The 72,089-nt window shown below is 45.5% G+C and overlaps 2 protein-coding genes across 3 annotated transcripts in view; one reads left to right on the plus strand and one right to left on the minus strand.

The window, feature by feature from the left end:
* Positions 1 to 3,648: 3,648 nt before the first annotated feature.
* On the minus strand, positions 3,649 to 35,680 carry LOC119393309 (uncharacterized). Of its 2 annotated transcripts, none has more exons than XM_037660253.2 (9): positions 35,609 to 35,680; positions 34,515 to 34,616; positions 31,786 to 31,841; positions 30,712 to 30,769; positions 28,269 to 30,272; positions 26,160 to 26,237; positions 23,840 to 24,175; positions 20,617 to 20,814; positions 3,649 to 15,169 (listed from the first exon to the last, which is right to left on the minus strand). In XM_037660253.2, the coding sequence occupies exons 4-9, from the start codon at positions 30,758 to 30,760 to the stop codon at positions 15,156 to 15,158; spliced, it is 2,679 nt and encodes an 892-aa protein (XP_037516181.1). In that variant the 5' UTR covers positions 30,761 to 30,769; positions 31,786 to 31,841; positions 34,515 to 34,616; positions 35,609 to 35,680; the 3' UTR covers positions 3,649 to 15,155. The 2 variants fall into 2 exon arrangements, with proteins under 2 accessions (XP_037516181.1, XP_037516182.1); XM_037660254.2 differs by lacking the exon at positions 35,609 to 35,680 and adding an exon at positions 35,537 to 35,555.
* Positions 35,681 to 50,888: 15,208 nt separating this feature from the next.
* Positions 50,889 to 72,089, plus strand: part of LOC119393311 (zinc finger E-box-binding homeobox 1) — a 604,428-nt gene continuing 583,227 nt past the window's right edge. Inside the window, exon 1 of the mRNA XM_049416198.1 lies at positions 50,889 to 51,354. Within this exon, the coding sequence (XP_049272155.1) occupies positions 51,291 to 51,354 (64 nt within the window). The 5' untranslated portion in view covers positions 50,889 to 51,290. The remainder of the gene's footprint in view (positions 51,355 to 72,089) is intronic.

Genomic DNA, 72,089 nt, shown 5'->3' on the forward strand with positions numbered 1-72,089 from the left:
CCTGATTGTTTTTTTTTTTTTTTCACGTGATTAAGAAATATTTCGAACTTGTAAGCAGTGGTGTTTCAACATGCAACCAAATATGCTACATGCAGGGATGCAACAGCCAAAATAGGATTTGGAGCAATTTTTGGAGCAGGAAAATCTCTCTTTTGGAGCAGGAAAATCCAAATTTGGAGCAGGTTACGGGAAAAAAAAAACTCCGTTTCGGAGCTCAAAATTCCAAATTCGGAGCAGCTTCACAAACAAAGCTTGCTTTTGGAACAGTAACAAAAAAATATATGCGAACATTTCGATGTCACCACCACAATCATGTTTTCAGTACATAACATGCTGAATAATGCCAGTGAATTCTCCGGAAACCAGCAGCGTTGAACCGGACTCCACCAAACAATAACGACATCCCCACTAAGATTTGCAGCACGTGTCAAACGGCTCGTTTGTCAGTTAACTTTCTTTATGCGGTGCTTCCACATTAAATGGGCGCTCACCTTTGCTCATGCTGAATGACCATGTAAAGCAGCGTTTGAACCAGCAGTAAAAACTTCATTTGGGTCCACCGGAACACATTAACGTCTTGTTTGAGTCAAGCGCCACTGGGTCGAATTGGATTGGATGAAGGTGCCTCTGGTGCTTCTCCCAACATTAGGTCGCCAATACGGGCTTCGTTTTGCGTTAAAACGAGGCTAAAACTAGCGCAACCGAAAAATTTTGCGGTTACAGGGGGCGTTTTGGCGCAGCGTAACGCAATTTCGAGAAATATCGCGGTTTTGGCGCAGCTCGGCGCATAAAAACGAAATTGTATCAAAATGGCGCAATTGGCGCAGCTGTTGCATCCCTGTACATGCAGTAGGGAGGCTGCAATCTTGCATTAAAAGAACACTTGTACTGTGCAGCAGCCTTCAAGGCCCCTATTTTTCCATGATGTACAGGATGACAGAGAGTCCAGCAGGCCATATATAATGAATGCGCAGAGCAAGTGACAGCCATTCTATTAGAGTAATGAAGTGGGTGCCAAGCAGTCATGGGCACGTTACCAGTAAAAAGTAACAGTGTTACAGTTACAGTTACCTAAGCCAAAAAAGTAACTCTGTTACAAATACAGTTACAGAGTTTCCGAAAGTAACTTGTTACAGTTACAGTTACTGTGCAAAAGTAACGTCGTTTCTTTTCCGTTACTGTATAAAATAATAGATCACAAATCTAATTATAGAATTTATTTATTAAGGGTTGCACGTCGTAAAACCCTAGACGAAGGAAACATAAAAGGGGGCCCAACACCAGCAATCACTTTGAACGCCTCTTACTTGAAGTGGAAAACGTGGTTGATGTACTGGAACGACGGCAGTATATCCTAAGACGTTTATTAACTATACCCAGAAGCGCATGCGAAGAGCAGCGGGGAGTGCATCACGAGTGGTTACGACGTCCATTGTGTCTGCTCCATATGTTTAAGATATGTCAGACTCTGTTCGGAGAGCTTCCGGTCCGCTGGGCATACAAACCGTTTTTAAGTCCCGTTATTATGCCTTGGAACATGACAACGTGTGTTCACGAAATCCTAAGACTGCACACCTGCGGATCATGGCGGTATCTAAAAGTGCGATGCGGGGATCCACGAAACGGGCAGGAAATTATCAACGAGGCCTATAGAACTCAAGCGGAATGTCGCTAAAGCAACCCATGCAACGCATTCTAAGACCGAGCTTGTTGAGCACTGCTGGATGACAGGTCATAGCTTTGACCTAAACAATGCGACGACGCCGGTTAGTGAACGAAGGTGGGGGAAAAGCAACTCCTGGAATCGTGGTTCATTCGCCGCGGCTTGCAAAAACAGCCGCGGCCCCCCACTGGACATTTACAAGGACATGTGTGACTAGTGGACTGGTTGACCTCGGCTCATTTTTTTTTCTTTTTTAGGATGCCACCTGCATTGGGGGTGAAACGTCTGTCATTTTGTTAATAATTGTTGCATTAAGTCGGAGTAAACATTTTACAACCAGTTACGAAGAAGTTTTAAAATATCGCTTCGCTAGTTCACGGAATTTCTGGCCTTAGCCGTTTCGCGTTCTGCTGTTTTCTAGCCACCGGAGCCTCAGACGAGGGAGACTAAACATGTCATCCTAATGCTCCTCCACCTGTACACCAAGAACATAGCTAGATGCTCAAGTGACGAAAAGGATATATATGCTGAAAAAAAAACGGACGCGAACTTAGCAGGCTGTTCAGTTGAACCACGATTGATTTACATGTTGTGTTAATGACAGACCTCCAACCTCGGTCTTCTGCAGGGAAGATAATACGCTTAGTCACCTCCTCTCCTAAACTGCAAGGGGAGCCCTATTCTGGAAAGTTGAGGGGTGGAGAGGATATATGGTAAAGAAGAAAGTTCGAAAAAGTGTTGCTGTTGGATAATTTTTCATAAAGACAGAAGTAACTGTAGCGGTGTTTTCCGTTACAGTTACTGCGAAAAAAGTAACAGTGTTACAGTTACAAGTTCCTCTAACTTAAAAGTAACTAGTTACAGTTACAAGTTACTGAAAAAAGTGACTAGTTACCGGTAACGCGTTGCTAGTAACTAGTTACTGCCCAAGACTGGTGCCAAGGAAAGGAAATAGTAACTTAACAAAACATGTTGTCAGGTTAGTTGGTCCATTCTTCATCACAGTGATTGCAATGCAACCAGATGCAGAGTTCAGGACAGGAAAGAGCACCATCTCCTGTTAGCTCTTTCCTGTCATGAAGTCTTAAGTTGCATTAATCAATTTGATCAAGATCGCCACGGATGGTAAAGGACTAGGTGTCATTACTGATGGATCTGAAATTTTATATTGTCGATTATACTGACCGTTTACTTCTTTTTGAGTTAGGCTTTCTCTTTCATTTTGTGTTCTTCAAAGGTGCAGAGCCAGTGTGCTGTGCAAGTGATGCATTTGAACCATAGCAAATGGGATGCTTTTTCGAGAACTTGTTTTTAACACTAGGCAGCCCTCAAAGGCAGTGCTGGTCTGAAGAGTGAGTCATGAATATTAGCAAGTAGGAAGTGCAGATAAATGTGCCTGAACAAAAATGGACTAGGTAGAGAGTGATATATATATATATATATATCGTCCCACTTTTCTTTCTTATAAAATATGTTTCCCAGAATTCAGAGCTGACCTTTTTGTGAACCACACCAAATCAAGTGTGTGCCATGCTATGGTTTAGTGGCCACAGCATTGCAGTGCCAAGTACGAGGTTGTGGGCTTGAATCCCAGCTGAGCTGGCGATATTTTAATTGTGGCAAATTTCAAAAGCACCCGTGTACATTACAAGAACCCCCAGGTGATAGAAATTAATTCAGGGTCCACCATTATGGCATGCCTTATAAACATAAACATATCATATTTCTGGCGTGTGAGCCCAGAATTTCGTATCTAATCAAGAATGCACTTTTTGTTATACCTTAGACAAAATATGATTTGCTCTCTCGCTGTGTTTATGCAAAGGTTAAGCTGAGCTGCAAAGGTCAAGACTTCCAGGATTCTTTATTGTCTGCTTTCAAATGCAGTCTGGTGAAATGCTTCAAAGCAATGTTCCCTACCTGCACTGAAGTATTCAGACGCTCAGAATCCAGAATTGCTCAGATCTGCTCAAGTGGATGCCACAATTTCATAGATACCTTTATTCTGATGAGAGAACCATAAATGCATTTTGCAAGAGTACACGGATGACATATCTGGCATAGTACACAATAACAAAGCTAGACAAGGTATTACGGCCAAGTGAAGGGGAGAAGATATGCACATTATGACAAACCATTAATGAACTGCCTGCAGACTACTGATGAAGTTGTTAAATCATGCAGCAGTGAAATAAGCACAGTGTGATGAAATAAATACACTTCAAGTGTTCCTCGAGGCACAGACACCTTGAAGTAACATCAAAATTCAACGAGTCCAGAATAGAGGGAATAAAATAAAAACCAAAGTGTGCAGCAATGGCCCTTTTTTTTTTTGAGGTTTGCAGAACATAACAGGTGAACTGTTGTTACTCGTGAATTTTAAACAAAGTAATGACCAAACACAAAATTACTGTGCCACGTTGATGCACCTATTTGTTGTCATGGCAACAGCATTGCACTGTTTTTCTTAATTGCATATGTCACAACTTTCTGCCAGCATCTCGCATGTTTGTGCGTACAACCAAAACTAAGCTAAAGAAAATGGTGAGAGAAATCATGTAAAAAAAAAGGGGGAAAAAAGGCAATAATAGATTAATATATACAAAGCATCCGTCACATGAGACTGGGAAAAAAATGGCCTGCAAGTGGCACGTATATGTACATACAACGCTTTCGAAGAGAGTGCAAACTGAAACTACCTACCACGCATGTAAATTCAACTGCCCATTTTCTGACAGAAAAGTTCTTCAAAAGAGTTGAGAAAGTGCACCAGCTCAGTTCACTGCTCATTTACCCCATATCATGAAAACAGACATACAAAAATAATGCCTCATATACACACAGCAAAAGCAACACTTCAAGGCTATACAGTAAACTAGCAGGCTAAAATAAAACAAGCACTCACAAGCAAGAACATAATCAAGTGAGCAATATATGTGAAGAATCAAACACACTGTGGCCTACAGAAACTAATAATTAAAGCATGTTAGGTAGAATACAAGAATTGCTGCAGTACACTTTGTCGAGGCTTACCACGTGAACAAATGCAAACAGACAACAAATTGTGCAATGGCGAACCTCTTCTAAAAAGACTGGCAAACAGCACAACGTTCACTGTACAATATCAAACATTTCCATCTTGACAAGCACAGGTATTCAAGCCATGGCTGTTTTGGTGAGGACTGGCGAAACACAATGCAAGAGGAGCACATCACCGCGGCCATTCAAGTGCAGTTCAATGCATATTAGTAGCTGTGGACTCGTTCGAACCCCTCAGACCTGACAGTGGCATCTCAGTGCAGAGCCTGGGTGGTGGAGGAGATCTTTTTAAATAGCACTGCTTCATCAAATAACTCTTCTGGTTTCGATACGTCTATGGAAACCTTATTAGTGGGTACATCATACCGAGTAGCCACAACATGCTGCGGTATCGTTTTGTAAAGCACTGACTGTTGGCTGCAACCAGCTACCATGCACGCTCATTCCACCGAGCTGCGTGATCCTGCTGCGGTGTTATGAGAGAACAAAAAAAGCAATATACTAGCGATGACCACAATCTTTACAATCCAAAGACTACTAAAATATGCCGAATCCATATGGTTTAGTTGGATTACTATAGTAAATAATAAACACTGCACAGGTGTTTGTGAATGCATCTCGTAAACAGCAGGTCACAGTATTTGGTCATTCTTCATAGCAGTTTTAGATCGAAAAGTATTGTTGCGTTCAATGCTCTTCTCTTAAATGCACTTCTTGTGCGCTTGGTCATTCTTCATAGCAGTTTTAGATCGAAAAGTATTGTTGCGTTCAGTGCTCTTCTCTTAAATGCACTTCTTGTGCTGCTTGCTTTAATGCAATTGTAGGAAAGGTTATAAACAGCCTGCTAGAATGTATGCGTGAAAAATAGCCTCCTCTAGCCTTCAGCCAACGACCCCACACTATGATTCGGCTACTTTGAATAGTAGGCTTTGTTACAAGGAAGAGTTATCAAATGACTGTGGTAATCTAGTTTCAAGACAGCACCCACCACATTTAAGACACGAGCATTCAATGCTTGCTTGTTACGATCAATGTTGAGCTAGTTTTACTTATCTTCTATACACCCCTTTATAGAGACACTAAAGACTAATATGGAGAAAATGAAGGCCTTTCAGAATGCCATTTTAGAAACCTTGCACTACTTGTTTTGTGCCAAGAAAGGACTCACTTTCAAAAAAAAAAAAAATGTGACCGAACGTACCACATTCCTTTTGCACTATACAAATTGCATGACACGAGCAAGATGGCACAGCGCTGCACAGGTCATCACCACCTCCTACCGCCACTGGTGCATAAAACAGTGCCCAAGAGCCAGTACTACGGTTTTCTGCATAACATGCAAAAACACAGCCAGAAACCAAGCTAATGCATCACAGCGATGTGGCATTTCCTTCTGATAGCAATTAGTATTGGCTTTGCAAGCCAGAAAAACAATTGCAGCACTATGTGATATTGAAATTACTATGTCAAAGCGCAGGTGACACAATATGAGGCCAAGCGAGAACAAACTTTTTGAAAACTAATGTCTCTGTCAAGGAAAATGTCAGTGAGTTGTTTTTGCAGAGACCAAGGGAAGTAAATAAGTAGCATTTTGTACAGTCAAAGTGTAGAGGCCTTTTTTTTATTATCAGAAGTTGAATACTAGTGGCGCAATATAAAGAGGCATCATTACGTCATTGGGATAGTAGTAAAATGTTCCCGCAGGTTCTCAAATTGTGTCTAACACCTGCCTCAATTTTTTACTTGCTAAAGCTATTCTCGATATATTGAAGCCTTAGACGTCTTAAACACTTGAAGCCTATGATTTAAGCATGACTTCATATTTGCCTTTAGTGTCCCTTTTAATACGTTATCTTATTTCCAACCTTGGCAATGTCCTAACTGCCAGAAGCTGCGAGTACAAGAGTCAGAAACGCTGCATCTCCAGTTGGTACAGGTCTCGTGCGCTGGTGCCACGGTCTTGCAAAGAATGATTTTGCGAGCTGTGCAAGAGTTCTTGTCAAAGCGTTTTGTAAAGATGTACACGATGCCAAGGTGTAATAAGATGTTTTGACAAGATATACTGCGGTTATTATGCTCCATTTACCGTTGTGTTTCCACTGCCTAACACATCTAAATGCACACTATCACACTGCACCAGGTCACTGTGAGGCTGTGGTGCCATGCCAAAGCCCTCGGCCCTACTCCAACCATGAGCTTCACGTTACGCATAGCAACAGGCACCACTCAAAACCTTGCATTTCAGTTCCACAAAAGGCGGGATTTCCACAGTACAAGATATCAACAACGAAATGTCACTGGAGACAACACACACAGGTGGAGCACACCTGGACTGGCTGAAGCAGAAGCAAATTGTTATTCACACTTCTGACATTGTCCTGTGCTACGTTTTATGTTACACACACACACTACGTCATAAACCCTTGAGCCATGTAGCTGCACTCCTTGAGTATACACTCTCAATTGCCCGCACACTTCACTATGCTCCGGACTAACAAATATATCTTGTGGAAAGCTGCACTGATCTGCAAATGGATGCAGAAAGGGCTGTGTCTTGGAACAAAAATTTTGGGGAATACAAGTTCACCATGCACCAAAATCCACAGAAACAAAGGTAGACACCGGGGGAAAACATTATTCATGACTTAGTTAGAGATAAAAGGCTTTAGCGGCTAATTCCTGCCGGAGTTCTGCCAGAGTTTTTATATTTTTACTCTCAAATGTTCCTCTTGAAAGGGCTCAATGGCCACCTACGATAGGAGTGCGAGAATCCTTCAGTGATGTTGCTATGAAAAAGATCCCTCACAGCTAGTGCAGGCCATCTAACACAAAACAAGATTTGCATGCCACTGTCAAGGCAAAACAAATGCTGCTTATTCTAATTGTTCCAGTATACAGCCATTGAACCATTGCCTTGGGGAGTGCTGACATAGTGTAAAACAAAAGCCACGCATGGTGCCTACAATGACTGTGATGGTTTGAGCCACAGCCATCTGACAGATGGCAAAACCGATCAGAAGCTTTACTGAACAAGAGCGCACAACCGAAACGAAACTTGCGCACCTGTTATGCAATTAGATTGAGCCATTTAACTTGTGCAACTATATTTTTCTTTACTTATGTGAGCAGGCAAACACAGAAGCTATTAAGAAACATAACACATACTTCTAACAGCCTTGTATTACTTCAATACAACAAGTATGATATGTCCTATTACTGATAGTAGTTCACAGTATGTAGTATTATTATCACTATGGCCTGAAGTAAACGTCACAGATACTGCATAGACCTGTGCAATAGATGAATTTTTATATATGCACGAGAACATTTAAGAAAAAATGTATATGCATTAGCAAGAGAACACTGTCCCGAAGAAACTTTACTGTGAATGAGGTGGCAAAACTAGCTAGGATGCATCAAGTCGTTGCCACAGCAGGTCAATGGCATTCTGTGCCGGATGGTGTCAGTGACGTCACAACTTAAATTCCAAATTGGCGGCTTTTGTGGATACGATCAAGTTTCCATTCCCACATCTCCACAATGCAACAGCAACCAACTGGAACTGTCACACATAATTGCGAAAAAATTTATAGAAAAGGGATTCAGTGCAGCCCACCAATGACGTAGCACGTGATAAGAAACCAGTGACAATGATAGGCCAGAGCAGCGAAATCAGTTCTTGCAAGAACAATTATCAAAAAGATCAATGCTGAAACTCCTCTCATGAGATTATCATCATGGTTGAAAGCATTTCATGCAGTGGGGGTTTCCACTGTTGAATGCACTTTAAAGAATCTTGTAATTGCTACTACGATTCATGAAGACAGCAGACACAACTATAGCTGACGTCAACATAATGCAAAGCATTGTGCAAATCGGTTCAGCATGAAATGCAGACGCGTCTAGTTGGAGGGGTCAACATGTTCACAGTGTAATTGAAAAATGTGAAGTGCTTCATGGTAACATACACGTGGAAATTTCTTAAGGGTGTTCTATCTTTCTCCCGAAAATAAATGATACCGTTGATGATTTGAATGTGAATGTAAGACTACATGCAGATGATTGCACTTGTGTATTCTACAGTTCTTGCTCTGATCAATGTAATCTACAAGCACAAGTAGACAAGTTTATGCCATGGGGCAAGAACTTGCAGATGCCTGCAAGGCGTAGAAAATGTGCTGTTACATGTATTACGAACAAGAACCCTCCACATTCAACATATGAGGCTGACAGGCCCGTAGCCGGGGGGGGGGAGGGGGGGGGGGCTAGACACCCCCCCCCCCCCGAAATTTTGGTGAAGTAGGTGTTTTTACCAGAAATAAATACTGAAAATAGGTGTTTTTCTCACGCAGCCAAGGTTTTCAGCATGTGCCCCCCCACCCCCCCACCCCGGGAAAAAATTCTTGGCTACGGGCCTGGAGGCTGACAACAATTTAGTTGCCTACTACATTTGAGTACTTAGGTATCGACACTGTTTAAATGGCCGTTGTTTTTTTTTTTGTGTTGGGCACAAGATCACCACTCAGACAAAACAATGAAATTCCACTTTTGAAACAGTTGTTAGTGGAGTGTAGCTGGTGTAATTAAAAGATAGCGAGTGGCAATGTGGGCTGTTGTACTTGAAGATATGCGAACCTAACCAAGCACACGTTGCGATTCTGATTTCAATTTTATGCAATAAAAATTACTCTGACCTGCTTAAAGGAGTACTGACATGAATTTTAAAAATTTTAGGATTGTTGCTCTAAATAAAAATACTCATGTCGAGAAACCTAAAACGAGTATTGTGGTGCCTGGGAATGCATCGTACTATATATTTTAATTACCGCTACCTTAAAAAGACACTTTCGGTTTCGACATCGAAGAGGCGGCTTCTCAGTGACGTTTCATAGCAGCACGACGTCATGGGGATACAAAAACTCGTGGCGTACTAGTGGCAAATCCGTCATCTGCTCGTGGTGCACATAAACAACGATGAGTGAATTGTCGTCCAGTTACCCTGACAGTGGTATCTACAATTTAGGCTGTGTGCAGGACGCAGAACTCGCGAACTCGAGGGAACTGTCTTGCCTCGTCGGGATAATGTCCATTGCAGTGGGGCTGGCTTCCAGATGCTCAGCGACGAGAACTTTAAAGTGAAATTAAAATATTTTATACGTATTCTCAGACTCCGGTGTGTGGACAGCGTTGACACTGCATACCAAGGAAACAAAAAATGTCCCTTTTGCGATGTCTCAAAATTGTGTCAGTACTTCTTTAACAGGATGCAAGTGGATGTGATCATTGTGATGCATGCTTTTGCCAAGTGCCAATAAAACCAAGCACGAAAATTTTTGAACTTAGAAACATTATCTCATGGTGCCTTTTTCATTTGTAGTCTAAAATTAGTGAAATAAATTGGCAGTACTTTTTTGGCCACACAGAATTTTCTACACTCTGGAAATGAGTCCTCAGAACAGATAGCTACAAGCCTCTTGCCTTCGTTGCCCAACGGACAAGATAGTAAAAGGACGACCGCACTTACAACACTGGAGCATATTGACTAAATGGCTTTCAAAGTTAAGCTAAAAAAAATGTTACAGCTAACAGAATTCTGGGTATTGTGAATACGCATCATTATAAGTGGACTTGTGCCTTAATAACCTGGCCTCTACTAGCAATGAACCCAGAGAAAAAAATTCTTGTTGGAAAGAATGTGCAGTTCTTGAACAAGCCTATACAGAGTGTGCTTGAGCACTTACACAAAGCACTACCCCTCCTGAAGCAAATAAATCTTGTCGATAAGAGTGTTGTAGTGTCAGAAATTTAAAGTTGAGAACACTGTACCAACAGAATTGAGACAAGTGCTTTTCCAAGAACTTGCAGAGAGAGAACATGAATCTGTGCATACAACGAAAGAAATTTGTCGAACAATGTAACATTACACTTGCACATGAATCACAGTGAATTTGTATATTGGGCATTTTTTAAAAACTATGCAGAATTAAAAATTGCCTCTCTCAAATAGCTCATTTCTAATTCTTGGACTAGATTACTTGAAGAGGTTAACATTGCATGCACAATAGATTCAAATGCGTGTTTGACTAGTTAATACTAAAAAGTATTGAAATAATTATTATACAGCACATAATTTAAGTCAGAAATTGTAGCTTGCAAGTTGGCAAAGTGTATCCACTTTAAACACACAGGTATGGAACTGGCTTTAAGTTATGTGCTGTCACACTTGTGGTGAAAACCACAATGTTTTTGACTTGCTTGCTTTTTCAGCAAAATGCTGCCTCATGCATAAAACCACCGAAGTAAACTCTATCACCACTGTATTTCGTTGCAAACTTGATGAATTGATATCTTGGAACTGGTGTTATACTGAGAACTCACTGGGTCCACCTTGCAATTTACTGAATTCACCTTGCAAATTAATAAATTAGCTACACTTTGTACATTTCACAGCTTGCAATTATTTGAATGCTTAATTGTTGAAATGTTGTTCATTAGTTTATTGTGCTTGTCGATATTCATGCAACTAATGTCAACCTCTTGGAGTAATCTAGGTCAAGCTTTACTACTACACTATCTGTTGAAAGTCCTGTTTAGTCTTTTAAAAAGAAACAAACAAACAAAAAAAGACAAGATCAACGTTTAAATGAATTAGCCAATTAAGTTATTTTATATCCCTGAGGCAATAGTTTCAAATGCAGAGGCACAGACTATAAAAGATGTGCGGCTATGTGGACAGAGATTGTCCAGAATTTTTAGGGTGTCACTATATTTGGTACAGCATGCATTTCAAACCTTGCTACAAATCTGAGGGTGTTTGGCAACATACTGATGCATGAATATAACATGAGGTTTCAAGCGTAATCAGCTTCTTTAAAAAAAAGACAGGGGGACTGTGTTATGAATGCAGTTTTTTAAGGCCTCCTTCAAGTGTCACTTGATTTTGCCCACAGAAAATTTCTTTCCATGGGGAGATCGTCTGTGCAAACAAGTTCAAATAGTAAATTTGCGCATTTTAAAAAACCATTTCTGAGGACAATCATTTTATTTTAAAATATTGATGTACTCGCAGCTGGTAGTTTCCCTGGAGGCTGGCACTGGTTGCAGTCTTGACTTGCAAAATTTTTAGTAGTGCTTATGCATAATTTCCTTAAAAAAAAAATGTGGCAGATAACTTGAGATTCACAACACAAAAGTAACAGTGTGTCTTTGAGGTAATGAAGGGTAACTGACGGTGATGGTATGGAGTTTAAATGGTGCAGACAGTCGAGTTTCAGAAACGGAGTGCCGATTCAGTTCGCTTCAAGCCCAGCTCTGAGTTTAGTTTTTAGCCTCCTTGAAGAATGGTAGTATACAATGTTGGAGAAAAAAAAATGCTGAGCTTTATGCTTTTCTTTATTCTGAAGATGCTGGAAATCTAACTGCAATGCCACATCTCACATAAACTAATTATATCAACTTTCATTTTTTAGGTACGCAATCATGTTTGTGTCTTCGTAGTAGCAACTATGGTCAGTAACAGGTGAACATAAGTGGCAAGTGCCCTAGAAAAGTAACATGTCTATACAACTCGATGATGTAAGAATAATTTACGTGCCAAAATCATAATATGATTATGAGGCACACATAATTTTTACCACCTGGGGTTCTTTAATGTGCACCCTCAGTCTAAGTACACAGGTGTCCTTAGATTTTACCTGCAGCAAAATGTGGCCATCGTGGCTGGGAACCAAACTCGCGCCCTCAAGCTTAGCAGCACGACACGTTACCTGCTAAGCTACCACAGTGGGTTAAGCCAATGAAACATAGCACTTGGTTACTATCCTCCACTTTCTTTGCCAAGTATGAATGCGCTCACTGTTACCTTGCTGCTAATGCTTTAGAGAGAACCCAGGCATTCTGTGTGGCAGTCAAGTATTCTACCACAGAGTCACACCAGTGCTTGAAACCGCTTCGGTAAAAGACCCCATGCAGTCATCATGTCAGGTAAGGAGTCATGTTAACAAATGTAATATTGCGTGGCAGAAGAGTAGAATTGCATTACTCGTTGCATAAGCTGAGTTGAGCTGTAACTGATCATCATCAGCCACAGTATCTACGAAGATACTGGCCTTGAAAATGTGGCATGCGGCACAAAAACATGTGACCTCTCAAGCTCCGATGATGACGATGGCTTTCGCCTTCGAGTCGTCTAGACGAATGCATAAGAGCTTCACGAGTGTTCTTGATAGGGTTTTTGTCAAATTGAATTGTTAGAAAAAAAGTGAAGTGTTCCACTACCATGCTGTCATGAGATGGGCTTCGCTGCCAATGCAGATACTCTTTGCCTTTGTCCTGGCAAGTGTTTAAAGCGGCATTCCTTCCCTGCGTTCTCCTATGTGCCGTAGTCACAGGAGCGTGTCATTGTTAGCGTGATGAGCCCCACCTACTTGCGCTTTCTTCTCTTCGCAATTTGCTTTGCAGTGTATTTCCAGTGGCAGCATTGTGTTTTGAATCGTCAGATGATTAACGGGAGACCCTGCTGGGATTTCAGGCTGGGAATTCGCTTGCTGAAGTTCAACATAATTTAAATTTTGTTAAAGTAGGCTTAGAATATCCACTCTTGTTTTACTGCATATAGTTTTCATTCCAGATTATTGTGGTAGCTGATTTGCTTCGTAACTCTCACAGTTTAGAAGAGAATCTTGCTCCGAATAAGGGAAATGAAATGTCTGTTATTTTAAGAACTGCATATTGTACTTGAAAAATAATTGGATAGTTGAAATTGGGACATAAACATGCATGAGCTGTGTAAGTTTAAAAAAAAATCCACCCAGAAATAAAAAAAATTGCTTCTAAAGCACGGTGCTCACCGTTACTGGAGATGATAGTTGGTGATGCTGCAAGCAGTGTATGCTGCAAGGGGGCATCTGTGATCTTGTTGCTCAAAGAGGGGCTCCTTCAAGAGTAAGTGTTTCCGATGTGCTGTTTGGCATTTCAACTATTCTGACATCACGAAACTGCATCATACTTGGCAGGCACGGTCACCACCACATCATCTGCACACAATGCTTGTTTGTTTGCAATGCCCAGAACTGGTGTAGAAGCCCTTGAAAAGTCACCCCATCCAAGTATTGTCACCCCATCCAAATTTTACAAAACAGGACTCCATTATGAAGTGCCATGCCCCGTTACGCCAAAGGAACAGTCATCACAAGGAAGTTCACAGCTGCCCATGCAAGGTGTATTAGTGCCACTTTTAAACACATTTATTGCAATTTTTATTTTTCAATTTTGCAAAAGGGCGGTGCCCATGGTAGATTAATGCAAACACAGTATGTTAGCCAAACAACGTGAATACCACGTCAGCTCTCAACGTTTTCCTCACCAGTGTTTTCTCATGTGAAATCTTTACGACTGATGACGATTCGACCGGGTGGTCATTGCAGTAGTCACTGTTATGTATGTTTTGCTGATGACATGGCGATACCAGTAGCTTTTCACCAGTTGACCCAACTGGTAGCCTCAGGCTGAACGCTACCAATGCAAGGACATAATTTAAGGTTGAAAGAGTAGTGCTCAACTTCTTGCAGGTAAATTCAACCGATTCCTTTCAGACAGACTTGTTCATTTTCCACAAACTGGGACAACTGGCCTACATTTGGCGATTACGAAAACACTATAAGCAAAAAAAAAAGAAAGGATGATCTGCTGAAAGCAGTACGTTGCAATACTGAAGAGCTCAGCTGTACGATCTTTACAGTAAGAATGTACATTACCATGAAAATAGCCGACCGCATATAACACAAGTGAAATTCACCCATGACTCAAGATGCAGTACCAATAACACTCATTTAGCTGAAAATGCTACAGAAGGGATGAGTGGCTTCACATACATAAAAAGCGTAATACAATTAAACAAATGAGACAGTAGTACTATTATACAATCCCCGCTGCGTCAGAGCTCTTAAACTTGCTCTGCACAATGGTTGATGAATCTCCAATCAACAGTTAATTACTACGTACAAAACTTATTGCCAACACAGTGGCTCTTGCTACCGCACTATAATTGAAACGGTATATATGAATACGGTAACAGCGCACTACAAAGATAAAACCCTGCTAGAGCCTACGCATCGAGAATACATTAATTATTTACGTCGTTGTAGAAAACGCGCCTACAGGACCATGAAAATTGTTAACGCTCAAAATATACATAAGACATGAGTGGCTTAACAGCATAAAAGAAACAACAGTAACACGTATCCTACAGTGCCTCTCTCAGGGTGCACACATCCCACAGATTGACAGTCCTTTTGTCATAAATAGCTAACTGGCAGTGTAGTGGAACACAACAGGCAACTCAGACACCTGCTCCACAAGCACCAGGGGAAGGCGTGCCGGCTATAGTCGTGCCGCTGCTGATGCATTGCGCCGGCAGAGAGAGCGCAGGTTCACCTTTTTTCCTTTTCATCGGTCACGTAGACGGACCTGTGATGAAAAAGAAAACAAAGGAGATTGGGCATCATGCTGCGTATGCTAGTATACAGTATAACCTCATTTACAACGGACCTTTATAGTGAAGAGGATTAGGGTCTGTTGCAAAGGGAGTACATAAAATCCAAGTACTGTTACAACACACTTTTATGTAAACGCTGAATGGGTCTGTTATAACCGGAGAGAACTACTAATCACAAACGCGGTCAAAGAACAGATTTATTGTTAATGAGGGACGTGGCTTTCTTACCGCGGAAAATTAAAAAAAAAAACGATTTTCTCAAAGTCACATTTTCAGCTTATGTGGCCCTTTTCCTATTTGATTCCAAAATATCTTCAGTGAAAACTACATAGAAGTGCTGTACAAAATCTGAAGCGCCTGCCGAGGTGGTGAAAATGAATAAAATTTTGCAATAACAGGGTGGACTTCAGCCACGTGCTCTGGGCGTGCCTGGAGGCTCCCATGAGGGCCAAATTCCCAGACAGGCGTGGGTGGAAGGCCGCGCTCCTCAGCTCCGACTCACAATTACAAGCACGTTTAGTGCGGCAGGCCAAAGACACTGCCAGGGCCCATGGGATCATGGCCGACGTCTAGGTTGGGTCCCCCCTCCTGAAAGAGGGAGGGGGATCTTTCTGCTAATTAAATAAAGTTCGTTCATCATCATCCGCAAGGGCGCAACTGGGCGTCGCTATTCTGGGCTCGTCGGAAAGAGCATTTCTCTGTATTCAAACTCCCCAGTTCAGCTAGCTCCTCCATTCAGAAACAAGCGCACAAAAAGCAGTGTGTGTCCTGTCTCTTCCCTGTCTGTGTCTTCAAAGCACACCAACATCGTCGAAAAGCAAACGTTTGCTGTTTGTTTCAAGGCCTCCGATTAGCTGCTTCTGCCATGTTGCTTCAGCACATCTTGCCGTTGGACCGATAGCGTTGTCTGCTGCTTGTATGTCGCGAGGTCACGACTGTAGAAAATCGCGCTACTTAGTGACGCGTTCTGTGTTTACGGGTCGACGATCATTTAGAATATAATTACACTTTACTTTGGCAGCTTCAAGCGGAAGCTCAATCGTCAGATTACGATATCGAGCAGCACTCGTCACGAACATCGAAGACGCACGTCTCGGACCGACTGTAATAGAGAGTTTGAGAATTGGGGCCCCAAGGAGCTTGGGGACCTAAGAAGCTTGCGAGCTGCCAGGGTGCATGCGCAGAACCCAAGCCACTCTTGGGCTCTTGCGCTCGTGTTGGCCCAAGACCCAAAAATCGAAAACTAGCGTGGGTCCCCAAGGCGTCTTGGGTCGCTGCGAGACTATGCAGACGCTGCGCGGGCCACTACACTGTATGGCCCGCATCTCGCATGATTTTAATTTCACCATGTGTGGCACCAAGTGCATTTGACCCAACGCAGCTTGCGTTTGACCCAGTGCTCAAACTCTGCTGCTCTTCTGAACGCAAGAGCAGCCTACCCAACACAGCTTGGGGACCCAGCGTCTTGGGTCCCCATTCTTAGACTCTCTAATAGCATTGACTCATCGGACCTGCGGTTAGAGGTTCTGCTCATCAGCACTTCGGACCTTGTGACGAAGACCATCCGGGGACAACACTTTGTACTGGTGATCAAGCATGATGTACTTTGAAACATCGGGCACCATGGCCACGCACTTCGCAGCTGAGCTTTCTGCTCGAAGTCGTGGCTAGGCCTAATTACGCTCACGACGCCCACGTATGAGACGAATCCGAACTTTGCGGGCAAGAACATCACGCTAGGGGACATGCGAAAGCGAAGAAGCCGCAACGTGCTCTGTTGCAACCAACGACTCGCATCGCTTGCTGGCTCCTCAGAACAGTGGATGGGCAATTAACACTTCGGCAGCGTACCCCCCGCCAAGCTCACCGTGCAGCAACTGCACGGAACAGCGGTGGCAGTAGCTAGCAATTTCGTGCGTCAGCGCCCCAAAATGCAAGACCAAGCATGCTGCGCCCTGATTTTTGTCGCTGCAGCTAGGCATAACTGATCATTGACAGACCGGAGATCGGCGACCTTTGTTCTTAAGTCGGTACGTCGATATCCAGCACGCTGTTCCCGTCCCGAAAGTATGCCAAGCGATGCTTGAAGTCGTAAGTTATTGAATTTGGAATGTCCGTAATAGAAAAGTCTGCTGTAAAGGGGTCCTGACCATCCTGCTGGCCTCACATTTTGGTCAATTATATCCCAATGTCTGTTGTACCAGAATCTGTTGTAAACGAAGCTCAATCAATAGAACAGATAGGGAGGTTGGCATAACACCGCAAATTGGTCTGTAGTATCCGAATGTCTGTTATAAGCAGATCTGTTGTAACGAGGGTATACTGTACATCGAGAGTATAACCCAGTTATATCAGTGCTCAAGTGCCATGAAGATTCCACTGTTACAACAGGGTAATTCTTATAAGTGGCCAGTGCCCCTCCTCCTTTCGACTGTAGATTGTTTTAGCATGTTTCGCTTGAAAAGTGAACCTTGTTTCATATGTCATGCCAGATGCACCCAGCCTTGCCTGGCGTAAAAAGCTTCACTTAAAACTAGAGCTGTGCGAATAGCAAAATTTTGGGTGCGAAGCGAATTCGAATAATAAAGATTGAGTGCGAATCGAATCGAATAATTTCGAATAATTTTCGAATATTTCTTAAACATTTTTCGAATAATTCGAAGTGAAATTACAGAAAAAGTTGCAGAGAATCCCTAAGTATGTTCTTGTGAGATCGCAACATGAAAGTGTTTCTTTTCGCTAGGTTGATGAAACGCTGGTGGGGTCATATTTCATAGTTGCCTTTCTTATCAAGAGTGAGGCAATGTAGAGGCCGAATTGCATTTATGTACATGATTTGGTGCAACCAAAGTGTTGCCGACAACACTTTACACGTGATAGGCAAAGATGCCATTTCCTCAGCCTCTCCTCCTCTTTCAACTTCTGTGGAAGCCCAATTGATGTGGCAGAGAAGGTTGTGCTCCCTTCAAGTCCGGAGTTCCAAATCTGCCTCGTAGGTGTCGATATATAAGAACATCTGAAATTTTGGATGCTAAGAAGCTTCGGTGTCAGATTTTTCGGACTTCCTGCCCAAATTTCAGGTCCAAAACAGCATTAATTGAGCCCCCAACTCTACCACATCTTTCATCTCCATATTGGAACCAGCGTTTTCTTGAGTTAATACATTTGCGACCGTAGCGGAGCTTGAAAGGCAGCTTTGCCGCAATGCGGGGGTGTGATGAGGTGAAGCATATTGAAAATCTAGGGACCACTTCCAATCGGACGTTGACTGTCTCTTGCCTAAGTTCGACCGTAACGGAGCTTGAAAGGCAGCTTTGCCGCAATACGAGAGTGTAATGAGGTGAAGCATATTGAAAATCTGAAGGGGTCACTTTCAACCGGACGTTGACTGCATTTGTATTTGGGAAGTTCGAATAGTTCGAATAGTAAAATTTCAGTGCGAATCGAATCGAATAGCAAACACTATTCGAAAAATATTCGAAATTTCGAATATTCGCACACCCCTACTTAAAACCAATCACTGCAGTTCATTGGACCTGTGTTTCTTTAGCCTTAGCACACCTCACACATTTGCTGTAAAGAGGGCTTGGTCGAATGGCATCAAACCGTAAATGTGGTCAATAGCAGTTGGGTTCGACAAAATAGGTTTTTAAATATATGTCACTGTAGTTAGTTCTTTCGGACTACCCTATTATTAAAGTATTTTTATAGCCCACACTGTCTAGAAAAAGATCTATCAGTGGTCACATGTGAAATAAACGGTCACACAAAGGGTCGCCGAAGTAAAATTGCTGATTTTATGGCCTCATTATATAGTAGAACCCTGCTGTTACATTCCTCACTGCTGCGGTTTCCCGGCTGTTATGTCATTTTCCGCAGGTCCTGGCTAATGTATTGAGACCACCGCTGTTCGTTGCAACTGCGGGACTATTCCCCTATGATACGTCGCGAAGTGCGCTCCAAGTCAGCCGAGCCGCTGAATGACCAAGGAAGAGAGCAGCCATGTTGACTTTTCACGCAGCTTGGCCTGGTCTAACAATTAGATTAGCCGCATGAGTGGCGCAAGCAATGCGCATAACGTACTTTCCGTTGCTGTGAACAAAAGCATAAGCCTTTGAGATTTGTATTGCAAACATGGCGTCTGCGACATAATTGGTTTTAAACACTTGTTTTCTGCACTCGCGAAAGTAAGGCCTTTGAGATTGGCATTTATTTCCGCTGTTGCGTTGGCCTGAACTCATCATGATCGTTTTTTTTGTCAGAGGAGCTCATGCGGTTTGCGATCCGGCTTCTTTCGTGCCTGCACGTGTTGGTGCCAAAAAAATGTATACGTTGATTACATTGAGTACTTCGTTGATCACGAAGTTAGGAGTTGGTGAAGCAGGGGTCATTTTCTTCGACGATTGCTTTCGGAGGTACTTTCACTTTCGCAAGGCCTTCGACCATCTACCAGGCCTGTAGCCAGGAAGGGGCCCAAGACCCCCCCACCCCTGAAATTTTGGCGGAGTCGAGTGTTTTACCGTAAATAATTAATGAAAATAGGTGTTTTTCTCGAACAGAAAGGGTCGTCAGCAAGTCACGGGTGCCCGCATGGGTAGCCACACAGGGTGCCCCCCTCGAAAAAAAATTTCTGGCTACGGGCCTGCAGTCTACTAAGAGCCACGGTGGTCTGACACTATGCCAACAGGGCTACATTATCGCTCGGGGATGCCAACACATCCGGTGACAATCTTGCAAAGGTATTGCCAAAAGTGATCGCTTGCCCGGTGTCGGCCATGGTGGCACTAGACTTATAAAAGGGTATAATTTGCAGGTGCTCAAAAATATATTTTCATGCTGTTTGGGTGTGAGTAAATGCACCAGGCAACTTTGCATGGTTTATCCAAGCGTAAGCATTGAAATAAAGTTCCGTACCACTAAATATTTTTTCGTTTTTCCTGTTTTTCGGCTGTTGCGCTTCCCGGCTCTTACGTTTGTTTCCTACAGTCCCTTCAAAAACATATCAGCGGGGTTCTACTGTAAATGTGTGTGTTAGGGTAAGTTACAGAATTGTGATATCGTTTCCGTTATAGACTTAAAAGGTTGTAAAGATGACATTTGAGGATCTTCTTTTTCGATTTTCAAGTAGGAAAACAAAAATTAGAGCATGCATTGAAAATCCAGTTCCTACAGACCCTAGATTTTGAGTAGCACTGACAATTGGGCGAGTTGGTACAGATGCATGGCTTCAGAACGGCGCAACAAGGAAGACGAAAATACGAAGGATCACACGAACACAAGCGCCGTTCGGCGCTTGTGTTCGTGTGATCCTTCGTTTTTTCGTCTTCCTTGTTGCGCCGTTCTGAAGCCATGCCTAGATTTTGAGTGTTATCTGCCCATGCAAGCCACGCCAGCTATGTGAATGATCTCAAAGCCTTACCTTTAGCAGCAGATTCACTCCTGTTTATGCGGCACTTCATGACCACAGTCTTAAAGGAGACATCTGTTCCCTCGTGCTTGGAAGAGAAGTGGTTCACTAGGGAAGGTTTGTTCAGACAGCTGTACGAACACTGGCTGCAGAACAACTCAGACACCACTGTGCGCTGTGGCGACTCAACCTTGGAAGTCCCTGCAGAATCTGCAAGGCCACACAACACACAATGACACATGTTGCAATTACGTACATCTTGCACACTTTGATGCACTTAATTGTAGAGTGAGAACAAAACGTTATGTCATTCAAGTCTTTCATACAGGGTCCATTATACGAGTAATCTGCATTTTCTAGGATAGATAGACTTATTGATCGGACCTGTACAAATGGTTAAAATTCTTCAAAAAACTCCCCTTCATCAATACACTTGCGGAGACGTGTCTGCCACGCCCGGAAGGCACTGTGAAAGTCCTCGACGGGAATGTCTCTCAGGAACATTGTAACATGCTTTCGGATGTTTTCCACGGTCTCCCAAAGCTTTCCTTTCAGCTCTCTTCAATCAGGGAAACAAAAAAAAGTCGCAAAGAGCCAAGTCGGGACTGTAAGGGGGATGGGGGACCACTGAGATGTTGCTCCGGGCCAGAAAGTTGGCAACGATGAAGGACATAGGCTTGGGGCATTGTCATGGGTGGAACTTGACCATGTCTTTGATTTCAGCCCTCACGCGCGCCATCAAGCGTTTCAATCTCTTGAGCACCTCCAGGTAAAAGGCTGAGTTGACAGTTTCTCCCTGTGGTAAAAACTCAAAATGGACAATTCCTCAAGCGTCAAAGAAGGGCAGGATTTGAACGAAATGTCAGCCAACGTTGCCATTTGAAAAGAAGGCATTTCCTATATCTCGTATATCTGTCATTCCTGAAGGGGATTTCACATCAGGATCCAAGAAACACATCGACGCCAAGATCCCCAATGACTAAAATCTGGACACCGATTCTGAAGTACAGAGTGTTTGTTTCGCGTTTGCGTTTCAACAGAGGTTGACCGCATAGGGTGCCTCCCGAAAAAAACTGCTTAAGATCAGTCATGTATGTGTACCTTACCTGAACAAAGCATTATTAATTCTGATAGGCAAGAAAATAACGCGAGCACCATTTAGCAATGTCACAAACAGTCATAAAGTAAAAAAAAAATATGGGACGAAGACTGTTATGTGTGGGCCGCGAGCCGCGTGTTTGAGACCCCTGGCCTACATATTGGTACAGTTTCTTCACTATGTTCAGGAACCATTTCAGTACCTGTTGAAAACTGACTACACAAAGGAGCAAGTTACAAAACTAGTGAACACATCAATGGCTTCATGCAAAGCTTGGCCCCATCAGATACCTATGTGGTCTTCCAAGATGTACTTGTATGTACAGTAAGACACACAAGTTTGTGGACAACGTCTCCTGTGAAAATGTTGAAATATTGTCAACTGCAGAATCATCACAGACTGCAGAATGCGGAATTGAGTGATGCATGACAATTCGCAAGCAAAGAAATGTACTGCACCAATAAATAAAGCTTACTCTAATTGGACATCCTATGCATCTATATTTGAACAAGGTAGCATTGAAACACATTGAACATTTCATCAGTAGTAGCTTGCAGCACTACCTTGCCTTGTATGAAAGCTCTAGCAAAACTACTCCAAAGGGTATATGAACTTGGCTGTAGGCGATATACACCTCTAACACTCTTAAATCTAAAAATTCATTACAACAAAACCTTTTTCCCCCTCTGAGCATTTCAGCAATGCACAGCACATTCTGGTGGAACAACGATGAGTGCCAACATAGCAGTGGGCCCGAAATACAGTCTTCTAAGTACAGTGGAACCCCAATTACACGGCTTTGAGGGGACCACGCAAAACCATCGTATAATCCAGGCATCACATAATTTAAAAAACTAAAGATATTGGCAAAAACCACAAACGTGCAACGCAAAGTAGCGAAAACAGCGTTCGTTTGCAGCCGGAATGAAGCAGCACAGTCTGCATAGTCATTGTCATCAGTACGTCAGGAAAGCCGCTTTATGTCATTTGGATTTCCACCTGCATTGGTTGCGGGCTTTCAGAAAAGCGTCATTGCTATCCACTATTGCATTGCTGGCGACCAAGGCTTCAGAGGCTGCGGCAAACTAGTTTCACACATGAACTGCACGGCCGCTATTGATGGTCGCGTTGATAGCGACCGTGGTTTTGTCCGCAGCAGCTGCGACAAACAATAGTTTTTTTTCTCCGCATGCCTTTAGAACTGTGTCAGTCCCCATCCATGATTGTGCATTAGTGAGATAGGTCTCCTTTTCCTCTTGATTCGGAGCGTGTAGGCTGTCTGAACGCGAAGGCTCTAATTGCGTCGCTAGCGGTCACAGTTTCGTCTGCAATAGATGCGGTGCAGTGGTCAGTAGTTCCGTTTTGATTCTGCGTGCTTTCAGTACAGCGTGGACACTGCCTGTGATTGCGTAGCTAGTGACTAGTTTCTTCTGTAGTGGGTGCAGCCCTATGTACAAGTTTCGTTTTGACTCAGTGCAATTTCACAAAACTCAGACATGGCGGAAGCTGTTGAAGACAAGAAGTGTTTCTGCTGCGGTCCGCATGCTGGCGTAAAACTCACCTGCTACATCACGATGGACGACCAATCTGTTGCCGGCTATATTGCCGGCGAAAAAAGTGTCATCACATGGTGGTAGTACGTGACAAGGGCGGGATGCAGAGCAGGTTTCGTATGAATTAAGACAAGGGGGTCTTGCACCGCGATTGCATTGCGAAGGATGCCAAGGGATGACAAGAATTGTGACTTTTACACTGTTCATATGCAAAGTAAGAATAAGATTTGCATATTCATTCAGAAAGTAAAAGTGATTCGAAGTAGTAAACATTTTCTTGATACTACCCATTAATTGGCATTCCGTTAATTCGGACATTTTTTTCCAGTCCCTGAAATCCAAATAAATGAGGTTTTACTACAGGCTTTGTAGTCTGTTTGAATTTTTTTCTCTCTTGACTGTCCCATTACTCTTCTTCTGCCTGTGCACAAATGACATACCGACTCCAGAGGACGGGTTAGGTGACTTGTGTCACCTTCTGCCTCGGCACCGCAACAATCATGTGCTTATACATCGTTATATTCCAATGACCATGTAACTGATGACTGACCATTCCATGCTGCTGCCAGCAACCACAACTCACCAGCAGCACTGTCTTCAATCCTGGTCAGGACCACCATTGGAATAGGACGTGACATCTTGTTCTCGAGCGAGTTCTCAGAGACCCAGATGTCCCATCGACTAGAGTCGTCTGCGGAACACTTGGGAGTCCAGTTGCCTGCCTCCAGCTTGTACAGCGGTGTGCAGTAAACGGTTAGACTGCCTGGGGTAGCTTCCACAGACGGGGTGCTGCTATTGCTGCTGGCGTCGCTGTTAGCTGCCGCAGTCCTCCAGGAGCCTTTTGGCCGGCCCCACAGGCTGCGCCGAAGTTTCTGGCCATTGGCTTGACTTTTTCTCGGGACGTAATCCTCGTCCCTTTCTGGCAGGAGGAACCAGCAATGACTGATTACTCTAGTGCAACTTCAATGTTTGACGGCACCAGCAGTTCTTTTTGCCCACACCTCCTCCAATCCTCATTAGTGCATGCACAGGGGCACTCACAAAGTTTGCTATGGAGACTAGCTGGCTAATTGGCTGACCAAAGCAATGGCCTACACCATCGGGAGAAGTCACAAACATAGCAAGGAAGTTAGCACCATGGATGCATGCTGTGTTAACCATGCCGACACACAAATCACATCTGCATGGCAATGGGGCAGGCTGACAAGATCTTTTGGTGAACCCCTTTTTCACTTATTGGACACCACTGCGCCAAACCTCTGTGAGCGACATGTACACTATCACCAAGGAAAAAATGTTGGGAGACTCCGTTGTGAAATGACAGAAAGGTTTTATACGCAACTTCTCTTGCTGGATGAAGTGCTCGCAACTCACTTTAGCCCAGCGACAATGCGTATTTGATTAACCTAGAAGGATGTTTTTGACACTAAGCTGCTGCTGCTCATGCCGTTCAAAAAACTGGCCTGCTTGACCTGCTGACTGCGACACTTTCTTTCTCTTGTGTTGGCCAACAGCACCCCTCAAGCAGTGCAAAGTTTGACGGACCTTGAGTTTCAAATTACGGCTATTAAATATACACAAGGCCAAGAAGAGGCATGAACAAATACTTTGCAACTTGAATGCATTAACACCAAAATTCTAGCAACTGCTTTGCAGCAAACTGAGAAAACATGTTTCTTTGCTCGCCTAGTGCTCCTACTTCATTTATGCCCACTTATTTATACATTTACTTGCACATAACATGGCTCAAGTGGTCTGCAACAGCTGCAGAATAACAGTACATGAAAAAAAAAGTAAGCATAGTCAACGACATAGGGATCTGTGCAGTGCAATGTTTTTATGCATGAGTTAAAAGCCCAGAGTCACTTGCGAATCATATCAACACACTATACATACTAATTGCCAAAAGCGACAAGTGCAACTTAGAGTACTCACAGCACTGCCAGCCACAGCTGCTACCAAGAAAATTTGGTTAATTAATTTTGCAACCTATCCAGTTAAAAACTGATGTGCGACCTCATATAACTCGGATGGCTGTTGTCTGATTTAGACAGTTCTGAAAACTGAAGTGTAGCTTGTATCGCCTTTTTTTTCTTTTTGACGCAGAAGTATAACCCTAGCCCAATATTAAAGACACGAGAGACGCAAGGGTAATCCACAGAATAAAAAGAGGCAACAGAAACACCTTTAAAGGGGCCCTGCAGCATGGTCAGTAAACACTGCCGATCGGTAGTCGAGGCTCCTGAGAGCACGCGAGCCAAACATTATAGCGCAGCACGTGGCCTGGGATTTACAATAAATTCTCAGTCAGCTAAAAATCGTTTCCTCTTCTCTCAACAAATGATGCTATTTACTCAAGATCACTGCTTCGTTGACTAGTTGCACGCCATTGGCTGATTTGAACATGGCATGCTCGGTAGTTACTGCGGCCACCGCGGCCACCGCGGGAGGCTGCCACTTGCCCGGGCGCGTGCACGATTGCACTGAAAGTACACCGCACGTTCGAAGAAAAAAAAAGAGAAAAAGTGCTCAAGGTCATGAGCCCACATGACATATCTTCTTCTCCCTTGCCATCCCTCCCTCCTTAGCTTCCAGAACATTAGTCGGGACGAGAGAAGAGCAAAAGCAATTATAGCGTGCGACAAATCTTTGCAACTCCGCTCGTACCGGACGGATCCTAAAAATTTTTGCGGTGGTCGATTCGGGAGGCAATAAGCTCCTTTAGAGAAACCATTTGATGGCTACTTGGAAAAGTGTTGCACGGCCTTTTTAATATTGAGCTATGCACCAACTAGCCCAACATTATGCCCTTGGCTTTTTGCATGCACTTACAAAAATATTTCTGCAGCTGTTAATATGAGGTGCCGTTGTCAAAAGTTAGGAGGTAGCATATGTGCACCTACCATATTTGGGGGTAACTTTCTTCTTCAAGTGCCAAAGAAGGCCTGGAGATGCTGGTTGATTCTTTTTGGGAGTGAAGTCTGCAAGGGTGAGAAAGTTTTTGCAGACACACATAACTCTGCAGAACATGCACAAAATCCTTCACTCAAAGCAAGATCGAAACAAGTAATGGCCAGAAGTGACAGGGATGTTCACACAAGTTACATACACATGCCCTGAAAGTTGAATATGACATTGTGAATGCTTGAGATATTGTGAATGCTAAAAATAAGCATTGAATCAGTAGCTGGGAAGGAAGCAGACACATGTGCCCATCAACGATCCTCTATTCACTGCTTTGCCTCTATCTGCACATACAGTAATTCCCGCATAGAAGCAGATGCTCAACCAATAGGCCACCGCTGTGGTTAAAACGTCCTGTTTTAAGTTTAAGAAGCTGACCTTCACAAAATACGCAATTATCTATGGCAGACAACAGATTATTGCTGTCAATCATGGAATGCATCACCCATAAAACAGTGCCCGCACAAAATGCTAACCGACTTCCTCTTTGGTGCTGCAGGGTATGTAGACAGCATTGTAAGGGGATGTACAGTACTCACAGATTGAAACGGAACATCAATTTTTTTTAGTATAACAACTGCTATAAGCAAGTGCTCGAGATAACTGCATCATGTGGCTATGAATCTGGTTGCTAAAAGTTTATGTTGGCTCTGGTGTAAATGTTCAAGTCAAAAGTACGCTGATACGACACAAACTGAACACACTGGAAACGGAAGTATGTACATCAGTCGGCCATAAATCTGCCCCACTGCAATCTGTGAGGGCTGTACAGTGCCACACTTTGCTCATATGGGCAATATGTTAACCAATAGAGTTAAGAGTTGGCAAAACAAGTTCACTGTGGCGACTCAGCTATTTGGGTGCATTCAGAACAGCAGCGATAGCTCTGTACAGGGTTGCCGTTGAGTGGATTTGAAAAGTAGCCAGAACTGAAGCTAAAGGTAGCCAAAGTAGCCATGTCATTTAAATTTATCGAAAAATTGTAGCCTAATTGAACAGAAACGGCATTATGAGCAGAGCTTTTATATTCGAACAGTAAATAATACAGTTATGAATAAGGAAAATTATAAAAATAACAGCACAGTACTTCCCTCTTGCATGGTCTTCAAGCCACAAATAAGTTACAAATGAAATAAGTTCAGTGAGCTATCATTTATGTTGAATAGCTTTTGCCAGATACTGTGTAATTTTGGAACATTGCAGCCAACAAGTCAGTACGAACATTAAACGTTGAAGCAGTTTTTATTTGAAGCCGCAAACCGAACTTGATTAGTAAAGCTTGCATAAAAGCAGTCCAGCGTCATCTTGTCGCTCATCTCTGTTTTTGTCAAGTTCACACGAGAACACGCGGTGCACATTAAAATTTGAAAATTGCGCATAGCATGAGCATAGATGGCGGGCAGCGTGCTAGTTACACGTTTACATAAAATCGCCACTATCGCATTTGCAGGTGCGCCGTGCGTTGCGTTGCGCACCAGCCTGCTGGTGGGGGGAGGACGCTTGACGCATCGGACGATACAACAGAAGAGCTTGGAAATGGTGTGTTTTGTCTCCAAATAATACAAAAAATGGCTGCTTAATGCGCAAAGATGGAAGTTCAAAGTAGCCAAAAACTAGCCATGGCGCCAGCCTGAAATTTTTGTCGCCAGACAGGGTCGAAAAGTAGCCAATTTGGCGCGAAGTAGCCACCAATGGCAACCCTGGCTCTGTACGATGTAGGATCAAGTAGCAATATTTATGCACTGCAAACACTTAAGCTCTCCAAATGCTGCATACCGACTTTAAGTATGCACAAAGTAAACCTTAATCAGAAACATGACACACCAACACCAACCAGAGTACTCTGTCCAAGGCAAAATGTACTACATAGGAACCTGGCCTATGTGGTGCCCAAAGGCTGCAGCTACACTCAGCGAAAGCGTGCTTGGTTTCAACAATATTCCCAAACTCTCGTAATGTTATTATTAATAAAAATGAAACTCCAAAAGTGCTTGAACAGATGACCAGAATGTCTGGCCGTCAAAGCAACCGTGGCTCAGGCGACTCACCTTCCTCGTCGTACCGCGAGATGACCATAGATGCCCTTGGCCGGTTCTCTCGACTTCGTAGGTTCCGGTAAACTTCACAGGCATATGTCAACTTGCCCTCCCGTAGGTGCCCCTTCTTGAACAAATACCGGTACATTCCCTGCACACGATGCAGTGGCACAAAATGGTTCTTAAGGTACTCCGACATCACTTTGTCTTTGAGCACAGCTAGAGCACGGGCCGACTTTCCCTTGCGCATCTTCTTCAGCTGCTCTCCTGAACTTGGTAACAGGTTCAACGCAGTGCAGAAAAGTGTCTTGGACTCCTCTTTTTCGTCTTTTGCGGGGCTACTCTTGCATGGAGACAGCTGCCATGCTGGACTTGAGGCACTGCTGTTGGCTCCCTTCTTGATGATCAAGATGAGGGGGCTCTTAGTGGTGCCTTCTTTGGTGCCCCTTGGACTATGGCTAGTGCCGGCTGGAGATGCCTTTCCGTCAGCTGTTTTCACTGTTGTTGCAGGTGTAGTGGCATCAGCTGGGAGATTAGAGGTCTCGAGCTCTTCATATTCAGGTACTATGATGGGATATGCGATGTCTGAACTTTCTGGTGTCATTCGATTAGACCAGCAAAGCTGCTGACCGCTGCTCCCATTAAGAGCCTTCAGCTCCACAAATGCTTTCTCCACTTCGGCCTCATCTGAGATATCTATCCACTCCGACAGTCCCTTGTTGGCAATATCGTCCATAGACAGGGGCTCCAGTATGCTCAGGCCAAAGTACTTGGCTAGATAGCTTAGGTCGCCTATTAACAAGTCGTCTAAGTTGATAAAGTCCACTTTGAGGCCTGATGGCACTTGGAGGCAGCCCGCCTCAAGTGGAAGCGGCTCATCTGTCACAGAGGGACGTGTTGACAATGTGGTCTCGGCTGGGATGCCTACAGTTGCTGAACCTTGCTTGGTAGTTGGAGAAGTCTCTATGGGTTCTGTGAGATCCACAATAATCATTTTGGACTTCCTGCCTTCATCTTCATCTACCCGTTGTACATCAGGTCGGGGAACACTTCGCTGGATTGACACCGGGACAACTCGATTTGGCTCTAAAAGGGCCCTCTGCTCGGCAGCAGCAGCAGCAACTGCTGTGGTGCTTGGCTGTGCAATTTTTTGTGCCACATTGGCAGCCATATTTTGAATGGCCGTCTTAGACAGCTGCACGCCTTTCGCTGGTTCATCACTGGCAATGGGTTTAATAGACATGGCAGGCCGCACCTGGGGATGAACTACAGCCATGTTCTTGAGACCGGTGATCACGTCATTAGGAGTGGCATGAACAGGAGGGTCGACGTGCCTCACTCTCGAGGTTGCATTCTGAACAACGGAGGCCACAGATGGATGCTGATGTATACGGCCGCCATTGGCCACGAAGGACAGGCTATGCACGGGCTTGGGTAATATTCTGCGTGGTACATTATTCAGTGCATTCATGACAGGTGATGATGATGGTGCCCTCCTCTGCTCCGGGATACTGGGGATAGCATGTTCTATGCTACGGGGAGGTGCCCTAGGTGGTTCCGTCTGAACTGTGCTACGAGGCGGCCTAACTTGTTCTGTATGTACCCTGATGGGCGTAGACACTGGGCTCAGCGAGCGTACTGTAACTGTCCCACCCGATGTTCTCAATACTCGCACTTTTTCATTGGGGGCTAAATGAACGACATTTGGCTCGTTATTTCTCTGCGTTAGGTGCTGGGCAAGTAGGCTCTTCTCGGTGACAGGTTGGCCCTTGCTAGATGCAGCTGCTGTTCCTATTGCTGCAGCTGGACCCACGGCAGTTTTGTTCAGCTGACGTCGAAGAAGCGAGTCATCGTATGGCCGAGCGTGTTGTTGCAACAAGTTTCGCACACTCGTTGTGCCATCCAGCGTGACAGTCACGTGATTATTTCTAGTCATCTGAACTGGAACGGGTGTGCTTGTAAAGGAAGTGCCAGAAGGTGGCAGGCGAATCTCGGTGCGAGTTGGAACTTGTCTCGCTGCACAACAAGAAAACAACAATCCGGCAAGGTTAGTTGCACAAACAAACTTTCATGAAGGGGTATAATCACAGATCAAGTAGGAAGCACACTGCTGCAATCAAAACTGGCCTTCAAAGACGGGATGACCGGAAGGTGTACTGGAGCGACCCAGATTAACTTTTACCAGATCTTTAACAAGAATTTAAGTCTAGTACATAAGCATTCTTGCATTTTCCTCGATCTAGACCTGAACGTTTTTTAACAGTTTTCTAACACTCTTTCCCCACTACATTTTGACTCCCACAGCCATGATACTGCTCCTATGCAACAGACCACACAGGTTCCACTGCGGCCGTTTCAACAGGCCTGGGTTAGTGCGTGTCTCACACTGTGCTCTACAACACTGAGGCTGTTGGCACTGTGCTCTTGAACTTGTGAGGAAATAAACACAACTCACACGACACATTGTTGAGGGTCGCTTTTGCAAGCACTTCTCGGTTAATCATTTTCTTTGCCTGCGTGACAAAAGGCAAAAAGCATGAGCAATGAATGCACAATATAGGACTAGGTTCCAAAGCACACCAGAAATTGAACACACCACACGATGTACCTACATTTAACATTAGTAGCATTTCGTGCCAGTACCCCAGACGAGGTCACGGATTGTCAGTAGTCCTTCAAACTTCATACACAGGGAGGAAATTATGTAAACTGTTGCTCATTACCAACGCCATTAATGAAATAACAGAAGAAAACTCAGAAACAAACCCACTGTTCAACATGGGCACAAGAGAGTTCAACTTCGATATTTAGAGAACAATAAGCAATAAATCAATGTGTTGAGGTACAGCCACCATTAGACTTAAGCCAAAAAATGAGTACATGGTTTCTATAGCCAACAGCATGATACAGCACTGGCCACGGCAGGGCCGTTACTAAAGAGGGGGTTGAGGGGGTTCTGACACCTCCCAAAATTTTTTTCATGCTTTAACTTTTCGGGTGACACTAAAATACTTGCACGCCTTCACAGCGACCACCAGTTGCCAAAGTTAGCCGTTCTACACACAAACATCCCCCGAAAAAAATTCCTGGGTACGGCCCTGGGCCATGGAGTTCAAGTCATTGCCACGATGCCGCATGTCAACCAACGATGCTTATTTAAGACTCAGTACTGAGGCTGAGGCTCTGAGCGACTGCTTTGAATGCCATAAAAGCTCACACTAAGACCAACCACAGCATTAGTACAGCGTTCTCCCAGTAAAAGAAGGTAGCTCTGAACAGAGAAATCAAACAATGCTGAACACTTAATATTGTCAGCTGTCAGGTTAGTCTGTACATGACTGAACTCTTTAACACTAATATCGGCCCATACTTTAACCAAGCAACAGGGACTTGCATGTGCCCAACAGAGTTCCCTCATAGCGCAACTTCTGCAGTGTCATGCCTTGACTACATGGTTTACGAGAGGAAGAGAGCAACCAATACAGAATGTGCGTATGCTGTGCAAGTACATATTCGCGGTCTGTCTCACCTAGGGATTGCCTCCTCTTGATGAGCGAGACAGCAGCTCACAGCCAGGAATAAACCCTGAAATTGGAAAAGCCATCACATGCCAGAAAGCTTGTCTCCAGATTTTTTAAGGAACTGTACAGAAATGGTGGCAGAACCCATCTCACGATAGCTGCCGAAGCCAATGCAAATATCATGCAAGCTTTGCCATGCCTGAACGTTAAAGACATGACCTGCTATGCCACTACTGGCTAAGTGCAGTGTTCACCCAAAACCTCAGCTAAAGAGTGTTATTATTAGCGTAGTGGAAGGTTAGCGAGCAGACAATGTTCACCGTGTTGTCTGTGAGAAGAAAGCTGAAGTGGCACGAAAGCAGACATGATAACTTGGACAGACATCATGAAAACATGAAGAAAATGTCAGAAAAATTTGAATCGCAAAAAGAAAAAGAAAGTAAGAACGCAAGAGTATGATGCCACACATGTCTGTTGTGTATGACAACACATGCTTATGCCCTTTTCCAAACACCCGTATTGCTGCCCATTTTCCTGTCGTTTTCACTGCCGCACGCGGACAAAGAACAGCACCATCCGGTGGTGTTGAAAGGAATGAGCAGCTGGTCACATGCGACTGCAGAGCCAGAGCGTGTCTAGTCAGAGCAGGCTCAATAACCGATACATATGTCATGAAAACTGTGAAAAAGCCCGAGAATGCAAGTGACATTAAAATGAATTGCTACAAAGAAAGGTGCAGGTTGTGTTCTTCAAGTCGAGAGTTTCAGTATACAAAGAAGGCAAATTGATGATTCCCTGGACTGCACTTAGTGAGAGTCAAGGATGAAGCACGAGACTGCCCACAAAGGGCACATGTACAAACACACACCTAGGAATTACCTTGTTTATAGTCTCAGAAGTGACATGATCTACTGTGGGTAAAAGAATGAACAGCGAGCCAAAAAAACTGCTGCCTTTAAGTCCACCATGCTCTTGCTCAGTCTTTGCGATGCGGAACGCAGCGTTTTTCTTTCACAGTTTTACACTTGTATGTTCAAAATTTAACTGTTGGTGTTCATCAAAAAATGTTGCATGCATGCTCGTACATGTTCTGTTGCCTTTTGCTTGATCGTCAACAGAGTTAGAACAGTTATCTGTTAACTACAGAGCACAATACGATTGAGCATGTACATATCATGAGCACTTTTGCTGCTTTCTGCTGTTTTTACGACCAAACTCCACAGAAGTCACCGTATATACCAGCAGTTTGGAGTCTCTTGAACTTACGCATACAGTACATATTAGACAAACACTACTCCTGCGCTCCGTCTGTTTTGGCACTCATTTTGAGATTTATGCACTTAACTTGAGCTGTGCAATTTTTTAAGTTCCTTCGAACCATTGTGAACTGGTTCATAGAGGCGAAAGCATATAAAAGCCCACCAGTGGGATCCAGACAGTACAATAAGCACAGCCCTACATAACTGAACCCTGGGATTGCACGGTAAGTGTAATAGTAAATTCTGGTATTGGAAATGTGCAACTTGTTGCATTAAGCTAGGCAACCCAAGTAGAACCGATATTGTAGGCGGCACTGTCACTGCCTTGAAGAAGATGAAGATGACAGTGTGTGCAGATAGCACATAAAAGAGACAAGGCAGAAAAAGAGAGAGATAGAGTTGACATGGCCTTGGAACAGGCAAGACTTGTACTCCGGCACTTGACTGGAAGAGGGGAGCTGATGGCTTTGGCACTGAAAATCTGAAATGGAGGGGGGCACCAGCGGCACTGCGGTCGCCTGGATTACTCCTCTGCATCCCACTGCTGTGCACCATGGCCCTTGGTCAAGGATAAAACTGAAGACAATGCCTCCATCCTGTGCTACGGGGACAACCTTGCCCACGACGTTTCAGCACTCTACAAGTCCCGTCCTCCGCTATGGTGGCATCACGGATACAAAGATTAGTAAGCAACACTTACTGCCACAACAATTGCAACATTTACTTGTAGCAATGAACTTTAGTCAGTATATAATGAAACGTGGTGTCCCTTGCAAATGCCTTGAATGTGCATAAGGTTGGGTTAATAGGAGTGTTACTTGTAATTAATGCAGTTTATAAATTTTTTTTTGTCCTCGTCTATGTTCAAGTATTTGCCTCATGCACTGAGAAATAACCTGACACAGTAGTCTAGCAGTTATGGTGCTCGACTGGTGATCCTAAGGTCACGGGATCGAATCCTGGCCGCGGCGGCCTCATTTCGATGGAGGCGAAATGCTTGCGGCCTGTGTGCCTAGATTTAGGTGCACTTTAAAGCATACCAGATGGTAGAAATTTATGGAGTCCTCCATATGGCATCTCTCATAATGATATCACGGTTGTGGGATGTAAAACCTCAATTGATATTGTTATGCACCGAGAAACAACTATCCTTTGATTTACCTACACGCTCAGCTTTTTGCAGAGTGGTGGCAACAATGGAGCTATGCCTAATAAAAATTTTGCTCCAAGACAATTTCTTCTAAAGGTTAGCACATGCATCTAAAGCATTAAAAAATGCAACGAAATTTCAGTCCCTGAAAAATACAGTACAAGCACAGAAATACCAGGCCATGTCAACAAGAACACAATTTACCATGCAGCTTATTATGTAATTTACCACACAAGAGATACCAATATATCAAGCAGTTCATTATGCAACTTATCGAGCAAGGACAACGCGATTTAGCATACAGCTTTGAAGACATGGGATAGCTTACCTCTTACTATTTTCCAAGGGTAGCAAATGTAGTCATTTTGTCACCTCCCTGGGCCTTCCATTTTTGCGGCGACACGTAGCGGCGGCACGAGGGCACATTCATCTGAAACCATTGGGTAACACGTGAAGACAGCTGCATACTAGTGACAAGAGCAGTATGTGAGCATGTTATCCTTCAACGAACCATTGGGTTGCCAGCAGCCGAACAAGCAATGCCACAGCACGTAGAATGAGTCTACAGCATTTCCCCGACGTTGCACATTTAATCTAACGCTGCGCAAACGTCAAGGGTGTGCGCTCGCTTACTACACATGAGCGGACAACTCTACACGAACCCTGCTGACGAGGACGTATCGCAAAACACCATCAGCACGAAATCGCCACCGCGTTCGAGTTTTGGCATGTTCAAAGCGCGGCAAACTGCCAAGGTCCTGTTGTTGCGCACCACACGAGCGCCTACGTATCCTTCCTAACGAGTTTTACTGAAGCAGCGCACAACAGAGCACCGCCGAATGGCGAATACCTGTCGCACTTTTCTTCCCGCCGCGGACAGGCAGTCATCAAAGGCCTTGCCCGGAAAAACCTTGCGATGCGGTTCAAGGCTTCCACAGACAGAGTTTCACGCACGTCATCGCTTGGCCAGCATCAACCGTTGCTCCCGTCTTATTAAAAGTCTCATCACTTTCTGAATATCGACGAACGACTCCCCGACCAGTTGAACAGAAATGACAAAAATTCTGGGAAGCACATACATGTTCGTCGATTTAACTTAGTTTCTGAGAGAGGTAATTCGCTCTTTATTATCATCCATTAGCATTGCGACACAAACCGTTGAACGAAACCGCTTCACCTTGGTGCCTATCCACAGCTCATTAAGGCACCTGAGGGCTACTTCAGACGGCTATCCCCATTAGTGACGGCACTACATCAATATAGGGCAACGACCACCGACACACAAGGAAAGGCCTAATCCGCAGGAGGAAAGCGGTAAATTGATAACTAAGGCAGGAGATACATGCTCACAGTTTTTGCGATCTCGCTGGTCACTGGTAATTTCAACTACGACGTAAACAAGTGAATAAGCAGTGAACTTACATGCCAAACAAGGTCACTACCAATCGTAGGCTACCCTGGTCGGTGCCGCTGGTACTCGCCGAATTGTAAGTTCACTTCGCCTGCGTGATAAGGGAGGGCGCCACGTGTACCGTAGATGCCGCTGACTCTGTGTGCCTCGTGGGGAAAGCAACTTTCAGTGAGATTTTCACTCGAAATTTTGATCGTCCCTGGTTCCGTTTATTTTCGTGTATCGTGCATGCAAGCTCCATGTGGTTATGGTTTTGCACTGGTGAATGAGGAGCACTTCACAGCCTTGTTCGCAAACGACATTATCAGCAATTTTTCTTTTCCAGTTGAATATTAATTGGCAACATCAAGCACTTCATTGTCCCTCCCATCACATATTTCTTTCCTTCTTCCTTTCTGGCTTTCTTTATGCGCTAATGTTTTCAATTGTGTATTTCCACAAAAAGAAGGTTCGTCGCAGTCGTACCGGATCCAAAAACAGGGGATGTCTGAGATGTGCACTCTTTAGAAGTATCGCAATTAAGATATCACATATGTGTCGAACGGGAAACTGTAGTTAATCATATACGATGGCATTAAGTGCATGAATATTAACAAAATATCCAGCGAGAGGCAAAAATAATATTAAATAAGAAATAAAGCAATGAAAGCAACAACCAAACCAAGACTATCATCCCGATCGAGGCAGGGGCGTAGCCAAATTTTTTTTGTCTTAGGGGAGGAGGGAGGAGGGGTGGAGGGGGTTCAAGCATACTCTATGCATGTTTGCGCGTGGGTTTGTATACGCGTGTGTATACACACTTGCAAAATTGGAAACTTTAGGGGAGGGGTTTGAGCTACCCCCCACCATTGGCTGCGCCAGTGGCTGGGGGTCTTCGTTTGCATTACAATTTCTTGTAATATTCACCGAACGCTTACGGTGAAATGAACACATTTGACGAGTCTCACTGACGGGCACGTAGTATAGCGAGAAAGATATTTCAGTCAGGGCACTCGTGGTCACATATGGCATAGCCAGGGGGGGGGGGTTTAGACTGTATATATATACACGCACACATACAACCGCACGCATGATCATACATAAAGTTTGGTTGAACCCCCACCCCCACGAAAAAAATTTCTGGCAACGCTACTGGTGGTGGTAGACACGCGTGTTCAACGTCAACCTCAGAGGCGATACGCCAAATCCTATTCTAAAATTCATGTGCAAAGCCGCAAGTAATGATCTCATTATTTACATGCTAAGTAAATTTAGAGTATATCTGTCATTCATTACCGCGCGATTGTAAAAAGCACATCAATTCTAACAAAGACACTTATTGCGCATAGCTTTCAGTGACACCAATATTTTGGGAATGATTGTTTTTTCAAGTTATTGTAAACTTCGAAGTGTGTTGTGCGCAAGAAAGCATGCCTGAATGTCGTTATACGCCGCATAAATGCGTTACCTATTTTTTCTGGAAATCAGGTTGTAGTTTTAAAATATTTGCAGTGTTTGTTTATGAATTCGCCTTCATTCGATAGAAATGCACGCATTATTGTTATTGATGTTCCTGGTTACTGATATCCGATATCATTTCATTCGACTCGCAGTTTTCATCTCGCATATATTCCTGTAAGCTAGAGAGGCTAGCTGAACTAAACTTACTGGATAGGCGAGTACTTATTGTTTTTTTGTTTTTTTTTTTAAGCAGAGGAGCTGCTTAGGCTCGCAGAATCCCCGTTAGGAACGAACAGAAAACTATCATCATCATGAACCGGCACGCGCTCTCTTCGTCCACTTCTTCATCTTCTGCTTCACACCCAGAAGACGTGCGCCGATTTGTGCGGCGCCTGATTTAATAGCTCCGATGGACGAGAGAACTAGTACACAGAGAGAGAAAGAAATAGATAGAAAGAAAAGAGAAATTCTTGGCGAGGCGAGATTCGTGCCCGCATACCCACGATCATAGGCGTGCGCAGGGTTCCCCATTAGGGGGGGGGGGGGGGGGCTGGCAAAGTTTCTTATGAGCGCTCCCCCCCCCCCCCCCCCCGCGTTGGACGAGCCCAAAGGACAGCATGCTTCACAGCGGATGAAAAAAAAAAAAAGGGAGCGGTGACGTGCTTCTCACAATGGCCCGCCTTTGGTCCCTAATTAACGCGTGCAGTAAAGAGAAGTAAACACTTCTTTGAATGCAACATTAGGGGCCTTCGCCCGCCATTATCGTTCAAAACCTGCATGGCCATAACTGAGTAAACTTGTCGGACAGACTTTGGGCCCCCTCCTTGGTGAAAGGGGGGGGGGAGCCCCCTGCCCCCCTCGTGCGCGCGCCTGTGCCCACGATTCGAAGGGGAGCGTCGTAACCACTTGGCTATCCAGGCACGCTAGCAGAACAAGCATTTATGGGAACCATATGACTGCGTTGCTATGGGCGAGAGAACGAGAAAAAGATAGAGAGAAAGAGGAAGAAAGAGAAAAAGAAAGAAATAGAACCAGAGAGAACGAAACAAACAGATAGAGAAAGATAGAAAGAGGGAGAAAGAAATAGACAAAGAGAGAAAGAAGGCGATAGAAAGAAAGAGGAAGAGAGAGAAAGAAAGCATAGCGTAGTCGTGTATAGTATAGTATAGCAAATAGGTGGGAAATGGAAGTGAGGTTGAGGAGGAGGGAAGAGGGTAAAGCATAGCATGGCCATGTAAAGTATATCTTAGCAAGGGGGCGGGAAAGGGAAGTGAGGAGGAGGGTGAGGGTAAAGCATAGCATACTTTTGCGTAGTATAGCATAGCGACGGGTGGGAAGCGGATGTGAGGGTGAGGAAGAGGGAAAGGAGGAGAGGAAGGCCACCAGCTCCACTGTTTCCTCAGTCTTCGCACCACTAGTGCGCAGTTGGCCCAATTTTTTTAAAACTTGCATTCGACTAGATTTATGTTGGCAGACCGAATGAACTATGACCAAAAGGTCGCCGAAAGATACAGAAGACCAGATGAAGAAGTTGGAAGCCCATGCTTCCCGCTGTTTCATTTTCGTGGCATAGGTCGGCGAACTCACTCATGAGTCGACTCACTCAGACTCATATCAAGACGTGAGTCTGGGTGAGTAAAGTTTTTGTGAGTCTGAGTCCGAGTGAGTTCGGTTGGGAAAAATTTTGGTGAGTCTGAGTCCGGGTGAGTCCGGTTGAGGAAAATTTTGGTGAGTGTGAGTCCGAGTGAGCCCCAAGAGTAAAATATATTGCATGAGTGAATCTGAGTGAGCTCCACATTTTTTGCCGACCTATGGTCTTATCTACTCAAGTTCAGCATCACTATCAGCCTTATGTCGGCACACGTTTATACTCACGTATACTCCCACATAATCCAACGCACTACCGTTCATACGTCAGCTCAGTATTTATTGATCAGGGGCATGAGTTGAGGAGGGAGAAGGGGAGGAGGTGCCTTGGCCTCCCCCCGCAAACTTTTTCACTAGAAGTTACTAATCAAAATATCACGTGTGAGTCATCTCTTTCAATAAAAAGGTCCTTATTGAACTGAAAACTCAGATAACTCGTCTTCGAAGGTATGAGATCAAAATGCGCTAAGTAGCGCACCGATTATGCGAGATATTGGCGTTAAAGAGCATTGACATTATGGTCGAAAAAAGCTAATTATAGGCTAGCGGACTCATGAGTCGACTCACTCAGACTCACTCAGACTCAGATCGAGCCGTGAGTCTGAGTCTGAGTGAGTCCGGGTGAAATATATTTTGGTGAGTCTGAGTCCGAGTGAGTCCGGTTGAGAAAAATTATAGTGAGTCCGAGTCCGAGTTAGTCCGGATGAGGAAAAGTATGGTGAGTTTGAGTCTGAGTGAGCCCTAAGGGTAAGATGTGTTTCGTGAGTGAGTCTGAGTGAGCTCCACATTTTTTGCCGACCTATGGCTGGACTAAGGACTTCTGTCTTGCGTTCTCTTCTAAAATAAAGACGTTTGTTATCTCTTACTCAAAGAAGAAGAGACAGAGACGCTGAAAAAGACGGTAAAAAAAGGCGGGTATAATGTATTGTGATACTTATCTCCGCGGCCAATAAAGTTCTTCCATCACAATAAAGTTCTTCCATCCACCCATTATCTCCGTGGTTTAAGAATAAAATACGCATAAGAATTAAATGCGAGAGCATGCACGCTGTGTAAGCATGAATATAAGTAAAAGAAATTCAGCCTTTTGCATGCCAAAAAACGTCGGACAGCGAAGGAAACGTGCGAGTGTATGTGATTGGCTAGCGAGATCACGTGGTGCCGTAAATCCGCCGCTAGGTTTGAAATGCGAGCGCTTACACCTCATTGGTCAAAGCGAGACCAAGTGACCTGCCGACTCAGGCAATGGCGTTTCAGCAAATGCTTCGAGTCACGTGATTATTTTTATTCTCAGTTTCTGCTTCCCTGATATCTCCTACAAATGTTATTACTACCGTTAATATAGCTTACATTAACTAGATTATATTGTGCATTGTTCAGCTGTTCTGACAAAAATTGCATTCGTGTTATGACATATACTTTAGGTTATTTCTTACCCCCCCCCCCCCCTCTTATGCAATGCCTTGTGAACGGCATTACATATGTTATCTACGTGACCCTGCGCGCCCAGGTGCTTTGCCTAAGTTGCCTTGGTTTATTACAATCAATGCAAGTCCCTGGGGAAAGCGCAAGTTTCTTTCCAGGTATTTCGTACCAAAAGTACCACTAGGTTTATGCCTTTATCTTAACTTTTAGAAAATATTTAAATGAACAGCCCTTAGCAAGTGTTCTGTCTTTCAATTTTATTACAATCGTCGGTACAACACGTTAAAATGTTTCTCACAAATTCATGTTATACAAGCGTGGGTGTACAGCCCGGTGGTTATGACACTTGCCGTTTGACTGTGTGGGTCGGAGTTTCAACCCCGCCTCGCCGAGAAAACTCCTTTTGTTTCCCCGCAGGTCGCGGATCAAATCCCGGCCGCGGCGCCACATTTTCGATGAAGGCGAGAATGCTTATCATATCGTGGTTTTGGGACGTTAAACCCCAACAATTAAATTATTAAATCCTCTTGTTTCATTCACCTATTCTGGTCACGTGACATGCGTGACGCCTACTACTACGCCGACGATGGCGCAAGGTAGGCTAACACCTGTATTCTAGAACGTCCCTTCACTCAACTCTTCTCCTTGAAGTTGATGATGATGATGATGTGTTGGCGGCCTGCCCCTTTGCGACGGGGGAACACCCTCAGTGTCTTGGCCTCGAGAAAAAATAAAAAATAAAAAGAAAACTGAATAAGAAACACACCACAAAGGCAGGAGACGCGCACATAGCAGCTTAGGTCCTAAGTCCGTCGTACAGTTTCCCAGCACTCAGAAATTGTCGTGACTGCCACCGCGTATGCCACCGCGTTCTTAATAAGTATGTCCACGAGCTACATAGAGATGACTGGTCTGAAGCGTTCTTTTCGTGAGGCAACCCACGTGGTCACCATGTGTTTATGAAACCATGGGGTGGTGATAAATAACCTTGGACGAGAACTCTAGATTTCAGAATCGGCATCTACGATTTCAGTCATTCTGCAGAGCGATATCGATCTTTCTCGAATCCTGACTCCAAATCCCAAATCCCGTTCAGAAATGAGCCATATATGAAATATGGTAAAGGCTTCCTTTCAAATGGCAACGTTGGCTGTCATCTTGTTTAAGCCCTCCTCCCTTCTCCGCTTCAACCTTCTTCACTGCCCCGGACCTTGCGGGACTCCATGTAGTAGTGACCGCGGCCCGCTGGCTGAGGTGAGTTTGAGACCCCTGATGTCTACTAAGGTTAAAACACTTTTAAGTTATCAGTAAAATTACCACTATGAAGCCATTCGCTACAAATTAGTGTGAAAAATGTTGCACGCCATTCCGCGTACCGCTTTAAAACTGATTTAGGTATTTCCAGCTACTTATACTTCAAAGGTTTTAATAGGAGGCAGATTTTTAAGTATGTTGTGAAGCGGTAATCTATAATTATGCGCCATGAAAATTTGACTGAAGTATTCCCAAAGTGCTTTGACAATTACGCTAACATCACTGTCGGACTGCCATGGGTTTTATGCAAAGGAATCAGTACTGTATGCAGCTCAGGTTTTATAAATCTCCAGAAATTTTCTAGAGACACGAACCGTTCTACCCCATAAGGCTCATATAATAAAGTGCAAATATCTAGATATTTATTTATTTATTTGTTTACAGATACTGCACGCCCTCCTCGGGCCCATGCAGGAGTGAGATACAAAAATACAATCAGACAATAAATAGTAATACACTGAATGGCTTGGCTTGGCGCATATATGATAAATACTGCAATCTTAATTTTAAGTATGGCGGCACTAAATAACAGCCAATGCTGCAGTTTTTAAGGCCTCAGATGCTTTATCAAACGCGAAAATTGACCGTTGGTGTCCCGCGGCGTCGGCGTCAACACGAGTGATGCAAGAATCATCGCGTGATGACGTCATCATGACGTCACGGATCGCCAATATTTGTGACTTCATCATGCTGTCACATACTGAAATGTCAAACGATGACGTCATACATGACACCATCGCTTTGCTGAAGGTGGGCCGATCACTGTGGCAGTACAAAACCAGGTGATATGCACAACGCTTCCAATGCCTCCGATCCTGGAGACAGTGCAAAACCACGTTACGTACGGAAAGCTTTCGGGGGGAGGAGGGGGGGAGGATCAATTCATCGACTGAGGAGGAAAGAAGATGGCTTTCGCCTTCGAGTCGTCTTAGGCGAATGCACGAAGGACCCTGTGAGTTTTCTTAATGTACCCGTCGCACAGGACCAAAGCTTCGCGAAACGGAGCGAAACATGCCATTTTGTGCGACTTTCTGTCACAGTTTAAAATTGTAGTGGCTACTTAAATCACGAAGAACATGATCGATTCTTTCTTTATAATTCATGATTTTTTTTTTCACTTCGACCAACACACGTTGGCATCACACGTTCTATGTAGCTGTCAAACTAGTGTAGTGGTAGCGTCGGCGAGTTGATGATTCAATGTCGACATGATAGCGCAACGCAAACGGAACAAGTACAGAAGAAAGAACATAACAAGGGCATCGACTAAGCTTTATCTGCGAAACCGCCAGAAATATATATGCAAGACGCGAAGAGGACGTCAGTAAAAATCTATGCATGACGTCACTCAGGGGTATAGCCAGCAACTTTTTTTCGGAAGGTTGGGGGGCGGGGAGGGGGGAGGATTCAACCATACTTTATGAATGTTCGTGCGAGCGTTTGTATGTGTGCGTGTACATATACACATGCAAAATTGAAATTTTTCTGGAGCTGGGTGGGGTTCAACCTGGCTACGTCAGTGACGTCACACATTCTATCATCTATGTTTCCTCGTCACATTATAGCCAGAAGCTCAATTTCTTTATTGGTGAGGACAATGACCGGCATACTGATACAAAGGTCGTCCAACTTCTGTATCTTATCAGCCTCTATAATTTCACTGGTGAGTTGCTCGCGGTGTTTGGAAACAAAGTGACAGTTTTCAGAATCCGGCTCACGACGGCCGTTTCTGAATGCCATTAAACGGCTGTGTTAAAACGGTAAAAATGCCCGTGCAATCGCTTGTTACAGTCCTCAATCGCAATATACGGCCATCAACCCACTGTAGCAGCAAATGCAAGACTTCCAGCCTGATATGTACTGGATTCCCTGAGCTCGTGCTGCTTTCGGTATAACAGAAAAAAAGAATCGCCAGGCCTGCGCGGAACACGCAGCACAGTCACAGGCTCACATCGTAAGCTGAAAGAGCGGCCTTTCTGGAGTCCGTTGTAAACTCTCTTGGTAAACTATATACTACAAGTACACTTGTAAGGTATACGCACTACGCCAAAAATCATTATATTTTTTGCGAAGTAAGGAACACCCACTATGCCATTATTCGTCATTCTGCGGAGAAGCAGGCATTCGCTACACATCTGTAAGGCATTATGTGCACTTCCTTGATGCTGTGGCTGATGACGATGAAGAATTATGGCTGAGTCCTTTGTGATGTGATGGTTGGGAAGCTTTAAACAACCCACTCGTCGCCCCCCCCCCCCCTTCCCGTGTGCCTGATTGACATGCAGCGCTGCATGCCTACGCATGCGCAGATAAGTTTTTGCGTTCACTTTCTTTTCCACCGCTGTGCGCTCGTTCAGTTGTCAGTCAACGTTTGTGTTGTTCTGATCTCTTCTCTTCGTGTCCCTGCCTGGACGCCATAGCTTCTTTTATCGTGAATCCGTAACAACTAGCTCAACTTTCTGTATAGTTCTGAGCTTCATTTCACGTACTTTGAGCCTTTTTTCGTGTTCTCCTAATTCTCTGAACAATCCTGCTTCTTTGGCTTCTTTAATTGCTATTCGCTTGCTCCGTGCTAGGAATATGTTGTGGTTTTGTAGGAATTGAATGTGCCCTGTTTGTGCGGATTTCTTCTACCATCCACTGGACATGCCAGGAGGATTTGTTCTATTCTTTTGCGCTGAATCCCGGCAGTAAGTTAAGTTCTACCAGGAGTGCCTCAAGGTCTGTTGCTTAACTTATAGTGACGATCGCCGCCAGAAACCCTTGTGCGCCGACTCGTTGAGAACAGCTAGCCAACACGCGGAATTCATGTGGAGGGCTAAACTTCGTGATCAACCAAGTAAGTGAAAAACTTTTATGGCGATAGCAATTATATATACACTCTGAACGGGTTTTTGCAGTCGCCGTCATGTTTCGTATTAACTCAAAACGGCTTTCATCGCCCCGCGCATCGTATGTTCTACGCGCGAGTAAAAGAGCGCCAGCGCTGGAGACGAACGCGGCTTCATGAAGCAGATGTGAAATGAGCCGGCCATCTCCGTCACACGAAGGGCGCATGCGATAACATCGCCCGGCGTGCGAGGCCATGCCGTTGATGGCTCATAAGGGCGCGGTCGCGAGCGCTTGCGCGCACGCAGTCTCGGTAGAAATCAGTAGACGGCTCGTATACACTTGTACGTCCTGTGCTTTCACCGCTTACTTAGCGTTGAGACAACAGCATGAAAATCGGTTCACTCCCTGGAGTGGCCGTATTCCCTTACACCATCGTTTTGTTGAGTTACACGACGCCGGACCCAAAAGAGTTAGTGCTATCATTACTTCGTATAACATTCCAATCTGATGCTATCACATTCATTGCTTCGCCCTTGCGGCTAAACTGATTTTTACTATTAGTTCACCGCCAAATAACCTGCTCGTTAGTAGCCTAGATAGAAAAACTTTTTCGGGAAGTGGGGGGGGGGGGGGTCAGCTATGCGTTATGTATGTTCGTGCGTTCGTTTGTTTGTTTGCCGACATATATATATATACCCATGTAGGCTTAAAAAATTTCGGAGGGGGCGAGGATTTGAATCCCCCCCCTCCCCCCAGTTCTGCTGGTCCTCTGAGAAGTTAATTGAGGATAGTCATTTTAAAACCCTAGCCTTAGTCCCAAAATACTGTTTTAAACCTAGCCTAAAACCTATTGACGTTTTTAAGCCGGCCGCATGCACTGTATAACTACATTAGTTCCACAAGAAATCGGTCGCATTGTATTTCTGACTATATTGCTGGTCTCAACAGATCCAGTACGAAAATTAGGGCTTCTGATCCTCTCTAACCGTTAGTAAATTATTGCTTATAGGAGAAACTTTGACCCGTAATATGAGATAAGGAGGAGGGGGATTTCGTAATTATGCGAGACAGCACGTGCTCAGAAAAGTTCTAACAGCCTTACGGAAGAAGAATTTCAGACTTTAAAACTGAATCCTTCGGTAGTTAGGCAGAGCGCTGTCGACCTTTTGTTAAGGCAAAATCTTGATAGGATCGCAAGTAATGTCAAGAAGGCTAAATCGCTCAACTTAGAATTGTTTTTTTTTTCAGCGAAAACACATAAGCATGATAAGCATAAGCTCCTTTAAGAGAAATTGTTGACTCGCTCAATTAGGTGGTGTGCTGGGCCAGTTGGTGCAACTGGCCCAGCACACCACCTTAATCTACAATATGTTGACTCGCTGTCGTCCTCGCTTGCTCGCACTTGCACCCGTAGCCAATAATGTGACGTCCTAGACTCCGCGCAGTCACGGCGCGCGGTTCACGCATGCGCTGTCGCACCTGAGACAGCACGGCGACGGCGGGGATACTCTTTGAGTGTCCCACACTCTATAACTGTAATATCCTGTATAATATGTATACCATGCATTGGAATACTATTATGACATTTCTACATTTTTTTCTGACAACGAAATTTTCTTAGCTCATCGGTATGTCAAGGGAGCGAAGGCTCAAACATGTAAACATATAGAGTGCACCCTTCGGCCTGAAATAAACGATGAAACCTCAGTGATTCACGTGACATTGAGAGTAGGTCAATATGCTTACGCCATACTATACTTACTGGAGCTGAGGTTTTGGCGCGAAATTCAAATAATAGAAAAGTGGATTTTATTCTTTTAAGCACTTACCTCAGGGACTGTGTCTACGGCGTCCTGCTGCTGAGCACAAACAAGGTTCCGGCGTCAATTTGCGGCCGCAGCGACGCCGTTCAGACGGGAACGGAACGCAGCAACACATACATTTCGGGCGCGTTGAGAAATCCGACGTATGTCGAAGTGACACATCGGGCTCTGCATTGCGGCACCTGTCCTCGCTATGTGTGTTGCTTTGGGACGTGAAATCGCATAAGCTTTATTTTGGCATTCCACAACAATGACAGACTACATGAATAAAATACTAAGGATAAAAATAAGTTTAAGAAATGTTCGAATTTCTCATACAAATGAACACGTATTTTCTTTGTTGCGCTGTGCCTTCCGGGGAGTAAAGCTTACCATAGGGACCCAACAAGTGCAGTCTTGTCTCATAGTGATCTTTATATGCATGCCCTGACATGGACAACGTTCTTCTATCGGTTTGCTAAAGGCGTCTGTTCATGTCTGTGTGTGTGCTTAGCTTGTTTAAAAAGCTTTCGTTAAAGTGGGCTTTTCCTCAATAAGATTCTCTGTGCGGAGAAGCACGCTTTACAGCTCTGTCCTTTTTTGTACAATGTTTGATTGATTGATTGATTGATTGATTGATTGATTGATTGATTGATTGATTGATTGATTGATTGATTGTGTAATATTTCATAAAGCAATATGGCTTGAAAGCTAAAAAATAGGGCGCCAAGGATAGGCTCTATTGTTAGATTTCCGGCATAAAATATTTAATAAAACATTTTATTTACAAACATAAATTTACCGTGTATTTCTTGAAAAAAAGTGCGGATAGACTGATGCATTCATTATGTTTGAGAGATAGAGGAGAAAGAACAAAAGGGCAGATAGGCTTGTTACCTTAAACTGGGGAGGAAAAAGGTGGGAAAATGTAGGCAAGCACAATAGAAAGTCATAAGAAGTGACGAGCAAGCACCCGTGACCTTGAAGTGAAGTGCTAAACAGGTACATAATATGAATGAACGCACACATAATGGGTAACAGCTCAGTAGGAACACAAAACTGTGGGACATACATAAACGTATGGGCATACATCAAAAGTCACACTACGAAGAGCGGAACATAAACACCGGTTGATGACTTGTACAACAACGATACATAAATCATTACGTCTCAATACTTCCTTTACGTAAAAAGTATTTCCTGCAAAAAAGAAAAAAGACGAGCTGGGAAAATTCGGGCGGACTTATGTGAAGGAAAGTGTGAAGGGACAGAAACGACTAAAGCACTCGTCCTGTGTTCCTCGGTCAGTTTCTGCTCATTTGCGTTTTGCTAACTACGAAACATTTCTTAATCGGCTGGATTATGGACACCTTTTGGTAATTCGTGCAAACTTTGGGGTTCACATATAAGAAAAAGTTCGTGAATACGAACCCGGTACTTTGTAGAAAGAGACCCTCACCTGGCACTCTTTGAAATCTTAATTGACAGATGTATCTTTAAATACCTCACATTCTCAAAGAATGCGAAATGAAAAAAAAAAAATCATCGGAGATTTCTAAAAAAAAAAGGTAGTACCACATAGGAATAGAATAAAAAATATGAAAGAAGTGCAATTAAATTAACTAGTAAATTAAATATTAGAGAAGGCTTATGGAAATGTAGGAACTTCAGGACTTCCGTTATTAAATTCTATGACTTTACACGAAGTGTAATAAAATGAATAACAATGTACGAAACACGTGAACATTTCATTTTCAATAGCACAAACACAACGTTCACTGAATGATAGAATGTAGTGGTTATCCCAAGAACATCCAATTAGTAATGGTGCGTGAAAAAAAAAAAAAACAGTATTTCAGTATAGCTATGGCCAAGCAGTGGTAAACAAGTAAACGTCTAACTGAGAAGGCAATACGTTCGTTGTTTATAATACGTAATTTAATTGTGCAAAGGAATTTAGTCTGTCTTTCCTCGATTTCAGGGAATGTGTGTCGCGATATGTTCGCAGTTGAGGGATTGTGATCGAGAAATGACTTTATTCAAATATTGATGTCGCTACATGTCAGCGCTTCTCTTTTATAACGTGGACTTAAGAACAGCTATATGAGGTAAGACAGGAGTGAGCTAAGACGAGGACCATACAAGAAGACTTACAAGAGTCTAATGCGGACATTCCATACAAGAGTCTAATGCGGACATTCAATTCAATTAATTTCATCTAAAGGACGAGACTTTATCGGATAAGGAGGGCATCATCGGATACAAAGGCCCGTACCATGAAGCCGACTGAGTGAGCATGACGTCGATTGCCGACTTTTAACTGGGGAGTGAGAAACGCGCTCTAAAAAAAACAACAAAAAAACTGTCACTCTATTTGGCGAGTCGTCACTTGCCACATATATAACTCTCTTTAAAGATGCACGTTAACTCTCTTTTGGCCAGTAGCACCTCCCACGACTCTCCTAAACGAGTATAACGATCTTCAAAAAAGAATTAACATGTATCATTGGAGAAAGTTACCGTATTTACTCGATTGTTACGCGAGGATTGACTTTTCATTGCGTCCATGAAGAAAAAACAGTAGTTTTGGCATTCGCTTGTAACGCGAGGGTCGACTTATAAGTACCAGAAATCTGAAAAAAAAAAAAAAGATCGCGTTACATTCGAGTAAATACGGTATATACGTGGCAAGTCAAGACTCTCCGAATTGAGTAACACTATTTTTTTTTTTTTTACATGGTAGTGAAAGATGAGTGGCGACGATAGGCTGTCAGCCCGTATGCCAGCAAGGAGATCATCGTGACTTCAGCGCTATTTGTACCCATTACTTTGCATTAACGAAGTGCCTAAAAAGTAGAGAAGTCCATTCAGACTTCGGTGCATGTAAGCCAACGAGCCGTGATGTTGGCGTTAGTAAGTCATAGCTTCCTATGAAGTAGCAAGCGTTGGTCCTCCACTCGTTTCAAGAGGGAGCGTCAGTTCGGAGCCAACGGTGGAGCTGTTATAGAGGCGGACGTAACGTGTAATCCGTGGACTGGAAAAATAAGTTGGTGGGTATGCGCCACAGTAATTGGGCAAGCTCCACTACAGGGTACAAGCACTTATGGGAACCATATGAATGCGTTGCTGATGGGTAAGGGAATTGAGGGTGCGGAGGAGGAGAAGAGGTTGATGCATAGTATAGTATAGTATAGTATAGTATAGTATAGTATAGTATAGTATAGTATAGTATAGTATAGTATAGTATAGTATAGTATAGTATAGTATAGTATAGTATAGTATAGTATAGTATAGTATAGTATAGTATAGTATAGCAAGGGGTCGGAAAGGCAAGTGACGGTGAAGAGGAGGGAAAGGAGGAGAGCAGAGCATAGCATAGCATATCTGATGGGCGAGAGAACGAGTACAGAGAGAGAGAAAGAATTAGAAAGAAAGAAGGAAGAAAAGAAAGAAAACAAAAAGAAAGAGAAGAGAGAAAGAAAAGGGATAGAAATAAACACACAAAAAGAGATAGAAAGAAATAGACAGCAAGCATAGCCTTGTATAGTGTAGTTTAGTATGGTGTGGGAAAGGGATGCAAGGGTGAGGAGAGGGAAAGGTGAGAGGGTAAAGCATTGCCTTGTATAGTATAGCATGGGGTGGGAAATGGAAGTGAGGATGAGGAGGAAGGCAACGCAATTAGCTCCGTTGCTTCCTCAGTCTTCGCACCATTAATGCGTAGCTGGCCCAATATTTTTTTTCTGTTCAAATACACAGAAAAGGCAGAAATGCTTTGATGAAAGGCCTTGGCTCGAGTGATATGAATCAAATTTGTTGTTAGAGAGAGAAAAAGGAAAGTTCTGGAAAACGCTATAGGAACAAATAGAAAAATCTTTAGTCTAATAAATCCTGTAAACTGTAGAAGGCAGAACCTCGTCAGATAGCAGTAACGAAAAAAAAAAAATAAGAAAGAAACGCACCCAAATTTATAAACTGAACACAAATGTGATGATTAACGCAGAAAAGGCGCTGGATGAGGGCTGAGACGATCCTCGGTGTCTGAGCTTTTTCGTCGAGAGGTTGCGGACTGCTGTGTACAGATACTTTTTGAGCGAATTTTACTTGAACCAAAGATTTTCTAAAACGAAAAGGACTTCAAGCGAAGTGGAAATGCGTGGACTTACAATCGGTACAACGATATTGGAGTTTCTTGATGTGGTTTTCAACGCGGCGGGGTTTCGAAGTGAACCGTCATCAGTGGTCTAACCGTTAACACATACGTTCGTCACTCAACACGCGGTTTGCTTCACTGCATTTTATATCGGTATCAGGTGCAGCCATCCAACAAAGTGAGGGGGCACAGAGCCCGCTGTTCTCCTTCACCCCACCCTTTCCGGCTGCAGAGTTTAACGACACTGCCAGTGTTGGGCCACGCAGGTTGTGTCGAGATGACTATATGGAAAGGAGACAGAAACGTTTCATCAGGCAGCTTGCTCCTTTCGCGCACTCTCTCGGGTAGCGCGCATTAACCAACTCGGGAGCGGAGTCGATGCCGAGAGGGGGTTCGACCGAGTAGTTCCTTAGCGACGAAGTCGTACTCTGCGGTGGCGACGGAATGGGGGGTTGCAGTTGCGGGGGAGGCAGTGGTGGCGACGGCGGCGCGATCAAGTTTTAGGGCGCCCAGCGAGAGACGGAAAGGCGGGGCGACCTGATAGGTGCGGCCGCCTTATCCAATGGAGGCCGCTCGGCGCCGACCAATGGCGCTGCCGCCGCGAGAGCCCGCTCCATTGATTAGATCACTCCTCGGCTGTCAACTCGGCAAGCTAGCGCGCCCCGCCGGGGTCCCCCCTTTCAAGTTTTTTGCGCTCATCGGCCGGCGAAAAAGTGCTTCTCCTGCCCCGCCGAACAAAACACAAAAACACTCGCCAAAACAGTGGGTGACGACGACCGGCTTTCCCAGGTTCCCAGAATCGACGCGCTCTGTACGCGCCCGCAGCCGTTCGAACGCCAAACTTTATTGTTTTTAGTTGCTTTTCTTTTTGGTTCTCGAGAAACAAACAGACTGTCTTCTTACTTGGCGTTAGGCAGAGAGAGACCGGCGGCAAGTGCACGGCGGCAGCCAAGGAGCGTGTGGCATGCATGATGATGTGTCCGCGTGGGCGGCGGCTGCACGGCACCACGAGGAACCCTCCTGTCGCATCGGGTGAGCAGTGTGTGAGACGCGGACAGTGGACTGTCACGGCACTATGAAAGCATGGCCGATCAAGGAGGACACAGGTGCACGCGCAGAAAGCAAGCCAATCCCCGGAGGAAAAACGGTACGTGCAATGTTTTCAAACCAAAGCGGGCAGAAAGGACAAACAGTAAAGAAAAAAAAGCCTTCCGCATTCGTTCTCACTTTCATTCGTACCTTTCTCCGCGACACGATGGGTGAACGAAGACTCGCGCGCCAGTTGTAAGAAGTGTATCAAAGAGACTCGCGCCTGACATGACTGTCAAACCGCGGGAGCCAACTACTTTACACATACTCGATGCGTGGCATGTCCTGTCATACCTCGTCACCGACGTGCCTGCCTCTTTCACAAAAGCGCACACATGCTTGTCCAACATCGGGTCGCATGGTTGATGAAAGCACAGCAGTGGTCGCAAGTTCCATGGGCGAGGCGCACGCGACTCACACAACACACGCGCATGCGTGACATTCCGGCCCTTCTGTAAGCGCGTTTTGGAATCGGAGCGAATGACGGCGACGACCCACACGGCTCGGCCGAGCGTTGTTGCCGCGCGCGCGTTCTTCGTGCCGGGACGGTTCCAACATTTCCTCCGGACGGCACTAAACTTCGTCAGGCTTAGCGCCAACTCGGGCTCGGCCGCCCGATTCATGGGGGGAGCGACGTCTCTCTCTCACTTTTCCTCTCTCCTCTTCACCTAACTCACTCTCCTTTTCGAGCCGCGGTTCAGAGGGAACCCGCGGCGTGGAGCCACCGTCGTCATTCTTCCGTGGGTCGATTCTCTTTTCGGACGCTCTTTCGCGGCATTCGTCCCTTGCTTCGTAGCTTTCGCTTGGCGGGTGCAACTTTCGCGAATTGCTGCTGCAGCTGCCAACCGGGCTGTGTTTAACGCGCTGGTAAGGTTCCAGCTTCGTTTGCTAAAGCGAAGCTGAGGATGGATATGCGTCAAGGTGTATCAAGCGTGCCTTTTCCTCCTCCCCTTACGGCTGAGTGTTTCGAAAGTTTCAACATGGCGCCTGGAGGAGGAGAAGGAGCGAGAACGGGAGGGTGGCGATACGCACCCCAGAGCACACCCTCTCACCGATCGTCCCGTTGTGGGAACAGCGCTCGGGGCAATGGGCTTTCGGTCGGGCGCCGACAACAACGGTGTATACATGCTGCGCTGCGCGACTCATCCGATGACTCTGGAAAGCCCGGGTCTCTGTGTCGCTCGTATCGGGGCGAGCACTGTTTGGGTGCGCCGAATACATGTGTATGTGAAAGGGTCGAACATGAGCTGAAGGCGGGTGTCAATAACACTGCATAACACGGCTTGAGGGCGATAAAGTAAGGGGGTAGGAGAGAGAGAGAAAGAAGAGGGGGTGGGATCTATTAAGAAAATACTTAATATCGCCGCTCGCAAAGATGAAACGTTTCTAGAGAGCGCAGATAAACCAGGCAAGGACGGTCCTGTACTGCTATAGCTACATCAGGATAAAATGGCAGGTTTCAGATATCTTACTTGTGATCAGAAATCGTACAGCAGGGAATGTTACCGAAGCTAATGTTTCGACACGTTCCATTGTGGAAACGTAGGCTACAGCGACGTTTCCTGTTCGACGATTTTTCATCACTTGAAGCGTCTGCCTTCCCTTGTACTTCTGGTATTTCTCTTGTGCATGTACATATGCAGAACAATAGCGCCAGCGCGTGTAGCAGCCCTATTATGGTGTGGAAAGGTAGGCTATAGTTGCAAGGATGGTTGCAAGGGGCTACGGTAGCAAGGACAGCGCGACAAAAGGACACACATACAGAAAGTGAGCCACAGGATGGCGCACGTGCTGTGGTTTACCTTTTCCATGTGCCGTTTTTCGTCGCACTGTCCACTAATTAACAGCCAAAGGCTAGGCCGCAGCGTTGTCACGGCGCAGAGGCACATCACTGTTTTGTCGAAGGGTGTCAATCCTATAGGCCAAATCGAATAGTATGTACGAAAAGTGAATTGCATTGTTGTCCTTAATGAATAGCCATTTTCCTCATCAAAATTCACGTCGTTTAGCTTATAGGCGACGGTACGAAGTTTCTTTCTTTATATAAACGCTGTACGTTATGAAGTGTTGTTTATAGAAGTTCGAATGACGCATTAGAAGAAGACAAGCAGAGGGGCACGTTAAAGAATTGAATTCAGTTTAATTTTATTTCTCCTGCTTACAAAGGAAGCAGAAGCTAAAGGCCATGTGGCCTGACAAAGGCTTCTGGTCCTGTAGCACACAAAGCCCAGGTAGTCGAAATTTGCGGAGCCCTCCACTATGGCACCTCCCATAATCATATCGTGGTTTTGGGACGTTAAACCCTAACAATTATTATTATTATTATTATTATTATAGAAGACAAGCAGCTTATGCACCACTGGCGTAGCCGGGTGGGGGGGGCGGAGGGAGGAGTTCAGTTTCTCACCCCCGAAATTTCTGTTTTGCATGTGTATGTAGTATACACGCTCACATACAAGCGCACGCGCAAACATACATGAACGGTGGTTGAACCCCCCTCTCCCCCCAGCCCCCCAAATCGAAAAAAATTACTGACAACGCCCTTGTTATCCCGTATACAAGGAGCTGATTGGCGAGTGTGAATGATAGCGGTTTCGCCAGCAAATATCCGGCTATACTTTAGAGACATATGTGATTCATTAAATATACGTAATGTCTACTATTTCCGTTGAGATGGACTTCATTGCAGAGCTAATGACTTCAATTAGACTAAAAATAATCGAATTTGCGAGTAGTGACTGCATAATTCGAAGGTGTAGTCTAATAGGGTAATACTTAATTTGTTGTTGAAGAGTTTAGAATATCTGAAGGTCCCCGTTTTGTTTCGCAAACTTACGTATACGTTGATAGGTTCAAACGGACTGTCACTGGAAAGTTGTCACTGTCTTAGGGTATGAATGAGAAAGGAAGTATTCGTGTGACGTCAGACCACTCGTTTCCCGTCTGTCTCCGTGACCATCGTGCAGGAGTGTTTGGAGCGTCCTCAGGCATCAGCTGTGACTCGGTCAGGCTTTCGCGTGTATACATACAAAATACCGCACGGTGCGCTCTCCGTGGTTGCGCGACGATATAGCGTCAGCGGTAGCGGAACCGTGCCGGATGTGCGCACCTGTGTTTGGGTCCTGTTATCACGGCGGACGCCGCAGGTGTACCTCTACGCTGCCGCTGAAATCTAAAAAAAAAAAAAAAATGATAAGGAGTTGGGGGGGGGGGGCAGGCAGGGTGCGGGTAACCGGAAGCTTACTGGCGCGCGCTTACGTGTCGGATGAATCGCCCACCAGCTCATATAAAACAAAGTATGACGCATACTCCTTGCCCTCAGTATAGGTACGTGCATGTGTAAACACTATGACACGAAAAACCGAAGGTATACTTCGGAGGTATGTGCTGTCTGGCTTTGTCGTGTCGTGCTGTTATAATATTCTTGCCCTGGCGGAGCCACCGACTTGATCTGGGGGGATGGGGGGCTCCTCCGGCTTTCCTGGGTCTCAGTTCCTCAGGACTCAAATAAAGTTCTTCTTATGTCATGTCTAGAAAGCTCGGTATCAAATGTTCGGTCGTTATGTTAAAACTGTTATACGGGCAGTCTTCACATGAGGACGTGTTTTATGAATACTAATCTATTTCTTTGCCACACTTGGCATTTTAAATTGACGCGTATCCTACTCTTTACACCGCGAAACTGGATTTAGTACATTAAGAGTGAGATCCTTACGTCATTTATAATTTATTGAAAAGGGGAATATCAATTTCTTGCTCTCATTTTCTGTCGATATGTTTAAGGTAAAGAAGAGCTGAAAAGCTTTGGTAGTGATATTTTTTTTCTTGCGGGTTATCAGTTAGAGTGCGCGAAGCCAAATCAACAGTGAATGGTACAGTCGGATCTGTGATTCTGGTTGTGACACGCATACGACATACTTTCAGAAGCAATGGTGTCCACATAATGTAAACGATTCAGACACAGCTAAACATTGGTGTTGTATATTGTGGATAGACGGCATCTACTTAGCCTATTTTCCGTGTTTTCACACCTAAATTTATATAAATTGCTGACGTCGACTCCTTTTGAGCATGTATGGCTTCCTGCTTTCTGGTCTGCAACGACAGTATTTATTAAAAATAACACTATTTGGTACTTTTTCAATGAATCGTGAAGGTGTCCAAGAGAATATCTCATATCAGAATGTTTACTCTTGTATGAGATGTTCGCTAGTTATGCATTGGAGGCACTGATTGACGTAAACAATTTTCTAGACCTAAAAAAAAATTACGCTTGTTCTTTTTATTATTATTTCTACGTTTTATTTAGAGTACATATAGTTAACGTCCGCTGCGTTTCCCTTAGATTCATTGTCTCTAGCCTAACTTGGTCGTTGCTGGCTCATCCCTGGTCCCCCCGGGTGTGAGCACTTCAGGACCTCAATAAAGTTTTTGTCATGTCATGTCGTGCTGGCTCAGAAGTGAGTTTCATTGCGCTGTAGCATGAACAGGACGGAAGGTGTAGATCATGCCCACAGCGTGTCTGAATTGAGGCAAAATGTTTTTGTGCCATACGTTTCGTCGCTCCAAAATGTCCTTCAGGATAACCATTCTGATCTCTCGTCTCTGCATATACAACTTCAGATAACATGTCCTGTATAGTTAGATACGATATTAGCCAGCGTTTATTTTGATATCCAACCGTGTTTTGTCCGTTATCCAAGTCGTTCCTTTCGCTTACTGTTTATGGACAAAATGTTCTTGCGGCGCAGATAACGTCCTGGGGAACTTTTGAAACGTCACACTTTCACCTGCATGACCTGCACACTTTCACCTGTGCGTGTCATCGATCTTTCTTTCTTTTTCTGACAGTTGAGGGGACCTTATTTGCTCATTGCCTAAAATCTAGGCCAGTTACGCGCGAGAAAATGCGGCAACTGCGCCGGCAGTGTGGCGGGGGGGGGGGGGGGGGCGCAGGCCTTCTTGGGGGACCATCTATCATGTTGCTGCTAATGGGCTCTTGGCGCCATGGTCACAAGGTTCGATTGGCCCGTCTGCGCGCGATGCCGGGGCTTCCTTAAGCCGCAGCCAGCGAACCCAGCGAGACGAAGACCCACGTTCGGGCTTCCCGACGACTTGACTGCCGCAAAATGCCCGGGCACTTTTTGTTCTCTCAAAGGGCGCCGTTTGGTGAACGTTGGCCCCGGCCCCCACGCACTTTGCACCGTCTACGGTTCAAGTCGTTCACGCCTCTTGCTCGGTTCAAGGCGATGGAAAAGAGTGCCCACCGTTTGCTGGAGTGTATCGTCTTTGCGGGAGCGGCTGTTGTATTGTATGACTTCAGGAGTGTTGAAGGCAGATCCTCGCTTTTATTTAAAACAAATTCATATCTGTTAGCAACGCTTTCTTGTCGGCACTATAGCAGTTCGACTACAGGCATCACGTTACTCTAGGTATATGGTTTCGATATCGATATAAGACTGTTTCTGCACAGACCGACTACTCTATTTTGAAAACCTGAGCGCTTTTCGTGTGTCTTTTGGGATTTGCATGTGTGTATTACATGCTGGCATCGCTAGCAGCGCTCTGGACGACTGCGCATCACCCTGTGTTGTTTTACTCGTTTATTTTTTCTCGTTCGTGTCCACTGGCAGCGCACTACAAGCATGAAGACGTACCAACTAGCCCCTGTTGCCGCCATATTAGCTCTGGACGATCTTTCATATCTTGCGTATACATACTGTCCTCGCTCGGTTGGTTGGGATTCCGAGCGCAGTGCTGCGGGCACTTGTCGCTCCTGCCGCGGCTCCTTTGCCATAGATTCGAGGGTGGAAGCTCACGAAGCATGTCGCCTGAAAGAGTCATTCGAGAATATTTCGTAAGCAACGATATATTCCTTTTATTATTACTTGTACGCTACATTTGTGCAAGGTTCACTGCTGCCCAGGTTTTTCAATCGGTCTTTGTCCAGATTTTAAGGAGAAAGCGTGAAGTGCCTGATCAGACGCCGGCCATCAAAAACGTGGAGTATTGGCCTCGAGGAGTTACGGAGTCGCCCTCTATCGGACGCGCCTCGATTGCGTGCTAGGCAGGATACCGCCGGCGCGCTCCCCATAGGTTTTGCTGTCGGCGCTCTACAAAAACACCTCGCGGAAGCCCTTCAGGGCATTTCTGTCAGTACTTTCGAAATGAAATGTGTTCTTTACTGTCAAAATAATCATTTTCGACGAACTGAAAGCACAAGATAGTCTACAGTCGCTGTCTCTTTGCAGAAAACCGAGCACCCGCTTCACGCTATCACTGCGTTGCAGACCCCTGAACCGGCTTCTTGCGTGAAAGGTAGTCACTCGCTGAGTGCAAACTATGTGAAATATCTCGTTAGAGTAGACTGCCTGTATAACCAAACGGAGCATAACAGAAAGAAGCCTCAAGCTAGCGATCACACGGGTTCGCGACGACTGACGGTGCCTCTGCATGTATGAGCGTCTGTATGTATGTTCGTACTGATGGTTTCGCTTTTGCTACGAGCGCGTTTTGGCACCGCGCTGTGAACTTTAGGCCGCAAAATATGAGAATTTGTGAGTAAACAAACAACTACTGTTGCGCGGACGCTATCAGAGCAGTTCAAAAACAATTTCCTTACAACTGCGGCTTCCGTGCGCATGGCGACTTTGTGGTCTGCCGTCCCGACGATTCAGTGTTTTTTTTTCTTTTTCGGTCTAAATTCGGGTACGTTTCAATGTCATTTGACAAGTTGTCTCGCACTGTGTATTGATCGGTCTTCTCAGCGGGCAAATGCCGCTGCTTCTGTTTCTTTATTCAGCGCATTCGTTTCGTTTGGTGCTCACACAAAACGTGAGCAAATGCGACGCCTTTTTTTAATGCTCCTTAATTATCGTTCCGTTTGCATTCCAGTGAACTTGCCGCTCTCTGTCATCAACAAATTCATGCACCAACGCTTCACCACTTCGAGATTGCTGGTGGAAGGAGAACCAGTCTACGAGACAGAGAGCATGCGACGCCTAGGAAAATAATGAAAATACAGTAACGTTTGCCGGACTTGTTCTGCAAACGTCGGCTGTGAACTAGGACCCACATGAACTTGAAATAGCGGTGAATAAAACAGAAGGTATTGCAGCAACCAGCAGCCGCAAAACAGGATAATAATTATTTGGTGTGTACCCCAGCAATTTTGGCAGCAGTGTCGAGTCTAACGCCAACAGGGTGGCATCTTTCCCACGTAAATAAATGAGGCTCCAAGAAAATACATGGGGTTGGCCGGTGGGCCGATCATCAGTGGGCCGATCACGGAGGCAATGCAAAATTTATGTAGCATATGAAGCAATGCATGCCTCATCAAATGGGAAGGTTGCCCGTCGGCGTCCCGCGTCGGTGATGCAAAAAATAATCATCACGGGATGGTGTCACCATATGACGTCATCATGACGTCACAGATCGCCAAAATATGTAGCGTTATTATGACATCACGTAATATGACGTCACATGATGACGTATTCACACGTCATAGTCGATTTGCATTGCCTCCGTGATCGGTCACGGAGGCCGTGCAAAAGCGCGTTAGGTGCAGAACGCTTTTGGAGGGGGGCGCGGGAGAATCAGTACATCGACTGACAAGAAGAAGATGGCTTTCGCCTTCTAGTCATCTTTAACGAATGCATAAGGGACCCTGCGCGCTTTTTATTCAACGTATCTAAACAATGACTTGCGCATCTGCAGCATTTTGTGGACGCTGAGCACGGGGCCGAGTATCAAGAGGTCGCATTGGAGGGTTCTGAGATGGCATCGCACGTGGTAAAAGGTAGCGCTTTTACCATCCTGTGGCAGATAAGCATCATTTGCCGGCGGGAAGCGCGCGCGAGCCATCGTCTCAGTGCGCGCTGTCTGCTACTCACCGAACATCGCAGGCCCGACGCAGTAACGAAAGTCTTCGTCGCGGAAGTGCTTGTTGCACACAAGACTCGTACCGGATGGCTACTTGCCGGTTCTTAGCTTTACAACCCATGCTTCACGCTGTTTCTTGTCCCGCAGTTACCAGTGCAGGCTGACACTGGGCTCCTTTGCGTAAGCGCGGAACTGCGGCACCGAGCGGTAGAGCCCCATGTTCGCCGCCTTCGGAGGCAGCTACTCCATTACAATGGTTTCAATTGAGTAGAATATGAGAGGAAACTTCCGAATTTGAACAGACCACAGCTATGTGGGACTTGAAACTCGTTTTCAAAGCACGCGGCAGTGCGCCACAAGCAGCCGACGCGGCCGCTGAGACCACGTGATCCTGCCAAGCACGTCACGCCGACGGTGGCGCCGGCGTTTCCAGTGGTGGGCCTCGAGGCCAATACGATACAAAAAGTCACGGGACCTTGGGCACAACGGGAATATATATACCCAGTCCTTGTAGCTATAGAGCAGGCAGATCGAAGCCACTTCATGTAAAAGCTCTGTGTTATTGTGTGGCCCATGTTCGAAAATCAGCGTATTTTTTATCTCCCGTTTTACTTAGTTGTTGTACCTTTAACGTGCTTCATGAACCAATATTCACAAACCAACCTCACTTATATTTTGCATATAATTCACCATTCTTGTTCGCTTCAGGCGCGTTAAGAATGCAAGATATATATATATATATATATATATATATATATATATATATATATATATATATATATATATATATATATATATATATATATATATATATATATATATATATATATATATATATATATATATATATCAGGCAGTTAAGAGATATATGATAAGATTGGGCTGTGACGCGCGTTTACGGGTGCGTATACGTGCGTGTGTGTGCGCGCTTCGGGAATCCACCTCTCCTTGTCCGTGCTCAACATTGCATAAGCGCAGTTATTCCCGGGCAACTAATGAAATATGGGTAAGACTTTCCACCTATCACGCCAGTGGGGGGAGAGATAAAAAGTGGGAGAGAAGACAGACTGATTAAGTGAGTGCTATAATGTCGATTGCATGGTTAAAAATAAACCTCTCCCTTTTGCCAGCCTAGCCCATCAAGAAGTGGTGATCTAGACAGGCAGAAGCTAGCGCGAGTCCTGGCGAGATCTGACAGGAGATGACGATATCTTGTGCGGTGGATTCCCAAGAATTCTTTGCATCAAAGAAAATATCCTACTCTTGAGCCTTGATTTTGAAAAGGGGAAAAGAAAGGTCTCCTTTACTTGTCGCTTTATCAGGGCGTGAATATGTCTAGAACACTCAGCGATACCCCACCGACGTACCGTTATACTATACCACTTACTTTTCACACACACACACACACACACACACACACACACACACACACACACACACACACACACACACACACACACACACACACACACACACACACACACACACACACACACACACACACACACATATATATATATATATATATAATATCTGTGCGTAAGGTGGGCCATATATAATACGTGTGCTGGTGTGCTGACATCGTCCTCGGTTCGGGAGAGGTTACTGCCCATAAATGACGCAGCCAGCCGCACCGTGGCGCCGTTTTCTAGCGGACTGCCGAGCCGTACAGCTATCGCGTTCTGTGCGTCGGCTGCGTCCGATTGCTTCCGCTGCCGTAATCTGGGGGACGAGACCTGAAAGGGGGCCGTAGGTGCCTCTCGTGTTCTATCTGCCCGTCTTTCAAGTGACACCTTGGGGCAATGAAACCACAGATGGCAGAAGATCTCGGGGCCATCGTGACAGAGGGCGTAACCGTTTGGTCCAGCACGAGCTGAAGAAATGACCGAGAACGTAAAAAACTGGCAGGGTCCCTTATGCATTCTCCTTAGACGACTCGAAGGCGAAAACTTGCTGTACCTAACGTGGTTTTGCACTGCATTCAGGATCGGAGGCATTGCAAGCTTTCTCACCCGGTTTTAACGCGATAGCGTTAAAGAGCCCGTATCGCGGAAATTCCGGTGTCCATGTCGGCGTCGTTGGTCGTGACCGAAAAATCACCATGGATGCAAATAATAAAGAGCGATGTACCTGAGGTGGAATCGAACCCAGGCCTTTGGCGTGGCAAGCGAGTGTTCTACCACAGACCCACACCAATGCTTGGAACTGCACTGAAAGTAACTTTCATGCTCCACAAACACACGCGTACTGTGTACAGGCGTCACAGAGATGTAATATCGCAGTAAAACGTGGTACAAGCGTACATTGTCATCGGGCGTCACACCATGTGAATTGCATAAAGAGTTGGTGGTTTAAAGCCGGCCACCCATCACAAAAGGCACACACATTGTTGCGCGTATTCCCTTACGAACACGTAGTGGGTGCATCGCAACTTCGAAATAGTATCACGCGCGTAATTGCTGCTTGTTTAAAGCATACCACCCATTAAGAAGGGCACGCACATTAGTGCGCGCACTCTTTTACACATACGTAGTGGGTACACGGTTGTCATATAAGTGCTGTTGAAGAGGGCGAAAACCTTACTTTTACGTGTGTGTGAGTGTGTGCGTGTGTGTAGGGGGGGCGGGGGGCGGATATTGCTATTAAAGGCGAAACTTAAGCGTCCTCCAATTTTGCAGTGCCTCCGTGATATGTCCACCTTTGACCAAGCGACGATGTCATATAATGACGTCATCATGTGACGTCACATTATGCGACGTCATAGTGACATCATGATGACGTAACAAATTTTGGCGATCTGTGACGTCATGTGATGAACTGAAGTAAGGTGGCAAATTGGGCTAGTTGGTACATACTCAACATGTTGTGTTTCCTTGTGTTTTCGTGTTCCGTTTTTGCGCTGAACATGTTGGGTCATGTGATGACGTCATTCCGTGACGACTTTTGGCATCACACGTGTTGACGCCGACGGTCAATTTTCGCGTTCTCTAAGAAGCAGGGTCACTGCTTCGTCAAAAATGATATACGTAGAATCTGCCGCTGTGGCGCAGTGGTTTCGCTGCTTGGCTGCTGACCTGAAAGGCGCGGGTTCGATCCCGGCCGCGGCGGTCGCACTTTCGATGGTGGCGAAAATGCCATAGACGCCGGGTTCTGTGCGCCGTCACGTTGAAGAACCACAGGTGGTCGAAATCACCCGCAGCTTCCCAGTGCGGCATGCCTCATAACAGGCACGTAGCCAGGATTTTTTTTTTTTTTTTGGGGGGGGGGGGGGGGGGGCAAAGCGTAATTGTTCGAAAGAAAGTCTTTCCATAAAGGCAAAAAGGAAAAAAAAAGTTGCCCAGGCATATAAAGGCTGGACGAATTTCGGGGGTGGCCCGGGCCCCCCCCCCCCCCCCCCCCCCCTTGCCTACGTGCCTGCCTCATATTCATATCGTGGCCTTGGCAAGTAAAATTACGTTTTGATAACGAGCGACGGCACAATGAGGGCGCAGTCGTAAATAAACAAAAAAATTCAAACAGTTTTAAGGTTGAAGAGAGGATCATTGATGCTTGATGTGTCTATGTTGGGAAAAGGCGGGAGGTTTGAATCTTAGTTCATCACACGATTAAATAAGTTTGAGTCTCGACAGTTCTGACATTGCGCGCGCGATCACGCTCTGTTCAAGCTGTGCTTGTGTACACGCATCTCCTTATATGTTGCCCGCACGTGACATATATAACTCGGCAGCATCAGGTGCATTCTGAAGAACCCTAGCCGTTACATACATAGATTTGTCCCAGTTTAAGCTCAGCCATATCAGTGCCTGTTTATTGCCCGCCTCGTCAGTACTAAAGTTATAGTTAAAAAATCAGCACTATCCACTGCATTCGTCTGCATTTTGTTGTTGTTGTCATACATGTTGAAACGCGTTGCTGCTTACGCTACGTTATAGTAATGTAAATAACACAATCACTTCAGTGATCGTGACCAATCTTATTCAAAACATCTAATGCGTCTTCGAGATTTTTTTTTTGTTAGAGTAATGGTATTTCGAAGGCAAGTTGCTCTCTTGCTCTAGCATAGTCTTGTTGTCCTTCTTTTTCTCCTCCTCCTCATCATCATCATCATTATTATTATTATTATTATTATTATTATTATTATTATTATTATTATTATTATTATTATTATTATTATTATTATTATTATTATTATTATTGTTGTTGTTGTTGTTATTATTAGATATGAAAACATATACACAAATAAAAAGGGCCAAGATGAAATGGGGAGGGCGCAGGCCTTGCAAAACCGACACAGGAGGGGGTGGGGGAAGGGGGAGTGTACAACGCTAAGTTCATTAGCGCAAGCACACTATGAATAAGCGCTCTTTGAGAGGTGTACTCTGACATGCTATGCACGCACACGATTTTTTTCGAACGACACGCGAAAAACAGATTATGCTTCTGTCCTGCGCTCTTTCTCTGTCTCTCCCGCAACGCATCCCATCATGTGTAGTCAGTCGCGGCGGCCACACACTCGTATAAGCGCTTCACGAGACGCTGTCAACGTCGATGACGAGAGACAAATGTGCATCCTTCGCACTGAAGACGTCGTGCTCAGTGCATGCTGGCTGCCTTCAGATGTGTCGGTTCGTGCATGCATCCCTCTGGTTTGCCCTCGCTGGCACAGAAGGGGGGCACATTCACAGGTGCCACGTGCTGTGGATGGGGACCCGCCACAACCCAGGGGGCCCTGTTGTCCCGGACTTGCCAGAGCAGGCTTCAATTTTCCATCACGCAGAACGGCTGCACGCGCGGCGCCTGCAGATGGCACTGATTATTCGTGCGAGATGAATACGTTGCCTTTCACTTAGCTGCTTGCCACTTATGCTGGCAGCTCGTGTCCATCTCCGTGTGGGAGCCGGAAGGCCCAAAAGTCGTCGTGTACTTGACTCCGAGGATCTCGCCAAACGTGGTCTCCGGAGGGGGCCACCCAACTGGAATCTGTCTCGGAGGCATATGGTCGGTTTCGGGCAGGTTGTCGAGACCGAGAGACACCGTCAAACCAAAGTACGCTGCTCCTTGGAGAAAGCTTGCGGTGCTTGTTTCCTATATTCCGAACATCCTTCCCCGGTCGCCATACCCTGTGTCGGAGCATGACGCGTCAACCTCGCTGGCTGTACCATCTGCAGTCTCTCATCAATGCCAGCGTATTATGACCCTTGGTATTGCCGCTAATGGATAACGTGGGTGAACTGAACATGCCTAAGTGACCAGTTCTACGTGTGTAGCCCTAAAGACTAGATAGCCACTAGAGAGCACTAGAGAGGATGCCCCACGTTCCTCTTCGCTACGATATGAATACTGGGTAGGCGAGCCGTAAGGGTTCTTTTTGCTTTATTCTATTCCTTGGCAGGCGCATCTCGCTGATACTAACGTTGTTGGCGCGCCACTTCAGATTAAGATCGTTATATTACATGGGCTTCGTCATATTGACTAGAGCCGTTGATTATATAACGCAGCTTTCATATCTCTTTCCTCTCCCTCTTTCCTTCTTGTTTTTTTCCCTTCTTTCCTTAGTGTAGGCTAGCAAACCGTCGCCAGATGAACCACTGTTTGTTTCCTTTCTTCCTTTTCTCTCTGTTTTCTTCTTTTGAAACTGTTCATTTTTGTAACTAGCTAATACTTTACCACTGATTAATATGCATAAAGAAATAACACTTAAGCGCTAATAAGGAGGTTACAGCTCGTTCTCGCTTGTTCATTTGGCGGAATATTCAGCACTAGTTGTTTCACAAGGAACAAATTCGAATGGTCATTATGGTGAGGCTTTTATTACTCAACGAACAAAGAAACAGCTTGAGGGACAAACTTGTTTAGGTAATCTTAACTTAATTTCCGTAGCAGCATATCAAGCCAACTAAAACATAACATCAAAATATCAGCTTCATTCATTCGCTCTTAATGGATGACGTCAGCGGCCAGTCCTGATTTTTCTGTGGGGTGTCATCGCTTGTTCTACCCGTCAGCCCGCGTTACCAAGCTATGCTATCTTTCTCCCGAGTCGCACGCAGTCCGGTTTGCAACCGCGCCGGGCCACGTGTACTCAAGCCATCCCTCGCTGTGCGCTTACTCGATCAACCCTAACGTGGGACTGGCAATGCCACCTCGCTAGTTGCTGATTGCTCCGCAGCTCTTCGCCTCTCGTTTCTTCATTATTTTGCTAATGTCCTACGCTTTCTAACATACATCGCTCGCCGGAAGAAATCTTGGTAACGGGTGTCGGGTAGGGCTTAAATGAGCGTGGAGGGGTTGCAGGAAGGAAGCCCCATGAGTGTCGCCGTCACAAAGCCGCAGCTGCCATGATTGGCTCCGGACACGAAGCCCTTCGGCCCTGCACACCGTTTCCTCACCGAGTGCGCGCGCGTTCACCCCCAAAGGTGGGCAGCACCAACGCACGTCAGTGCTCGCGCAGGAAACGAAATTGCCGGGGACGAGAAGCTCAGCGAACGCAGTTCGGCGATTGAGGTGTGTTCGCTTTGCGCAACCTCTCAGTTCTGTGCAATACGCGTGAGCTCTTACGTAGCACTTGCGAAACTCCGGAAAGCGAAGCTTCGCGTACTGGTACCTTTTTAGTGGCTTCGGCGGTGCTAGCGTCCCTGTTTGTCGAGCGTTTTACTTTCGGTAACAAATCATGCGTGATGTAGGCACTGGTTCGTTAAGCGAGTTGTCGGAAGCCCCCCTTGTGTGCATATATGCCTCCTAGTTGCAATCACGCGAAATATTACTTGCAGAAGGAAATTATATGCAATAATTGCGCTGGTTTGTTCCATCTTGTCCACGTCATGTTTAATCGCGAAAGAAAGAAAAAAAAACATTCTTTGAGCAATATAAGCGAATAGACTACAAAAAGAGTCAAAAGACGCAAATACCTGTACCAAGAACTCAGAGGCGACAGCTGTCATTCGCCGAGTGCCGCACACTTGGCGCCGAGATATTGAGCGCAGCAAACAAAGATGATTCGCAGAGACGCCGTAATTTTGCGTCTTGACAGAGCAAGTTTTAAAGAGCACCTAAAGCGGCGATTGATGACCAAGAGCAGACACGTCAGTGCTGTCCTGTTTACAGATGCGTAACACGTACATAGAATGGGCTTGCTTCTTCGCATACGGTGTATACAGACCGCAGGGCGGCGGCTGGCATCATGGCGTCGTGCACCGAACTTACTTCCCATATGGCGGTAAAGGGTGCGTACAAACGCAGAAACCCCTTTTCCACTCCCTCCCGCCTTCAAAGAGAGCCGTCATACACGAGAGTGTGCCAGCGAGTCGGCATCCCGCAGGCCCTGGCGTTTGGCTCCAAGCAGCTCGTACATACATATACAAGCGGCTCGAACGGCGGGAGGGATCGCGCGGCCGCTTTAATTTGGAAGCCAGGAGCGCGCGCTTTGTGTTGCTTCCGCAATTAAAGGCGGACACGAAAGCGCCATTAGTGAAGCCAGTTGTCGGCGGCACCGTCGCCGCGCCGCAGCGGGAGACGGGCCGGGTTTTGCATGCGACTTGCGAATGCTCGCGCGCGCTGCTATTTTTTGCGCGGGAAGGGTTATACGACATGCGCGCGTGTCCCATTGGACAAGCCCGCGCTGGTGGTAACCGCGCGTGCGACTTGCGGCCGGCTGTTGCAAGGTGCCGCCGCCGCCTAGGCGGCGGCAGAAGACGGCGGAGCGACGCCAGTACGGCCTCTTGCTTCTTTCTCCTGCCGCCTGTGTGCCGTCTCGTTTACCAGGAAGCGATACGGGAGCGTAAGGAGCCGGCGATGTGAGCGACGCGTTACTCCCACGGCGAGAAGAGAGGGACGGGAGAACTGAGCTCGGATCTCTTGTAACGCTTCTTGTATAGTCAAGGAGCACTTCGCGTTTGTAGGTGCAGTGACGAGTTGCGCATGCGCCGCCTGTAAGTGCACAAGCCATCTACGTTACCGCAGTGATTGGGGTGTTCAGGTCAATGCAGTAGAGAAAAACGTACATCTTACGGAGCTCTAAAGCTGACACGTAGGATTGCTGTGACCGGTATGCTTAAGAGAGCTCCACTTGCACCTGATTATTGGCAAGCGGCACATTGAAACAGTGTCGTGCGTTCTAATTTGGTAACTTTAGAAGAGTAGAAGTTTGGGTCAGTTGGTGATGCATACTTCGTAAAGCGAAGCGCAATAGACGAGACGAGCGCTCGTCCCGTTTGGTCTGTCTCACTTTTCTTGTATTGCGCTTCATTTTACTAGCTAATTTGGTAACGTATCAAAGATGCGGTGTCCTCGCGGCGATTCGTATCAAACTCAAGTTACAGACATCGCGAAAGCAAATGGGGGTTGTGGTCAAGGACATTAGATGACACTAGATGTTGCAAATCCTCTTTGGTGATGCCTACGTTGTTCACTAAAGGTATAAACGACGGCTTCACGCGATCGTTCCGCCGATCAACAGGGTGGTGTCCTGCCTCGGTGCCAACCTTGTTTCTCAGCAGAGGTTTCCGGCACGCGTGCGTCATCTTTCCTGTATAGCACGAGCTGACGAATACTCCCGCCGCGCGATAATGCGGCGAACCAGAGAGCTTCGCACGTATACACGTATCGCTGGCTGCAGCTCTCGGCGATGGCAAGGGGGTGGGGTGGCGGGAACATCTACGGGCTCTCTCTCTAGGTGCACGATATACGGGCGACCGCCGTCGTCTTGGCGGTTGCGGTGGTGTGACACGAGCAGCGGGACGACGGCGAGGGAGAGAGACCTTGCCTGTCGCGCGTTGGCCGAGATGAAAGCCAGATGCGCCGCCGGCGTCGAGGGCACGCGCGGTGGAGTCGCGTTACCGCCTCCTGGGAACGCGTGGACGCATCCTGTGCCCGCACACAGTCGGTTGTTGAGAGCGCGCGCTCCGTGGGCCTCGGGCCACGACCTCCTCTGGCCCCGAAAATTCCAGAGATATGAAATGATCGGCCGGAAATCCGCCCACGAAGGTCTGACCTCGGTCGAACGTCTGGTTAACCTGCTCAGCGGTTATGTTCGATTTCTTGAACGTCGCATTTCTCTCGCGAATTGCTCACATCAGCGTGTCAACGCGTTGACGATGCTTCTTAATAGATGAGAAGGGGAAAAGATATATCTGGCTCTCCGCGTGCCATGAATACCCATGCGTCTCTCTCTCTCTCTTTGAGATATTTATTACATATGATTCAAGGTGTGGGTCTTAACTCTGAATATGTTTATCTTTATACTTCGCAATGCTCAATGATAGGTTCATTTCGACGCCGCAGTCATGCACTTAAATCTCACGCAGGAAACACCATATCAAGAAAACGTGGTTAATCCCTACGTCATATGAATCATTATAACACGAAACTGAAACGTGTGATTCACAGAAGTAGATTAATGTTTATTATACATTCATATACGAGAGCTTGCACCCGATGACTAACGCCCATGATCAGGATTAGAGCTTTGTCTTTGTGGTAGCTGTAGTAGTTAACATACACCTGGACACAACATATGGTGGATCACGCTGAGAGACGGCGTCAACAAGCACATAATAAACACTGGTACTCAATATGCACTCTTTCAAAGCGTCGTCATTTGAGGAGGAAAAAGGCGAAGTGTGCGCTCCCCAGTAATAGGGAAACCTACGCCTGTGCTCATGCATACACTGGGTGCGTTCCAATACTCACCGTAGACGGCTAAATAGACAGCTAAGTGGACAGCGGCCATCTTAAGTCCCATTTCAATTCTCACGTAGCCGGCAAAATAGACAGCTTCGAGAAAGACAAAAACGATGCAGGCTACTTTGCTGTCCAAACAAGATGGCGGCTCAGCGCAATGCTCGCGTAGCTCGGATCTCGCCGGTATGGTCGTCTGTACACCAGTAGGCGCTTTTCCAGGCGCTCAATGTAAGCTACGTTAATTTTTTCATAGGTTTGAACACGAAAGAGGCTAAAGAAAGAACATTTACGTTTGTTTTTGTTAGCTTTCTCTTCTCGACGCGAGGTGGCATGCACGTCGCGTAGACGTCTTCTAGACGCGTTCCATTTGTCGGACAACATGACCTCGATGCTGGCTTCTAAGCTGTCAGCGTAGACTGTCTACGATGCTGTCCAGAATTGGAACACAGCCACTATACCACAGAGCGCTTCAGGAACGCGAGAGGCAGAGTTCGTAGCTCGATCCGTGAACGCGCGAAGGCGTTCCGCTTTCCGTTAGCGCGTCTCTCGCTACAGCGAAGCACCCAGTTATACGGCATTCTCCCGTCGTCGTCGTTGCCTTTCCGTGGCGCTTACTGCAGCCGTTTTATTAATTAGTCGGTGCCACCACATTCGAAGCAGATGGCGGCGGAGAAACACCGTTGGTCCATTCGGAAGCTGTTACGCTGGCGAGGAGGCGTCATACGCTATCACGACGCGAAAGGCAAGTCACGCAACTCCGTCGTTACCGAATCGAATCACCACGTATGCCGCATTTCACCGACCATGGAGTTTCCTACAATATTGCAGTGAAAGCCTCCGCTGCGCTGAGATTAACGAAGTGCTCTCGGTCGGCGTCCCTTCGTGTCATGATGTACTACTTCACTTTACCGCTCCCAGATGGCGACACCGACCCGCCAACCAGGATCACTGGTAGAAGGAAGGTGTGAGAGTTAAAAGGCGCGTTTGTGAAACCTCGTGCGTGTTTGATGGTAGCGCAGTGAGTAGAGCGCCCGGCACCTATCGTTTCGAACTGAGATATCGTGAGTTGGACTCCCGTCAACGGAATTCTTTCTTCTGGTTTTTCTTTGACATCTGGTCGTGTGCATATTACCAACATCATTTGCTTGAAGGAAATACGGAAGTGACGTCTTGGTGGACCCCGGCATAAAACACTTTCGTGTTAAAAATCGTTTATGGAAATATTTATTATTGTATGTTGCACAGTGGTGTGTAGATGAGACGGCCATATTTCAGGTTTTTGTGACCTAACTAGGTGTGCTATAGAGCAGCTACAGCTGTAAGCGCAAGTACCACCCAAGTGACACACCACCGCACCAAATGCTAATAGCAAATGGCTTTTGGATTTTAGCCGTGCGGTAAAATCGTTTAGCTCTGCGGGAATTACGATGATAACTAGAATAAATTACGGGCGTAAGACGTCCGTGACGGACTGCTTCTATACGTATTCTCGACAAGAAGAGAGCGAGACGGTGGTGGTGACGGTAAGGTACAAGAGCGTGAAGCATTGTGATTACGGTGAGGACTTGACAAAAACTGTGGCATGTATTCACAATGGCGTCGCTTGCTGGACATTGAACGAAAGAAAGAAGGAACGAAAGACTGAGGTTGGCGGATGAATAGAGTGATGAAGGTGCAAGATGAGAAGAAGACCCACGGAGTGGAGGACGGAAACGACGCTGAAAAGAGAAGAGAGGGCGATCCAGAGAACCGTCATGCGCGTTTCTGTCTGCGCCATCTATTTGTCGTCCGCAGACCGTCTACCTCAAGAGGGCGCCTGTCTAAAGAAGGTCGCAGTCCGCGGACAAAGGGAACCGAAATTTTCGAGGCACCGCGGGGAATTAGCGGCACCGATGCAGCGGTAGGGGGCACTCGTATCGCTCGGACCTTTTACGCGCTCTGAATAGGAGGCGTAATTCAGAGCGGGAGAGAAAAAATAAAAAGCGGGAGGCGGGATGGAAATATGGGAGCTTAGCGCGAAGGAAAGAAAGCGTATAAAATTTTGGGTTTTGTAAAGATTCCGAGTAAGTAGGAGCTGCGATGAATTGACGAGTGTCGCGGAATGTTCCCTAGCTCTCTTCTTGAATAACTTGGCGAAGGAAACAAATATGAATAAAAGAAAGAAAATGACATCTAGAGCAAAGAGTCGGTGGCGAAGTCTGTATTTCATGAATTTAGCTGAATACCTTTACTCTAATTATGCCATGAAAGAAATAGGCTTACTCAGAGATTATGCATAGGTTCTCTGCAGTTTAGTTCGACCTGAGGCCTTCGCGGGTGTGAGCTACACCACATATCTAATCGGTTTTCGCCGTTGCTGCCACTCACTCACTCACTCACTCACTCACTCACTCACTCACTCACTCACTCACTCACTCACTCACTCACTCACTCACTCACTCACTCACTCACTCACTCACTCACTCACTCACTCACTCACTCACTCACTCACTCACTCACTCACTCACTCACTCACTCACTCACTCACTCACTCACTCACTCACTCACTCACTCACTCACTCACTCACTCACTCACTCACTCACTCACTCACTCACTCACTCACTCACTCACTCACTCACTCACTTTCAAGAACAGTATCAAGAACCACTTATCTCAAATAAAGTGAAATGGATGAGCGACAATTATTGAAGACCAACAGAAACGTCCTTTGTTCTCAAATTCCATGAGCTGCCGCTGTTCAGTTTCCAAAATCCGCGAAAATACCTTACGAATTGGCTATATCCTTCCAATCAAACAGGCTGACGCGTTTTATCGTTTTTACTGTATTATATAATTATTATTTTGGAATTCCTTTGTCGTCAGTTTGTTTTCTTTGTATCGAGTAAGTCCAAGAGATACCCCTTCTCTGATCTAGGGGTCGTCACTCTAGGATTATTCAAGATGTCGGTGCTAAGAACCGTCGCGTTATTTTGCTTTACGTGGAAATCGAGCACACTGAGGATTGAGAGAGTTTTAATGAGACAGAGGTTCAAGAACCGACTCTCGGCCACGTGCGGGAAAATCCGATAACACAGCGTTGCTATACGTTGGGAGCAGCAATGTCATAATGAACGGTTTGTGCGGTCTTCGCTGCAGTTCCGAAAGTACATTTGTGTGCAACAGCCTCGCGGTAATGCTGCAGTGGTATAATGCCACCCGCGACAGGCTTGGGATCCTTTGCTTCCGGCCGCGTA

The sequence above is a fragment of the Rhipicephalus sanguineus genome, chromosome 5, assembly GCF_013339695.2.
Source record: "Rhipicephalus sanguineus isolate Rsan-2018 chromosome 5, BIME_Rsan_1.4, whole genome shotgun sequence".
NCBI lineage: Eukaryota > Metazoa > Arthropoda > Arachnida > Ixodida > Ixodidae > Rhipicephalus > Rhipicephalus sanguineus.

What these genes read in the sequence shown, in the direction of transcription:
- LOC119393309 (XM_037660253.2), bottom strand. Translation starts at nt 30,760, where the DNA reads ATGATTAACCGAGAAGTGCTTGCAAAAGCGACCCTCAACAATGTGTCG. An exon ending in GACCCTCAACAATGTGTCGT is followed by an intron (nt 30,273 to 30,711) that starts GTGAGTTGTGTT and finishes CTTGTTGTGCAG; the next exon opens with CGAGACAAGTTCCAACTCGC. An exon ending in GATTGAAGACAGTGCTGCTG is followed by an intron (nt 20,815 to 23,839) that starts GTGAGTTGTGGT and finishes GTGGCCTTGCAG; the next exon opens with ATTCTGCAGGGACTTCCAAG.